The following is a 53,706-nucleotide window of genomic DNA, read 5'->3' on the forward strand; positions in this document are numbered from 1 at the left end:
TACAGTCTTTAAACATTTTTAGTCTTCTTTCAGATTTTTTTAGACTTCTTCTAAAACTCTTTTAGATTCCTATCAGACTTCTCAAAACTAGTTTTAGAGTTGTTTTAGATTTTTTTTAATCTTTTTCAAGATTTTTTTTTCTTTAGGCTCTTTGACTTATTAAATTTCTTTTATTCTTCTTTTAAACTTCTTTTAGATTTTTTGTTAGATTATAGTCACGTTAACAGCTTATGTCATTCGTGACTTCTGTGGTCGGTGTGAATGCTAACCACTACGCCGGGACTGACCCCTTCTTTTCTTTTAGATATCTTTTAAGCATCTTTTATACTTTTTTCAGACTTCTTGTGGACTTATTTAAAACTTCCTTAAAACTTAGGCTTCTTTTTAAGTTCTTTCAAGCTTCTTTTAGATTTCTTTCAGACTTCTAAAATCTAATGACTCATTGTAAGACTCAATGATTTTTATATATGAACTTTTCAATTTGATGTTTCGAATCACTCGAACCAACTGACGTTTCAATTTTACTGGTTTGTATATTTGAGAATGATTTCTTTTGAATTAATAAGCCAAATGACTTTGTTTTCTCAACTCGTCGACTTTTGGGTTTTCCAGTATTTCGACCTTTTGCCATTTTGAAGGTGCGGTTCCATTTTGAAACAAATGTTTCTTAGATATTTCGATCATTTGGACTTTCGCCTGTTTTATGCAAATTGAAAAACCATGACAAAAGTGTCACAAATTGCAAAAAGATACGGAAATATTACCAAAAGGGCACCAAAATGTTACATAAATAACACAAATATGACAAAAAAATGTATTACAATATTTTTTTGCCTATGATTTGGTGTACCTGTTGGGTTTTTATTACGTTTTATCAAATTAAGTAGACCCGTTGGTGTTAATTTGATTTTGCATATGAAATTTATCTTAACGTAACTTCGTTTCGTATCAGATTAAGACTCTTTATAATTGTATTATACCAGCGTTATAATTGTATTCCGTTTGGTTCAATTTCCTTTGAAGTTTTTGGAGCGTCTTAGTAGAATACGAAAACTAAAATTAAAAAAGAAGAAAACTTATCCAATTTAATTCTACTATGTATATTTTATTCACGACAGATACGTATTTCGCCTACGACTTGCAGGCTTCCTCAGTGTCTGTTTTCGAAAACAGACATTAAATTGGATAAGTTTTCTTCTTTTTTAATTTTCAATTTCCTCTAATTGCGTCAAATTCCATTCAGTTTTTTCCTAAAATTGTGACTCCATCACCGTGAAGTTTCATGTCGAATAAAATAGAATATTGAATAAAAAAGTATAAAGTTGGGGCACCAAGTTTTACATTAATCTGGCGTTTGCTACAGGACACATAAAATTGTGAACTACTGAAAAGTTGAAAAAACTTGGCAGAAATAAATCTAATTTTACTTTTAATCTAAAACAAAACTGATAGTATTCAAAGAAGATTGAGTAAAACTAAAACTAAATTAATAAACGAAATAATCATAAATTGAATGAGATTGCGATAAATGGCATCAACAATATTGCGCAAAAGGTGAGAAGACAAACTTAACAGACAGACTTAAACTTGAGATAAACAAACTAAACACTCTTCACAGTCAATTGTTTAGTGTGCACGATAACTGCGGAGCTCAGTCTTTCGATCCCATTGAGTCTACTATCTTCCAATCAAGACTCAAGTGTCTTTTTAAGAGTTATTTCATCATCTGTATTAATACGAACGTGGTAGCTACTATTAAACTTGAGGCCGTAACCGCAAATGATTGCGAACATAAAAACCAATTCTACCTTAATAGGGTATGTCGCTGCTTCGTCGTAATTGCCTATTCCCGTCCTATCCAACATAAATTATTGAAAATTTCAGCGATTTTTATGACACACAATGCAAAATTAGTTATTGTGGTTCATTGACTATCATATGCGATCAATCAAATGGGCTGAGATGCTTTTTTTTTCATTAAAGAATTCGTAGCAGCCAAATTTCCAACATTTTTTCGTGCGACGAAGACTAATCGTTTCAATTTCCATCATTCATAAATGAAAACAAGACTAATCGTTTCAATTTCTGTCGTTCATAAAATGAAAACAAGACTAATCGTTTCAATTTCCGTCATTCATAAAATGAAAACAACTTACGCAACGCATTGTCGTTTTTCTCCAGCCGGGAAAACTTGCATGACCAGCAGAAATCTTGCAGAATAACATTTGTCATGCCGTCCTACACAAATACATGCGCGCTAGCTGCGTAAACATTATTGTGATTTTTAGTTCACACGATGAAAATTTTGATGGACGGGTTTTAAAACGGCACGACCAATTTAAGTAATGAACTGGCCGCCCTGCTCTTTGTTATTGTTTTGGTGGTTTGATTTTGTTGGCAGTTGCAAGCAGCGAATATTTTATTGTCCGGTCAGATTTCTATCGTAATCGTTGGGAAACGAAATGTGAAACTGATTAAACACGCTAGATCAGTACAAACAAATCGTGTTTAAGTGCATTGTCTGCGAAGGCAAATGATGCCATGTTGAGAATGACATTTAAACCATTTTTAATTTGCACATCGTGCAAACCAGCGGGGCTCAAATTAAAAAGTTTCCAGATTAAAAACGGTCAAACGAACGGGGGTCCACGGTATTCATTAAATCTATCTAAGAAATGATGAAAATTAGAGTGGCTTTCCTTACTAAGACGGGAATTAGAAATAAACCCTACCTAGAAACTGTTAGGATTGAATCACTTATCTAATATCCGCTTCGTTATTACAAACATATTGCGCATATCTAATTTCACCAGGTGCTATTGGGATCGATACCAGTGAGAAGTTAGATATTGATGATAAGAGCGTATCACAATTTCCAGGAAATTGAACGTTTCGTTTTTATATAGCTAGGCAAATGCATTTATGTAATACAAATTCTAATCGATACTGGATTACTATATCTAATCCCTAGACACGCACTTACCGTAGGGCAACGTCGATTGTAGTGTTAAATATTTACACAAACTGATACTTATACTATTTCAACGACAGCCTAGATGGCTATCTTGCAGTAGGAAGCCATGACACTCAATTACTTCAATCATCACATGTAACTTGCATTTTTCGTTTCTTCAAAAATTATCTTCTAGACACGTACTCGATCGTCTCGTCTGACATGAAGCGCGTCGGGAACATTTTTATGACCCACCGACGACGACGACGACGACAATGACGCCGACCCAACAATCTGCAGAATGGCTCGAGCCCGATTTGGATCAATCAACGCCTATAAAACGTTACTGTCGGTGACCGAGAAGCTTAAACTAAGACGAGGAACCTAGGCGAAAGCACAGTTCCGAAACTGTACTGAGAAAGTACTACAAATACTGAAGATGTCGACTACACGGGAGTTCACTCGCCAAGAAGTAGCCCTCCGAAATGGCAAAGATGGCAATCCGACGTGGATTATCATCCGGGACATGGTGTACGATGTAACGGAGTATTTGGATGAGGTTAGTTTAAAGTATCATAACAGATCGATATTAATAATCAATTTCTTTATTAAAATCCATGCTTATAGAACGCAACTTATAATATTTGAAATAAATCAAGTTACTTCTCTTTTACAGCATCCCGGTGGAGGAGAATTAATAACTGAGTTCGCTGGAAAAGATGGCACTCGCGATTTCGATGATTTCGGGCACTCTGGTGGGGCAATGGATCTGCTGAAGAAATTTAAGATCGGTGAACTGAACCTGGTAAGTGAATCAATCTACCAATACTAGATTTTTTACTGCGAACGTTACAGTTCCAAATATTGCATTTTCGGAGTAGACTCAATTCCGACCTACATCAATGTTATTGTGCTGCCGAAATCAGCTGTTGCTAATCAGCGGCACGTAAGCTGATAAGCCGATGGAGAAACAAAAAGTCACCCAGCCTTTGTCAGTCATAATTTAATCACTTCTCTGGCACGTCTGCAGTTCCTTTTAAACTCAACCTACAGATTTCTTATTACATTATTACAGTGTGAACGAGCCAAATTTCAAAAGAAGGGATCCGAATGGACTCCGGATGGCGCATGTGTTTTGCCGCAGAAGAAACGAAGCAAGCGGCGAATGTTCATCTTTTGCGGCTGACGAGCAACGAGTTTTAGTCATATTTAAATTTTAGTTAATAAGTTGATAGTGTGGACTAGAGATGTAAAAAGAATATATAATTGGTAAATACTAGTTAAAAGCCTAACAGTAGTATTACCTGATAAACTAATGAAGCAAGATATAAAAATAGTGATAATTTTTAAACACTGTTTTACTACAAAAGATTCATACCTATATTATTCACTATAATGCATCTGGGGTGGCTTGTGCTATATCTCCATTGTCTGACTTGTCTCCATTGTACTCGGTCCTGGGCTATTCGTCACCAGTTCGTTGAGCACCTCACCACATGCCAGCCGGCTTTAACCTGATCGAGCCATCTAGCACGTTGAGTCCCTCTATTTCTAGTACCGGTGAGGTTCTTGAACAGATTTTACTGCACACTCATCCGGCATTCTGGCGACGTGATCGACCCACTGCAGCTTCCTGACTTTCGCCAGGTGTATGATGGCAATCTCTCGTAGTAGTGCCACTCTCCACTTTCCGTTCCCACCTGTAGGCATAAAATAGACCCTAAAGTGGTTCACAACCTCTTATTCAGCAACTCCTATTTCTACCTCCTCGTGGTATCAACCGCGATGCGAGTAACCTTGGTGAAGAACGAGTAAGTCGTATGCTGGGAGGAAAAGATTTTTTTTCGAAAACAGACACTGAGGAAGCCTGCAAGTCGTAGGCGAAATACGTATCTGTCAAGAATAAATATAGATAGTAGAATTTAATTGCACAGTTTCCTTTTTAATTTAAGTTCAGGTGATCAGCTTTGATCAGTGCCAAGAACGATTTTCGCCGGCGTACAAGAGAACGTATCTGGAGGCAGGGAATGAACCATGAACTCGCACAGCTCTATGGCGAACCCAATATCCAAAAGGTGGCTAAAGCTGGACGGATACGATGCGCAGGGCATGTTGCAAGAATGCCGGACAACTATCCTGCAAAGATGGCGTTCGCCTCAAATCCAGTAGGAACAAGACGACCGGGAGCGCAGCGAGCAAGATGGTTAGACCAGGTGGAGCGAGATCTGGCGGAGAGTACTCGGTGTGCAAGAAATTGGAGAGCGGCAGCCCCCAACCGAGTTATATGGAGAAACCTTGTTCAACAGGCTTTGTCTTGAACCGGCAAGCCACTTAAGTGTAGGGAACGTACCGAGTTAGATGAATCAATGTAAAAATAAATATGATGAAACTGAATTATTTGCTTCAGTGTAACTGAAAATCTCTTGCATGTGTTGCGAGAATTCGTCGTACAAATGATGAAGGAAAAAGAGAGAAATCAAGAAATCGTTCAATATGAGACTTACGCATACTGGGGCATGTTATATTATGCCCTAAACAAAAAGTCAGTTTTTGGACGAACGTAGACTTTATCGGATGTTGTTGCTCTGTCGTCAGAAAGGTTCGGTTAATAGTGACTAACACTGACGGATACTACATTAAGTAAGTAAGTCTGTTCTCTGTGATATAAACCAAGACTCGAGAACTCAAAACTGGCCGCCATCTCTTATCCCATGTGACTGTTTATAAATGTCAGTAATCACAAACATCTGAAAGAATGTATGCGTGCGATCAAGCGTGCGATGTTGATGTAGGATGTACGATCACCGACGAACCGACATGACATCCCATACATTTTCCTTGAAAAACTTGTGTCCGAAAATTTGAATCAAAATACGTTAAACAGTAACATCATCTGCACAACGAATCGCTATTTATCTTGCAAAAGTAGAGAACAGGTTTGGCAGAATGTCATTCGCTAACCATATATGTGACCGACACGAAAAACAAAAACACACCAACGGCACAAGTGGATGCATAAAGCCCTTTGTAAAAATTAGTTTTTCCTTTGTTTTTGCAATACACAAAGAATTACCGGGTTATTTCCAATATTCATACAGATTTCCGTTGAAACTAACTGAATTTTGCATAAATCTGTCACCCGTACCTTTGTACATCGCTCTGCTGTTTGACATAAGCGATCGCTCGCTTGTAAGCAAGTGGTCGTTTGCTTGCAAGATCTTGTGAGTCAAAAATGAAACGTCCATGTCACGTCAGTTCGTCAGCGGTACGATCCCAAGCAGCCCTTGCGACATCTTCCATGTTGCTATTAAGTCTTGTTTAAATTGCAAAAAACTTCACCGGTTACAGTATTGAAATACGCAACAAATAAGCAACTTCATGTTACTAATACGTTGGATTCAGGTTATCCAATATTTATACTGGCTGTCACAAATATATTAGTTGATATCTAGTAACATGAAACTTCATCGCAACATCATGTTATTATAATGTTATTGCTAAACAATAATGACACAGGATGTTGCATCATGTTGATTACGGCATATTTTTAAATAATATGTAACCAAACAAATACAATCAATGTAACATCATATTCCGCCATATTTTTATGAAAAAATACTTTTCAACCAAGAAATGTTTTTATTTTAACAATAATTACACAGACATTCATCAGAAATCCATGGCATTTACTAAAATATTATTTGATTACAGTATCTAGTTCGATTTTACACCGCATTTTTCCATCGTAAACGAATTCTTAATCTGGCTGGTTTAATTCTTTAAACTTGATAAATAATAAATTAATAACTTTCACGAGGCGCATCAAATAATACAAAGCAAGATTATATTTTGCACGATAAATTTTGAACGGCATGAAGATTAGCTCAAAAAATAGGCCCAAAAAACTTAAGTTTTGTTTCGCATTAAGGATATTAATGTAAATAATTTTCGTCTTGGAAACCAGAGCGAAACCTTGGTTTGGTTTTTGTGCGAGGATAAAAGAGAAGAAAGTATTTTTGTTTTTGTTTTCACGCAAGTTTTGACAACGCGACATATATAGGATTTCGTGAGTGTGAACAGACTTAAAATCTCTTTTAGTATCGTAGTCACGCATTGGTGTTCCATAAAACCACAGAGAACAGACATCCAAGCGAAAGGTCCCCACTTGGATAAAACTTATGTCAAATTAGTTGGGAAACTATAAAGATGGTGTCGCTAAAGGCGCATAAAATTCTACACTAAACTCACAACTGCTAGCTTCTGGCGCTAGCATAACGCATATGGTCTATATATACTAGCGCCAGAGGAGCCAAAAGTTGTTAGTGTGCAAATCAAAAGAATCATTTAGTTGGGAAACTATAGTGGTGGTGTCGCTAGCATATTAAGTGATTTTAATTTGAAATTTTATCCAAGAATTCCCGAAAAAATTGTTCCTGATTGGATGTCTGTTCTCTGTGATAAAACATCAGTGTAACAATTGGTTGCATATAGGATCCACCTCTTGCGCTTTTTCATTCACATAACAGTTCGATAAAAATAACTGATGCGAACTTTTACCATATTTGAATGTTTCAATTATAGTTGCGTAACCCTTCTTGCAACAAATGGTGCTGCTTGGGATGTCGTGCAGGTCATGCAATGATGTCAGCACAGACAAACAAACATAACACTCGTTTTCCATTCATCGTACCGATTAAACCGTCATTTCAAATTTGGGCTTAGTTGGGAATGTCTCCGTTTTGGTCAAAGTGGCGCTTTTTGACGAAAGAAGGGGAATTCCCCATAAAAAATACTTGCTACTTCGAGGGATACCCATATTGCTATTTGATATTTGGGAATGTCGATCATAGATGGCGCTAGTGTGAGGTACGATAATTTTTGTTGATTTTTCTTCCAAGAGTTATGTCTGTTTGTCTGTGATGTCAGTGTGGGTTCTGATGCTTGAATAATGGCACATATACAACCTAAAAGTTAGCACCGTCATCCATAGAGGGCGTACTAACCATGTCCGTCGAGATTTGACAGAATGCCCAGTCTTGAGCTATAAGCTATTCTCAAACAAAAATGTTTGATGGGTTTATTTTATTGATCCTTCTATGACCGAGAATGGTGGCATGCTGTCAGTCGATGTTTTGCAAGTGGAATTCAGACGAGCTTAATATTTGAGCACTGGTAAAAATCTCCTGGCAGCATGCTGATACTGTTAAATCGCCATTTCCGCTACTCCTACTCAAATTCATGCACAAGGAAAACTCGATTGATTCGTACTTAGGGCTTAGGACCTTTTGGATAATTAGTCTGCATTTATTACAACCCTGCAGTGAGCTCACACGGCTGCTGTCAATTTGACAGTTTGCTTCTTCATTCTTAACTTTTGACACTTCCTTGTACCGTTCCCGTTCTGTTGTTTTGTTGACGCGACCAGAAATCTTATCACTTTTTTCCAGCAGAATTCGTGTTACATTTTTTATTATTTCTTTACTGACATCACGAATCTAAGCCTTATCAGTTCGACCGTGCTATCGGCAAGTGGCTAGGCAGGCGCACGGTGCGGAGTTTGATAACACCTCAAGCGCAGGCAGCTGAGCCGTGAACAATCATCATTCGCTTGTGCGTATTATTTGTGTCCGGGTAAAATGATTCTCCAGTTCAGGAAAAGAAACGAAAGACGACGCACCGATATATGGCGCAAATAAAACATGAACCATTGGAAATCGATGATCCAGCAATTGTTCGAACGGGTGCAGCAGGAGGAACTGTAAGCTTTGTACCTGCAATCGGTAACTGCATATCCGGAGCTGGGCTTCAGCTAATAATGGAAAATTCCAACAGTTCATCTTGCGTCATGACCCAAGATTTAAACATTGATAACGTCGCGATTGAACAGGAACGTAACCGGCAGGAACAGAAACGAGACGATGAGAAGCTAGAAATTATGCACACAGAGGAAGATCCTTTGCTGCAGGAAACAATCAATGCATTGATGAATGGAACAGGAGGAATCGAGGTAGTTGCCGGAGCAGCGGTCGTCGCCGATGACATCGATAGTGAACGTAACTATGAGTGTAACTATTGCGGGAAGCTGTTCACTCGGTCGAATACCCTTTCTTATCATCTGAAGGTGCACAATGATGAAAAACCCTACAAGTGTGGCAGCTGTGACAAAGCCTTCCGCGAGCAATATCGCTTGACGAAACACCAGCGAACGCATGCTAAAGATTTCGCTGGTAATATGCAGCATCCGGATCATGAGACGGAGAACTCACCGGACTCGAGCTTTCAGTCTGGCGGTCGCACTGGTGAGGATGAAGATTACGCCACCGGTGATAGTGAACGGTTTTTTAAAAGCTATGAACTCCAGGAGAGCACTGCTGTGATGAAACTAGAGCCGGATATTTCGCTGACGATCGATGGAGCTTCTGGCAATGCTCCGTCCCAAACTCCGACCGAGAATGATGTTCGTTATCAAATAATTGAGGAACGTATCAAATCGCTCCAGCGAGAAGTGCATCTGGTCAATCAAAACCTGAACCGTGTTGAATCGAAAATCGATGGGCTGACCAAAATAATTGCAATTTTTGTGAATAAATTTGAAGAAACGAATGCGCAAACGGCTTCTCAAAGCCACAACAATAGTGCAATAGTGCCCTATCCGTTGGTAACGGTACCGGTCGACAGTTTGCCACCAATCCAAACACAGGCAGTGTCCGTTTCGATGACTCAGCTACCAACAATATCCAACGTTCAATCGATTCAAATGATGACTCAGCAACCGACGGCGCCACTGGCTGCTCCACCACAACACCATCCGGTAGCTCAAAAGCTACCACTTCCAGCCCAGCAGCCACCCTCGTTGGATGCCATGAACGGCAGCAACATCGGTACGGCTTTCATTAACTCGGCCGGTGCCGTCCACTCGCAACTCGGAGGCTGTGGCAACGGAATCAACGATACATTCCCCGACGTTCCGGAGCTCCCGATTCGGACGGTCAACGACTTTCTGGATCTTAACGACCACTGCACCGACAATGAGCAATTCCTGCTGCAGATGGTGAGTTTTGCTGAGTCATTCGATGATAAAGGGTTGCATAATATGGGTGGAACTTTTCTCTGTTACCTTTTTTTCTTTTTTGCAGATGATTCGTCTGCATCAGGAGGTGGACAATTCTCAACCACACCAGCGCAACGTCAAGAAAATGATGGAAGCGCTTGTAACGTACGAGGTGCTGTGTCAGTTCAGTTGGAGCGGTAAATCCGCGATCAATGGGCGTAAGTTGAACTAACGATTAGAAACCATCTTGATAGTAACTTTTCTATTGTTTAATGTAGAGTACACAAAATACGTGTTCGGTAACAGTGTGGGAATTCTGGATTTGCTTACGAAAACCCTAAACCTGGGTAAAAGCGACGAAGAAGCGGAAGCCAACAAGAAACCTATTTTCACCGCCATCCAAAGCTTCATCAAGCACTCGCGGCAGAACATGCTGCGTGACAGCCGGAAGCGACGCGAATCCAACGGTCCCTATCCGCCGGCTCTGAACTGCCCCGTGGACCGGCAGATTAAGCAAATCAAGGCCGAAAAGTTGGACAACGTCAATCAATATTAGCAGAGAAAGAGCGAACTTTTTAAATTGTGCATGATTAATCGTGTTTATTAATCGCTATTTAGTGACATCAAAGTGAAGTGCTACGAGGATATACTTTTGCGCCGAACGAATGTGAAATAAATAACTAGATCCTAGGCTACTAATTTTAATTTTTAACAGCAAGAACACGTACCACGAAAAAGATATCTATTGAAATAAAGTTCAATCTTTTTGAGTCTTACGTTCTAAACACTTGTCTAGCGGCTTTCATCGGACGATTCCATCGTCTGCTTGGCTTTTCCATCATTCGTCGTGTTGTGTTGTGGATCCTCCTCGAAGCGAGTGCTGATAGCGTCAAAGTGGTCAACGCTGAAATTAGTGACCGTACCGTAGCTGCCGACAATCGGCGCCGGGTTCGCCGCGCTGGTGTACATAAAATTGCGAAAATAGTGATAGAACCTACTGCCGCGCCGTTCCAGCTTCGATCGTTCCCGTTCGTAGCGGCAAATGGTGCGTAGATACGGTTCGTAATCGCAGTACGTCGCTCGGGTGCGAATCGAGTTGATTCCAATATAGGGAGAGATCAGTTGGCTGAAAGAACAATAACGTTGTTTAGTATGAAGATGGATTATTAAATCGTTGATTTTTTTTATAACATTACTCTTATTTGTTTATTAATTTCAAATTCATCTGACTAAATGACTTATTGAAAGTTTCACATTTCACTTTATAATGCTCTATGATCTACACAATAATAACTTTTGCAGAAATTTTTTAGACGGCACGGCAAAGTCAAACATATCATCCACTTTACGAAAGGTACACATGCTGGAGGTCAACGGTACGTTGCACGGTTCGGAAGTTCAGCCACAGAGAACAGATTAACAGGCTCGAAGGAAGTAATCGATTTTTTGTGTGTAAAATCTGTCGGTAGCGCCCTCCAGAAATAGTTTGCCAAACGCATAAAAAAATATCCATGTACTTTTATCAATATTTCTTTGTGCTGGAGTTACATAGCAGCGACGGCAGCGACATCAAGATTTAGTTTGCCACTTACTGCTCGAGGGGTGCTCTATTGAAGGATTACTCGTAGATTACATAAAAACCTTTTACACACTTTTTGTCAATTACCTGGTAGTCTGTTCTCTGTGGTTCAGCTGCGATAGGATTTTCGATCGGTGAAAGGCACCAGCATACGAATACCTCGAGGAACTCTTGTAATCGGTGACAGTCTTCGATGGATTGTACAAGCAAACTTCGAAACTTTTTCAGCGGCGTGTACAAGTTTTATGCCAACACCCAACAGTAATGTAACATCGTTGAAAAATGGTGCGAATAACAGGGGCCCCGCGTTATTGCCTTGTGGGACACAAGAATTATTGGCAAACTCAGTAAAGTCTCTGCGGTGATACCTATAGTTTTTTGTTCGGAATCAAACGAAAGTGCTTACAATTATTTCGAACCGCTTCAAGGCAGCAGAAAGCGTAGTTAAGCCAAGATAATTCCTTACATTCCGACGATCACCCCTTTAGAATGCCGAAAGACTACTTCCAGATTATACGAAATATGCCTTGTTCAAACGATTTGTTGAATATATCCCGCAGCGGATCGGCTAATGCAGGTGCACATCGAGCAGAAACAACAGATGGAATACGTTCCGGTCCCGCAGGGAACGACCGTTTCAATTTTTTTTTTGCAGCACCTAAAACCATATCATACATACCACAACCATACTACAAACTGAATCAACAGGAACAGACTATCAGGTCATCTAAGATACCACCTCGGATACAGTATCAGCGAAAAAAACAAAGGATAACAATTTCGCAAATAATTCAAATTTGCAAATTTTAGGTTGGCAAATGAGTGAACATGTGCAAATATATCACATCTGTTTTCTAACTCCTATCTCTACCTCCACGAGGTGCCGGCTGGGGTACGGCAGCCAAACTTGGTTGCCGTACGCAGACAGAGATCATGCAGTTCGGCGCCGGTTTATCGGAGGGCGTGGCTGCGGGATGTGGGCACACCGGGAGAGAGTTATTTTCTCTGCTGGCTTAGCATAGAGAGAGAGAAACTCTGAATCGGTCTGTTTACACAATCTGCAGTTATGCCCTTTGGCGGTTGGTGCCGAATTGTACGTTTAGGCAAAAATTGAGCCCTGGACCTGATCCTGCCGTAAGAGTCGGCAAATCAGGAGCCCCTAAGTCAAGGTCTAACTCTGTGCCGATGACTGAATGGCTGGAGGGGTGAAAACATGCCAGTCGCGAACGGAGTGCTTTGGGCATCTAGCCCCTACTGTGCCATGCGGGGCTCTGGTACGGTCGATCTTTGTTGTCCCTTGCGTTTCGTGGGAACAACATAGGAGTCCTGCCCAATTTCTCTTATGGGTTCTACGCCAAGTGCGTTCTGGCCAACATAATTGGCATCGCTTACAATTTGCTGTCTAATCTATGTTGGAGATTCTTTGTACATATACTCCAATAGTCACATAGTTAGAGTTGCACAAATAAATCTTCAACACAAACGGGCAGCAAATTTGTATTTATGCGAAAAACTTTTTAATGGCTCTGTCACCATCGCATTGGTTCAGGAGCCATATTTTCGCAAGGGGTACTTTTATTCAACGGATATTGGAAACCAGAACTTTGCTGTTTTCAGCAAAACTGGTATGACAAATCCTCGTTTGATGCCCAAGGCATGCATATTGTTGCATAGGTCAATAAGTGTATGCCTTATCTCTGAGTAGACTACTCGAGATATTTGTGCAGTCACAGTAGAACTCGACGTGGATGATGTCCATAGGCGCTATGTCTACTGTTCTGCATACTTACCACACGATGAATCGTCTCCCAGCGATGATTTCAAATGTGGTGAGATACTGCCAATCTAATGGGCTTCCGCTCATTGTAGGCAGTGATGCCAATGCCCATCACATCATTTGGGGCAACTCGGATATCAATCTAAGAGGCTCTGATTTGGTGGAATATTTGAGTAGTACCAACCTTGGAATACTCAACATTGGCAATTGTCCAACTTTCATACGAGCTGGTAGAGAGGAAGTGTTAGATATAACACTCTGCTCTAACAGGATCAGTCATGAGTTGGCACAATGGCATGTTTCAAATGAGACACCAATATCTGATCATTGCTTTATATATTTTGATCATTTGGGTGTCTCCTTGAACGCTGCAACATTTCGCAATCCGAGATTTTCTGACTGGGAACTCTTTGAGGAGGAACTGGCGACGAAATTTCAAGGATTCGAACCGACGATTGAGTCATCGATCGACTTGGATGTGGCTATAGATGTCACAACATGCTTTATTGCGGAAGCTTTTGAAGTAGCATGCCCGCTAAAAACTATTAAAACGACTAAAGGGACACCATGGTGAAAATCTTATCTCGCGGAACTAAAGAAACGATGCAGGAGAGCTTGGAATAGACATCGTAGGGATGGCGTGGAGCCTTTAAAGCAGGCCCGGAAAGCCTATGCAAAGGATCTACGATCTTCAGCACGCACGAGCTGGCACAGGTTCTGTAGCAACGTTTCCAGTTTCGGCGAGGCAAGTCGACTTAATAAAATACTATCAAAATCGAAAGATTATCAGGTTAATAACATTCGAAGTTCGAACGGCGAATACTGTTCGAATGACAATGAAATCCTGGAATGTCTCTTTTATAGTAACTTTCCGGGCTGTGTGGAACCTGAAGTTCGAAACGATCCAGAAATCGTTTTAGGTGGCTTAGACTCATGGGCTTTTGCTCGGAGACTTCTCTCCATACAAATCTCCTGGAACAGATGGAATATACCCTATTCTACTGCATAAAGGATTCAAGTACTGCAAACACATTCTGAGAAGGATGTTTGTGTGTAGTATTGCTATTGGGTACATCCCAACTCAATGGCGTGAAATAACCATTAAGTTTATTCCTAAAGGTGAACGCGCGACATACGAGCTAGCAAAAAGTTTTAGACCAATCAGTCTAACGTCTTTCTTGCCTAAACCACTTGAGCGGATATTGAAGGCGCGTTTGATAACGTATCTTTCGCTTCCATTTTGGAGGCTGCTCGTTATCATAATGTGCCTTCAATAGTCATAAAGTGGATAGAACAAATGCTTAGTAACCGATTGCTTTTTTCGTCCTTACGGCAAGCAAGCATTTGGAAGCAAAGTGTTTGTGGACGTCCACAAGGTGGCGTTCTCTCGCCTCTTTTATGGAACCTTGTGGCGGATGGTCTACTGAGGAAACTCAATGGTCTAGGCTATCCGTCATATGGTTTTGCGGATGACTATCTCATCCTAGTAGTTGGAAAGTGCATAAGCACATTATTTGACTTAATGCAGCAGGCACTCCGCGTCGTGGAAATGGGGTGCCGAGAAACTGCACTTTCGGTAAATCCGCGCAAAACATTCATCGTCTTATTTTCAAGACGTAGAAATACCAATGGAGCTCGCGCTCTGCGCTTCTACGATTCGGATGTTGATGTTGTGAACGAAGTGAAGTACGTGGGGTTGATTCTCAACTCCAAGCTTGACTGGTCCACAAATATTGATTTCCGAATTAAAAAAGCGTGCATGGCCTTTGGGCAATGTAGACGAGCAATTGGCAACTTTTGGGGGCTTAAACCCAAATACATACACTGGTTATACACGGTCGTTGTCAGATCAATACTGGCGTATGGTTGTCTTGTATGGTGGCAGAGACGGGAAGTTGTGACTGTCCAGACAAAGCTAAACCATCTTCAAAGGATGTGTTTAATGGCAATGTCTGGTGCATTTACTACAACTCCTACTGCCGCCCTAGAAGCTATTTTCAATATTAAACCTCTACACTTCCACCTGAAGCAAGAGGCACTAATATGTGCTTATCGACTACACGCCATTGGCCTTTGGCAGTCAGTGGATGGTTGCACTGGTCATACTCGATTGTGGTCGCAAATTGTTGCTGAGGACAAGTTTGCCCTTGCTCCTAGCGATATAACGCTCATGCGTACTTTCCCGTATAGGACTTTCTCAAGTGACTTTCCTCCTAGAGAGGAGTGGATATCAGGCTACATGGAAAGGAAAATTTCCGACTATGTGGTTTGTTATACCGATGGTTCCTTGTACGAAGGTCGCGGGGGTGCTGGTGTTTACTGCCGTGAGCTGGAATTGGAGGAATCCTATTCGTTGGGTAGTTACTGCACCGTTTTTCAAGCTGAAATCTTTGCAATTATGTGCGGAGCTCAGTTTGCACTTCAGAAAGAACTGATAGGCAAGATTATCTACTTCTGTTCTGACAGTCAAGCCGCTATAAAAGCTCTTTGTGCGGCTAATTCGAAATCTAAAACAGTCATCGCCTGCCACACCCAATTAGAAGAACTAAGCATTCTAAATGCCGTTCATCTGGTTTGGGTTCCTGGCCATTCTGGTATAACCGGAAATAAATGGGTTGATGAACTAGCAAGATCTGGAGCAGAAAAGTCGGTTTTCGGACCGGAACCTGCTTTACCAATTGCGGCATGTTGGATAAAACAAAAGATTCGATCTTGGTTTTCATCTGAACATGTACGTTATTGGGAAAATCTTGAAACTTGTCGTCAAACGAAAAGTTTCATTACTAAGCCTTGTGAGAAGGTTGCGAAATTTCTTTTGCAACACTCAAAGGTAAATTGCAGTATTCTTGTCAGATCACTTACTGGTCACTGCAGACTAAATTATCATATGGCTACGATTCACCGAGCTGAATCGTTTCAGTGTAATTTATGTGAATCCGACTACGGTACACCATATCACGTAATTTTCAACTGTCCTGCAGTAGCACAATTGCGTCATAAGATCTTTGGATCCTACGTCTTAAATGAATCGGATTTTAGGAAACTAAAATTACGAGACATTTTGATGTTTCTTACCGAAAGCGGTATTGAGCTATAAGCTCTTATTTATCATGAGTATACCCCCAAGGGGGTGTACTATTGATAAGTTAACTACCAAGGATTGCAGTATCCCCTCGGGGGTACAAAAATCTCTCGGTATGTATATGTTTGTGTTTGTCCAAATTCCTCATCCACCCCTTCCTATTCCTCCTGTTTTCCTTCCCGTCCTCATCAGGTAAATGATGACACGGGCAAGATGGGCAAGGCACAAATCTTCCACATGATTGTGAGGAACGTGCTGCTCGAGCCAAAGATGCTGATACCTGATACCTGATACCACCAAACACTTTATGCGATGGCACAATGGACCTTATTCTGCGAGCCAAATGACATGCTGGGATAAATTTTAATTTGTTGGTACTCACATTTCGTTCGGCGTTGATCGAGTCCAATCGAATGACATGGGAGTTTTACGACATTTCGCGGCATGTAACTCAATTCGTAGAACACCGAAGTAAGTGCGAGAAGTAAAACAGCGAATACCATCGTACTGGTAGGAAATGTTAATAACAAACCGTCTCTCTAGGGAAGATCCAAGACCGAAGGAATAAGCAATTCTAACGGAAAATTTAACCTCAGTCAAAATCACTCTAATCCATGATAAAAGCTTACAAAAAGCCTAAGTCTATCCCTCCTCTTGTCTCGACTGTGATCAGATGATGGAGATCTACTGATAACTCCAGGTGGATAAGTTTGTATTGTCTCACAACCCAAAAGAGTACTCTGTCGGTGAGGAAGTCTCCGAAGTTGATCAATCAGGCTTAGGGTTTTGCAGTAAATGTGTTTGACAGATGTTACCATGCCTTTTGATGTGGAAGTTAGCCAGTTATCCCATTGCTAAAGCCGGGAAAAGAGTTATAGGCCCATAAGTTTTCTCATGCCATCTCCGAGCTGTTTGAAAAGTCAATCCAAACACGAATTCATCCTTTCGTTGACGAGAATGGTGTCTTCCTGGAGAAAATATTTTGGCTTCGTAAGGGAAGGTCAACCATCCATCAACTGCATCGAATTACCAGCATAATCCAGCAGAACAGGTCAGTATCCAAGGCGACAGCAATTGCTCTCTTGGATATTAAAGCCATGGCGGCTTGATGACCAATCTGCATCGGTACTATTTTCTGATTTATTTTATCAAGATCATTAGAAGCTATTGATTTGGTAGAGTATTTCAGATATCTCTGAATAAAATCTATTCGCAAACGTTTGATTTCCCTGGACTGACGCTACTCGCATAACAGTCCCATTTATATAGGAAACTCCATAGAAAATGGGATTGTTATGCGAGTAGCGGCGGTGCAGGTGTGCTCCAACGGCATCCTATGGCCGATTCTGTATACTATATATTCATCTAACCTCCTACTTTATAGGCTGTAAATTATAGTGGTCCGTTGGGTGAATTGTCAGACTAATTCGAATTTCGCAGCGCAGGGGACTTCAAAAAGGAGATGATTATGGACAAATGTTTTAAGACGAGTGGCAATTTTCTAACCGCAGACCGCAAACCTTGTCATAAGACGTAAGGCCAGTTAAGTAAGTAAGTAAATAACTAAAAATATAGCAAACTCATGCGCTTTTTTCACACGATGGTATGCAAAACATTTAAACCTGAGCCTGAGGAATCAGCCAGCTGTCTACAAAAACTATCTACCCAGCGATAGAGTACGTGGTCGCGGGCTGAGGCTCCATCCAGCGCGTAAAAAACAAATGTTTGCTCCCATGGATGAGACCGCGATAAGCATGAAGTAGCTACCTTGTATACTCGCGGGACAAGGATTGCAAATCTCGGCTAAATTTTCAAATAGAAATGCATAAGTAAAGGAATTTTTTTCAAAACATTTAGCTAACTAGTGACTCCGGCAATCGTTTTATGCGAAGCTGATGTGTTAAAATGCATTAGGATCGCCGTAAAAAGCGAAAGAGAGGAGACGCGAAGAGAATCTCTCATTGTCACTTAGGTCTATTTGAAAAATTACTCGAGAAATATGGAAAGAGGCGCTCAAGCTCCAGGCACGCCCATATTCAAGATGACTTCTCGTTAGTTTTACGGTCGTTATAGATACCTAGCTCTTATCCTTTAGTTAATTAGCTAGCAGTAAATCATCTGAACTTACAGTAGTCTAGATTATAAGCATTCCATGACTCTCATGATTGAGACAATGCCGCAGAAACAAATCCCCAACCTTGCAAATCCGAAAAGGTGAATCTTTGACGTTTTTTGACATTTTCGTCAAATGCACATTTCTTTTCTGGATTTTTCTTAAGATGTTAAGGTAGCATGTCTTGACTCTCAGGTCTTGATCTTAAAATAAGTAGGCTGTACATCCCGGATACAACCGTGGTATTGATTACTAAGAACGCTGTAAAGATGGTCGGGTCGAAATTAATACAAATCGTGGTTCTCGCCCACTACATCTAGGGTGGCAGCCCTAACCGCTTGATAAGGAATTTAAGCCAACACGTTACTCTACCAGACAACCTTATTGGTACAGAAAATGAAAAAAGAAATCATTCTGGAAACGATCTTTAGTATGAATACACGGATATGAATTGGAACATAGCAGGGCGAGCTGGCACAATTGGCTAAAGAAACTTGCTGCCTGAAGCTCGAAATGCCGAAACTGAGCGAGGTCCGTTAGCTGAGCTCTATTTTGGCAAAGAATTGGATTTCTACTGATCTCAACGGAACATGTGATCCGCGGATGAAGCGGGAAACAAAAAATAATAGTCGGAAAATCTAGATCACGGGCTAGAAGCCTTACTGGAATCCAGAGCTATGCGCCAACACATGCTGCCGACTCGTAGGAGATAGAGAGATTCTACAATCAGCTGTACAGTGCGGTTGAGAAAATTCCGAAGGACATTCCAATCTGCCCAGACTTCAACGGAAAAATAGTCTAAAACACGGTCATTATACCAGTAATCATGAGATGCCATGGCCTTAGAGAGCTGATTTACAGGGAGCTGCACTGAATTAACAGAATTCACAAATTTACAGAGTCCACAAAATTCCTCGTCATTATGGATGAGATATTAATTGGAGTCATAGATAGCAAACCACATCTTACATTACCATTGAACATATTGACAATGGAATAACTAAATGACCTTGACTTGGCCGACGACATTCCCAGGGTCGATCTGATATGCAGAGCAAACTTGATAAGCTCACCGACAGCACCAAAGCAGTAGGGGCAGTGATGATTCGAATCCAGTTCTAATTGGCTCCCAAAAAAGCTTAGTTATAACGGGCGGATCTCCCTGCTTAGTCAAAAGGAACAAATTACGAACCTTTAGATGTTACTTCAATGAACCACCCCTCATCTAGCTCTTTCCCTTTCACGCCTTGTTCAGCACATCGTTAATTTTTCAATACTTGATTTGCTGATACTTTCTTCTACCATTTTATTCCCCTATTGTTAAAACTGTCGTTAAAAAAATTATTTAAAAAATGCCCAGCTTCATTATAAGTCAACACAAAAAACAAGATAAATGCTTGAATTACTCACCATTCATCGGCATCGAACTGTTTCAGACTATCGTAGCACATTGCTCCCACTCCGCTTCGTCGCCTGTCGGGCACCTGCTCCTGTTCCTCTTCAAACCACCGTTCCCAGGAATGCTCCACCAAATCGTGTGCGATTTCTTCCTCCAAACAGTCTACTAGCCGATCGTCAACGCGCTTGGAATTTCGCTGTATTCGGGCCGCCGAAGATATATTTTGATAGAAAAATACTAATTCATCTAACTCATTAAGGGCCGGTTGTACACCGGTATCGCTTTTCTTTTTACGTTTCTTTTTGGCCCCCGTGGAAATACAAGCAGGCACCGTCTGTAATACACGCTCCATATTGCACCAAAGATTATCGAAGTCCAACGGCAGCCGAATCAGCTGATCGGAATCATTTTGGTCGCGATTGAACAGTCGAAACAGGGATTTGTGTTTTCGAGCAGAAGCACCGGCTACTTCCGATTGGGTGGACGAAGCGTTCGATTGCCTCGACGCTTCGTCATCAATTGCTAAGCTAGATGGAAAACCATTTTCTTCCCGTAATTCCAGCGGTGTTTCGACGGGAAATTGTTCCACCCGATCTCGATCACCTCCCGTTTGAATAAAGAACTGCAATTCGTTCACTGTTTTTCGAAGGTCCTTTCGATTTAGAGCATACAGCCGAGCCAGGTCGTTCTGATCAATGTGAACCTTTTCAACCAGAGCTAGGATGGAAAGCAGCTTTGCTACGTGACCGATTCCGGGTGCAACGTAACGAATTACGTTGTTGCTGATGTAACGTGACAGATGTGGACAATTCTGATCCGTAGTAGTTAGCACGATGGGCCGCTTGGAGGTGGATATCAGTTGATTTATCGCTGCGACAAAGCCTTCGTCCTGCTCAAAGACGATGTCAGCGTCTTCGATCAATATTAGCGACAGCTTTTTCGAAGTGGATCCTCCACCATCGGAATCAGTGGACAATTTGCGTAACTTTGATTTTCTATTTTTGCCTGCAAGAGCTTTCTTAAAAATGTCAACTTGCTCGTCTTTCCTACGCACTTGATGGCTTTGGGTGGCTTCCTGCAGCTCCTGGAGGATTATCTTCCCTTTCCGGCGACTGCTGGCATTCAGTTCCAGAACGTTAAAATTCATTTCATTTGCCACAGCATAAACGTTGCATGTTTTCCCACTACCCGTGGGACCAATTAGAACCACATGGTTACAAATTGCTGTCGAGTTGGATGATGCGCTAGAATTTGAACCTTCAAAGTCGTCTTCCGAATCGTACTGGTTTGAAGAACGATTTTCTTTCCAAGCAGAAAGAAACTTCTTCAGTGCAACCGCAGGTTGACAATTTACCAGAATGTGTTCGAAACATGTTGGTTTATACTTTTCTGTGAATAAAATCTCTCCATTCAGAGAGGAAAATTTCTGTTCAACAAACTCAATGCTATCTTCGTCCACATGTTTATGAGAATGTTTCCCCGGAGGGGAACCAACATCGACATGTTCCTCATACATGCTTCGGAATTGTTTATAACATTTAAACACTGGAAAATGACGATAGGTTTGCTTCCACTCACGGACGATGCTCTTGACGTTGGCCACATCGGGCAGTTCAAAGCTGAACATTGCATCCGTATTTCCCCCATCAATCAGCTTGGCAAGAATATCCTCGACGACAGTATCATCACAATTGGTCAACGCACTGTACTCGTACTCTTCCTCCCGTTTGCGGTTACGATCGGCTTCCTTTTCTGGCGATTCCGCGAGAACCTTAATCCTACTGCTTTTAAGCGACGCAAGAACATTTTTCTTCGGTGATATCAGCTGCTGTATGTGACTTATCAGCGGAAACACAGGTGATTCGTTCAAAACCGATTCCTCAAACGTCCGTTGCTTCTCGATTTCTATGCGCATTTTTTCCGGAATTCCAGACATCAAAAACTCTTGTCTAGCGCGAACTTTCTCTGGATCTTCGACTGGTTTTTTGACAAAAAGTGGAGCTAGCTTTACATTTTTAGTTGATTTTGTCGCTGCGGGCGATTCGCAATCGACTACTTTAGTCGTTTTAAGCGGTGTTACGATCGACTTTCGGCTGCTTGTTCGTCTGCCGATGATTTCCTTTTCCGGACTGGTGCCAGCGAAAATGGCATAATCCTTAACTTTACTGGCACAGGACCGTCGAGGGCGACCAGAATTGCCCGCTTCTGCATCTTCACCGGGCGTTTGCTGTTCATCAATGTCACCTTTCACGGGAGAATTTGCCTTTGGCACGGATGCTATCGTTCTTGGTCTACCACGGGGGCGACTACCGGCCGGCGACTTCTAGAAAAAAAAAAAAAAACATATTCAGTCAATCGGAATCAAAACATCTATCCACAATCAAGATTAATTGGAGATGAACCTAGCAGTTAGTAGGAACTACATACTAGAAGAAATTGATTGGTAGTTTTACCATACAATTCTCTATTTCAGGTGTCATTGCTCAGTTACAGAAAAACTATTTGCTTCTTGCTTTTTTAACTCTCCTTACCTCTTCTGATATGCTGCCAGGCGAAGTCACCTTGTTGAAGTAACCCAGCAAACTGTCCTTCTTTTTCAGCGGAGAGCTCAACTTATCAACAAAGTTGTCTTCTTTGGACTTTTGGGCGGTTGGAGATGTCTCTCTAATCGTCACAACATCCACCACTCCATTGGACGTCGATTGGGTGGAATCGTCCGAAGACAACCGTTGTCTGCCTTGGCGAGCTTTCAACTTTAAGCTACTCGAAGGTTTTTCCTGCTTTAGCGGCATCGGTTTAGTTCGACTTACCCTTTTCTTAGGCGTTTCAACGGTATCATTATCCCCGTCATTAGTTTCCATATTTCTTATGAGCCGCTTCATTCGCTTCGCTCGACGATTCAACTCATGGGAAATAAATTCTTCCTCAGCTGTTTCCTGTAGCTTCCGTTTTCCTGCTCCTTTCCGTTCGGCCCATTCTTCCAATTTTAGCTTGCGCTTTATTTTGTTACCACGCTTCACCTGGTCCTCAGGATCTTCGTCAAGTCCAACGTCTTCTTTCCCTGGCGAATTAGAACCAATCGCTTTGTTTCTCGAACTCATCATTAGCTGGAAGGCATTGACCTTCTTTGCAGTGTTGTCCTTCGATACAATGGGTGATTCTTCCTCGACGGACTTTGCTTTCCCTATTTCCTTCATATCCTTACTAGCCTTTCTTGGGGATCGCCTCACCGTATCTGGAACTGTAAAAACAAATCATGACCCATTGTTTTCTATATTACAAATCAAAGTTTACCTGTTTCCACAACTTGCACCACCTCTACCAAGTCACTTTCTTCAGTACCGCGATGCCTTTCTTTGTCCCTATGTTCCTCGTTTCGCCTTCGTCTGCTACATTTATGGTTTCGCTTTTTCTTCAACGACTTCAGCACGGAAGCCATATTCTCGGCAATGATTCGGTCCTCCTCACTTTTTGATCGCTGAACAGAACCAGCCGCAGCAGCAGCAGTCGGTTCCACACTACTAGCATTGCTGCAAGCCTCTTTCACAGCAACCAATTCCTCATCCTTCTTTTCACCAGAATCAGCAGCCCCGGTCGATTTATTCTGTTCATTCCCATGTACGGGACTTTTTAAATACTTAACAATGCCAGTACTCATTGCTCAACGCGGTTTGCAATCCTCTTAATTTAAAATCAAAACAATGAATAGAAAAATATTCACCAACTCAGCGTCAATCGACTTTCTATTCAACATTGCTTTTGACTGGAAAGATGCAGTTTGAGCTCGTTTGTCAAACTATTATTGAACACTAAAATTATTAATTACCTACTCACCTATCGATAGAAAAACCCCATGTTCAGGAGACTTAAATTAAACTTTTAATTCTTAAACAGTCGTTACGGTTTACCTAAAAATCTGCTTAGGGCGCACTCCAGTCCAGGCGATCGCGATTTCTCCTCTCATTCATAAACTTTTTTTGACAGCAGAGCAAACGTTTGAGCGCGAAGAAACGAACTGACAGCCGAACGCACGATTCTGAAGGGGCCTCCATAGAAGCAGCTGTTTATTCGAGCTGTTCGAGCTCGCGCAAATCTGTGAGATGCGTCTGTGTTTTTTTAGGAAACAGATGCAGCAAATTAATTAAATATCGGTAAAAAACCAGATTGAATCCATCTAATGGTGCAGGTAACCATACTGACATATATTTATAATTTAGGAAATTAATAGACACGACTTCATAGCAGAATTGTTTTCTGTGATTTGTATCACTTCTACCGACAAGTGAAGCACATGAAATGAGTACAAAGACCAATTTTTTGAACGAAAACATTTATATTACATTAATTATTGGTGGCAATACAGCATTAATATACAACGCATGTTGGATGTCCTCGAATTGTTAATCGATGAAATGTTTCAAGGTCAAATTTCGCCATACATTTTCAATCTGGTCGCCTTACGTGGTCTTACTTTCCAAACACAGACGATGATTAGCAACACATCCTAGCTACTGAAATTTCGGTTGTTTCTATTTAAGAAAAGAAATGGTAGAATTTCCCTCTACCAACAGGATTATTTTTATCGCTTGAACCTAGACGAATATGATGTCCTGAAAGTAAACCGATTTGGGAAAGTGTGCAACGATGTCCTCACTTCGAACGACTGTATGGATATGCTGTTGCATTATATTCAGAACTGATGTCTTGGAAGAAAAAGTGATGAAATGTAAATCTTGTGAGTCTTTTTGCATTTTTCAATCTCTTGTGATTAATAAAACCAGATTTAAAAATGGAATGAGATGTCAACTGATATGCATGGTTTCAAATCTTGCGCAACGAACGCAAATTTGAAACAGATTTAGGGACTATAGTTTCTCTAGTGCCCAATCAATTGGAGAGATGCTAAAAATGCATGGCCTATACGATCACCAGGCGAGGGACTGCCAGATTCAGAAACACCCAAACAGTGCAGGAAATGCGGAAAGAAGTTAGTAACTTATAAACCAGAAAAGGCTGAGGTATAAGTTATTGGACGGAATCCTATTCAGAAGGTAGTCTTAAAATCGCACGAAGATTTCCTAATTCCTAAATAGATTTGGCGTAGAGGAAATCGATACTGTGCAGTGGCAACAATCCCCAACAAACAATTTTTATGAATCGTAGCTTGTTCAACCATTGTACAGCTAATTACTAAGTAACAAGCGTTTGACCAGCTGTTATTCATGTTTGTTGGGCCGTTGTCAAGAATGCGTTAAATAGTGTTAATTGGAAGGCCATCGCTCTAGCGCTAAACAGAATGATGGTACCTGATGGGTATCTGTGCAGGATTGTAGGAAACTACTTCGAGAAACGGGTGCTATTCTACTGTATGTTTAATCAGACTAAGAATCTTAAGATAACACCAATACAGAGCTAATAGAATTTTGACGCAGCTGATCAGCACTAAGTTTTCTAATATATAGCTACTCGTACAGCTACAATCAACTTCAAAATGCTGATATGTGACTAATTTATAATTATTTATCCAACTATAAAAATTGTAGACTGGCTAGAGTATTGAATATGGATGCAAACAGAAATATAATGATTGATTTCGTTATTCCATCATTAACAGTGAATCTTACCGTTGGATTGCCGATTACATTTAAAATTTAAAGCGCGCAATCGCACATAAAAGAGCTATTTTACGCGTTACATTATTTCGATGTCCTATAATTATAATCAAAGGGAATAAGTGCGCCGAAGACGCCGAAGCAACTCGCCGTAAAATAGCACTTTCTTGAGCGATTCCGTACTTTTGAATGGTGAAATTTTAAATGCAATCAGCAGCAATACAATCTGAGCGCAATTCAAGCGGATAGCTTAATAATAAACTTGTATTGCAGAGCTGGCGGAAAAAGAAATTATCCTTACGCCGACAAAACGATTCGTATATTTGTTATTAATTTATTACTCCCATCCAAATGCTTACGTTCGAAAATGGCATTCTAACACTCGTAACTAATTTGTAATTGCTCATATAGTTATGTGAAATACCACATCAATTGTTGATAACGTGGTTCACGAGGTTTACAGTAAGTGTAAAAAAAGTGGCAATTGTTCTATAAAATTGCATTTCTTTTATTAAATAGATATTAAGTATACATTGGCAACCTTAATCAATAGAAATAGATTGATTGGGTGAGTGAAAGCTCATTATAGATGATGACCTTAAAGGCAGTTTCAATTTCTACAATATAAAAATAAATAAAAACTTAAATTGCTATTGCATTGTCAAAGGCGTTAAGGGGGAAGGTTTTGAGTCTTCTGTTCATAATGCGGGAATGAAATATATTTTTAAAATTAACGGTACCAAATCAAGCATGCTTGTATCATTCAGTAGATTGGATTTGTTTCCATTCAGAAACCGCCTACAAAAGTAAATGTGAAACTAATGATTACCGCTGAAAGTTCATAATGTGCCCTTCACACGGTGTTGTTGGCGTTCGTTGACTTTTGAACACTAGCGTGCTCAGACATAAGCAAAAGGTGAGGAAAAGGAAATGATCGTATAATGGCAAATCTTGGATTTAAAATCAAAGTTGAACGTGGCCTAGGAGTTATCCTTTCAACTGGACTAAAAATAAAAATTTAAATTGGACTTGCCATCGGAGTTGACATAGGACATTAAAGAAGGCTTGAATTTCGACAAATTTGAGCCAAAATTGAATTTGAAAGTGGCTTTAAAACAAGTTTAAGATTGAACCAATAGTTGGAATTAAATTAGAGCTAAAAATAGACTAGAACTTGAAGTTTTACTTCACACCGGTTGTAGATACGAAATTAGACACGAAGTTTCATTTGAAATTAGAATTGACATTTTTCGTCCTGTTTACTCACACATTTCACCTCTTTCCTATTCCGTTTTTTTTCAGTACCGTTTTCCACTTTTTGTTGCATTTTTTCTTCTTTTCTGTACCGTTTTCTTGGTTTTTGTTCATGGTTCTTCCTTTCATTTTCTTTGCGTTTTTTTCTCTTTTTTTCTCGTTTTCCTTTTTTTTCTTCCGTTACGGCTTTTTCGTTCTCCGTCCCATTTTTATATCCTGTGTTTTTTCATGATTTTTGCTCGTTTGTTTGTTATTTTCTTCCTTGTTTGTCATCTTTTCTCTTCTCTTTTATCATTTCCAGTATTTGTCTTCTTCTAACTGTTTTTATTTCCCTTCCTCCTCATTTTTCGTCTTCTTCTGTTCCATTTCTCCCCTTTTGATGTTCCATGTATCCGTCTTTGGTGTCACGTTTTGTTGTTTCTGACTCCCTTTTTCTCTTTCCTTTCCGATTTTTCCTTTTTACTCCTATTTTTCTCCTTTTTCATCCTCCTATATCTTTCTCCCTCGTGATCTCGTTGGACATCATTTTCCCGTTTACTCTATCAGTGTTGTGTGTTCTTTTCCTCTTCTCGTTTCTCTTTTTTTCCTTTTTCTGCCTGCTCTTTTCTCTTTCTTTGTCTCTTTACTTTACTTTTCCTCCACCGTTTCCTGCCCTTTTACTGATTCCAGATTTTTTCGCATTTTTCGCTTGTTAACTGCTCTTCTGCCAAACGAACCAAAACTATTTTCAGGAACCAGGAGAACCAGGTCGTAGATTTCGAGGCAGACCCCGCACTCGATGGATATACGCTGTCGAGAATGATGCACAGTTCTTGGATGTTCGAGGGGATAGGAGAACGGCAGCCCAGGCCTGACAGTACTGGAGGACCATATTCATTCGGCTCAGGATCGATAACGGACCGTCGCCAATAAGGAAAAGTAAGTAACTCCTTTTCTATCCCGGTTTTCGTTTTCGTCTGTTCCGTCCTTACTCTTATTATGCCCTCCTTTTCTTCCTTTTACGTCACGAACTGTTTTTATCCCTATTATCTTCCGTTTTCAATTTTTACTCAATGCTTTTTTTTATTTTCTGTCCCATATTCTCTTATTTTATGTTCTTATTTCTCTATTTCACTGCTCTCGTATTTTCTGCTTTTCTCTTCCTCCTTTTCTTTCCCGTTTTTTTCCTTTTTTATTCCAGGTTTTCCTTTTTTTTTGCACTTTATACTCTTTTTCTTTAGGGGCTTTCCTTCTTTTGTTTCAGTTTTCTTCTTTTATTTTCTGTTCTTCATCTTTTTCTGTTTTAGCTTCTTTTTTCCTCTTTTTCTCTTGCGTTTTCTTCTATTCCACTTTTTTCTCACCTCATGTCCGGTTTTGCCTCCCATTCTGTCACCCCAAGTAGCACTTGTAACTTATTATAAAAATAAAAAAATAAAAAAGGTTACACAATAGTTACATTTAGGACACTTGTAACGAGCTAGGTTACATAAAATTAAAAATAGTTACATTTTAGTTTTGTGGTGACAAAAATCTCAAAAAGTTACCAAATAGTTACCAAATGACCAAATTGAAACCTTTTTTCGAACTGTCATAAACTTGGTTGTCGCAAAACAGTCAATTTTCAGTTACGAGCCGTTACATAAGCAAAACAGTTAGCTAGTAATATTTCCACAACAACTCGTTTACTCTACCTTGTAAACACGATGGATTGAGCAAACCATAATCAACCATAACATTTTCGCAGCAACTTGTCAACTGTACCATGTAAACATGACGGATCGAGCAAAAAATACATCTCAAGAATTTTACTACTGCTCAAGATAAACATTTGGTACACGGGATGTAAAATGCACATAAAAATGCTTTTGCTTACTCAACTGATACTCGGAATATTCTCCGGGGAATTCTTCGCAGAAACTGTTATTTAGTAATCAATTTTGTTTACTCTCAAACGTCAAAACGATCAAGTTACAACGAAACGAAACCGGCAATGAAAATAAGTTAGTATGTAACCTAAAAATGATGATGTAAAAAATATTTTAGTTACCAGGTGACTACAACAGCTTTAATATTGGTTACCGTAACCACCAGCGTAACCAGACAGAAAATTTAGGTTACGTGCAATTAGAATGTAACTGAAATGTAACCTTTATGATCAACTAAAGGGAAAATGGCTATGAATTTTTCTTAGCGATAGCGAAAACTTTTAAAACTTACTTTTGATCAATTTCAATTCATTTTTGAACGATTGCTGACTAAGAATAAATTAAAAAATCAGAAAATAAAAATTAAAATTTTTTTATTGTACATATTTGTTCTACAAAAAATGGATTGATTAAAGAAGTAAGTAATAAAAAACTACATTAAATTAGAGCGCGTGAATTTTTCAAAGCTAGAATCATTGGTTTCACCATAAATTTGAAACTGCATTAAAATTTGTGTTGAGCTAACAAGCGAAATTAATACATTCTTCAATATTCATTTACTTCTTGACGTTGATAGCCATAGGTTGAAATAAATCTTGCATTCAAGCAATATTGTAACCTGCAGCATTATTTGCACCAGGCAATAAAAGTTTCAAAATGACTAATTTGCCACCAATTGAAAACAGTTTCTAGTTTATGTGTAACTACAATAGTTACATATTGGTTATTGAGTAACTGTTAATGTAACCATATTTAGTTACACAAGTTGCGCTATTTAGGTTACACAACTGTTATATTTTCAGTTACTGTAACCCAAATTTTACATTGAAATTTGTCGCATATCAGTCTCTGCGACTAAATTGTGACAACGTGTGCTACTTGGGACGTCTTTTCTTTCGTTTTTTTTTCATGTCAGTTTTTATGCCTTTTCTCTTTATCGTTTGTCCAGCTTTTGTTACGTTTTGCTTCGTGCTCTTTAACATTTTTTCTTGTTCTGTCCATTTTCCCCTGTTTTGCTTCTTTTTCTTCTAGAGCGCAGCAGAAAACGAAGTAGGGTGCCAAGGGGTATTTTCAGCACGCTACTAATTTCGGCCTACAATCCCTTTCATTCGCTGCGCATTCTCAAATATATACTTTTCCGCTATATAACAATAGTGAAACGAATGTGGCACTCATAGGCTTTAATGTGTGTACTCTGATATGAAAATATTAATCAATCAACGTTCACAAGCAAAAAACTCATACTTACTTACTTATTCAGCCGAGAGTCGGAGTGGCTCTTGCCGTATAAAGAATTCCTCTCCATTGTACTCGGTCCTGTGCTACTCGTCGCCAATTCGTTGCGCGTCTCGACACACGCAAGTCGGCTTCAACCTGGTCGAGCCATCTAGCACGTTGAGCCCCTCTATTCCTGATGCCGGTGGGGTTCTTGAAGAGAACGGATTTCACTACACACTCGTCCGGTATCCTTGCGACGTGGCCGGCTCACCGTAGTCTCCCAACTTTCGCCAGGTGTACGATGGGAATCTCTCAAAGCAGTGCCTGTAGCTCGTGATTCATACGTCTCCGCCATTCTCCGCTCTCCGTTTGTGCTCTGCCAAAAATAGACCGCAACACCTTTCGTTCAAATACGGCAAGTGCAAGTATGTCTTCCATAAGCAAAGTTACTGTTTCAAGTCCGTAGAGGACTACCGGTATGATTAGCGTTTTGTACATCGTCAGCTTTGCGCGGCGGCGTATGCTCCTAGATCGAAGCGTCTTGCGGAGGGAAAAGTAGACTCGATTTCCAACTTCAAAGCGTCGTTGGATCTCCTTACTCGTATTATTGTCGGCGGTGGCCTGAGATCCCAAATATACGAACTCATCAACCACTTCCAGTTCATCGCCGTCAATGGTCACTCTCCGTGGGAGGCAAACGTTACTTTCTCGGGAGCCTCTTCCTGCCATATATTTGGTTTTCGACGCATTAATTTGTAACCCTATCCTCCTAGCCTCCGTTTTTAGTCTGGCGTAGATGGGCTGCGCCGTCCCAAGGTTTCTAGTAATGATGTCGAGGTCGTCTGTAAAGGCTAGGAGTTGGCTACTCTTGCTGAAGATTGTTCCTCTCGTTTCGATGCCCGCTCGCCGGATCACAACCTTCAATAGCGATATTAAATAACATACAGGACAGTCCATCCCCTTGCCGTAGCCCTCTGCGCGATACGAAAGGACTTGAGAGTGTCCCCGAAACGTGCACGTAGCACATCACTCGTTCCAGAGTAGCTTTGATCAGCCGCGTCAGTTCGGTTTTCCGGGTACGCGTACATTATCAGCCATAGCTGTTCGCGTTCAACGGTATCGCATGCTGCACTGAAATCCACGAAAATATGATGCGTGTGCACGTTGCACCCTCGACATTTCTGGCAGGGGTTTGTCGGAGAGTAAAAATTTGATCCCTATACTATAGTATAGTATAGGGGGCTCTGTCGCCGCAAGGTTACCGAGTCTGCTTTGACAAACGAATGGTGTCGTGGGTTCGAATCTTAGTAGAATCAGGCCATTCGATGTCAAAGTGACTTTAGCATGGGTTTATTCTCTGGCCCCTCGTCACCCTTCCTTCATGCTGAGTTCTACATTATCCCGAAGACGCTTCTTATGGTTAGTATACTGGTATGAGCACCTAATGAGGTAATGGTTTTGAACCTCAGGAGGACTCACCAGTGCTAACTATTACGAGGCGAAACAGGTTTGGTATAGTAGGACATACATCGAAGCATGGGTAAAACCCTCAACACATAAGCACGCATAAAAAAATAAGCTTATGGTTTACTCAATAACGATAAAGCACAGAAATGCAGTGCAGAATACAGCATACACCCGGGCAACATTACAATAGATCAATAATGTTGTGGTCAAAGTGATAAGCCCATACAAAAAAAATAGTATAGTAGCACTAAAGTAGCACGGGCACCCATGAAGCCCGCCTGATACTGCCCTACGAATTCTCTTGCTATTGGGGATAGACGATGCAACAGAATCTGGAAGAACACCTTGTAGGCGGCGTTGACCAGCGTAATGCCACGGTAGTTACAGCAGTCTAGCCGGTCGCCCTTTTTGTAGATGGGATAGACTACGCCTTCCATGCACTCCTCCGGTAGTTTCTCTTCTTCCCAAATCCTTGAAATCAGCCAGTGAAGTTCCGTTGCTAGCGGTTCTTGGCCATATTTGTAGTGTTCTGTCGGGAATCGATCCTTTCCGGCGGCTCTATTATTCTTCAGCAGACCGATTTCTCGCCGGTTCTCTTCAAGATCGGGAGCCGGTACGCTATTGTTGTTTGTAGCTACTCCGAGGTTAATTTCCATTGCGTCTCCTGCTGCTATATCGCTGTTGAGGTGCTCATCGAAGAACGGTTTCCACTTGTCGACCACCTCGCACTCGTTTGTGATTAGATCACCTCCCTTGTCCCTACATATGTCAGGTTTTGGTGTGTGGGCCTTGCGAGTTTGGTTCACCAAACTTGCGGGTGTCATTAGCCCGGAATAGTTGTTCAAGCTCCTCACGATCTCTGTCCTCCTTCTGGCGCTTATCCTTTACAGGATCGTAATCAACTCATTCCTCGCTCGTCGATTCTTGGCCAAATTCTCTTTCGTGGATATACTCAGATAGTTTTCCCAAGCTCTTTTTTCCTCTCTATCGCTTCTTGGCATTCCCCGTCAAATCAATCATTTAGAGGTTTCCACACCTAGCACCGCGGTAGCGGCCTCGTTGACAGCCGAGCGTATCCTACTCCATCCGTTTTCGAGGTTCGAAGCATCTAGCTCCGCAGGGGAAGGTAGAGCTTCATCCAGTACGCGCGCGTAGCTTTCAGCAGTTCGTGGGTTGTCTAGTTGCCGAATTTTTAGCCGAGAAGGGCGACTTTGTCGCGAGGTATAAACCATCGATAGTTTTGAGCGTACATGTACTGCTACTATGTAGTGGTCCGAGTCAATATCCGCACTCCGTAGGGAGCGTACGTTGGTGATGTTCGAGAAAAGCCCGCCCTCGATGAGAATACGGTCGATTTGGTTCGAGGTTCGTTGGTCAGGTGATCTCCAGGTGGCTTTTTTTTCCATGTGTGGACTCATTACTGCGACCAGTATAGTTGATCTATTGTAATATCGCCCGGGTGTTTGCTGTATGACCTGCACTGCATTTCTTTTTGCTATAATCGCTATTGAGTGAGCGATATGCTTTTTAAATTTTATGCGTGCTTGCGTGTATTGGGGTTTACCCTTCCTTCAAAGCTTAATCTACTTTACCCACTTATTCCTCGCTGCCAGCACTATCCCATATTATAGCCGTCCCTGGCGAGGACTCATTCGTACCTCTGACCAGTACACTTAACTATAGGAGGGACATTTGCACTGTTAAGAGGCTTCAGAGGGTAAATATAGAATTCAGCACGAAGGAAGGGTAAATGGAGGGGCCTGAGAATAAACCCATGCTAAAGTCACTTGACATCGAATGGCTTGATTCTACTAAGATTCGAACCCACGACCACTCGCTTGTCAAAGCAGACTCGGTAACCTTGTGGCTACGGAGCCCCCCAGGTGGCTTTGTGGATATCTTGGGGAAAGAAAGTACTTTTGATCACCAAGCCTCGGGAAGCCGCAAAGTTTATGCATCGCTGGCCGTTATCGTTCGTGTCGGTGTGCAGGCTATGGGGCCCGATTCCCTTCCGATTTGGGCGTTCATATCCCTGATGACGATCTTAATGTCCCGTCGTGAGCAGCTGTCGTACGTTGCCTCCAGCTGCACATAGAACCCTTTCTTCTCGTCGTCGGGTCTACCTTCGTGTGGACACTGCACATTTATGGTGGTGTTGAAGAAATTGTATTGTATTTGGTCCCTCCACCACTCTGGAAAAGTTGGGCTTTGCCGCCACGGATCCTCCACACCTTCTCGCCTTTGTGACAGATCTCCTGCAGTGCCACGATGTCAAACTTTCGGGGTTCTAACTGATCGAGTAGCACCCTGTCGCCAGCAACGAAATTTGGCGATCTGCAGTTCCAGGTACCAAGTCTCCATTCCATGTCCTTATTTCGTCGCCTTGCTCCATGCCGAATGTTCCGAGAAGATATTTCTTGACTCTTGTTGATAGGTTTTTGGGTTTAGGTAGATAGCCGTACTAGGGCTTATGCTACCGAGTCTCGGAATGGGGCTGCCATCTTACAATGTCGAGACAACACTGTGCCTCCTCCCCTGTTAGTGTACGACCTTAGTTTCCACCGGGGTTGGTTACCCGATCTCCGCTAATGTTGCTCGTATTCCGGCTGGTACCACGTGGAGGTAGGGGTAGCAGTTGCTAGATAAGAGGCTAGGAACCACAATTGGAACTGTTTTACGCATTATCTAACCATTTATCAACCAGAAAACTCATCTTGTTGCTAATTTTTGTACAAACTATCCTGTACACTACTACAAATATGCGAGGCAGATGCTCCTGGAACGTGTCTAGCATGTTGCTCATTATTGCATCATCATTACAGTGGGCGCCCGCGCGGTACCAATCATTGAGTTATTCGGGAGATTGCTTTATAACTGTTATGGTTTGTACCATACAGGCGGCTTCGACCTGGCGGAAATTTAAACACACAGACACCACAATAAAAAATGAACCTAAAATAGTTTATCATTTCATCATTTCTGGCGACTATAACTCAAATTTATTAGCATTTTATTAAGACCAAAATGCACTCAGATATGTAGTAATTGTTATTCTACTAATTGGTATGAAAATCTTCTCTCGAATAAATATAGTTTCAACGTATTTTCTGAATATTGTTCACGCTACCGCTTGATGGGCCGAAATACACACCGGTACCCTACCTTTTTCCAGTCCATTTTGAATTTGAAATTAGATTTGAATTTATACCTGAATTTATTAATTTACTTATCGTAAAAATAGCAACTGATTAAATTAAAAACGGCATACTTCTGAGCTACAGAAATTATGTTGTTTCACATTAAATTTTACTGAGAAGATGGGGCACGTTCCCCAGTGTGCCGTAACCTGAGCACGCCAGTACTTTTGAATTATACATACACTAGCTGACCCGACAAACTTCGTATTGCCACAAATTAAACTATGTTGTACATAAATCGTGAATCTCGGATGACCTTTGTCTCAATCTCGAATTTTGCAAGTTTCTAAGGAGTTCATGGGTGTTTTAATATACAAATTTTCCTCACAGTTAAGTAGAAAACAACTCCCCCCATCGCTCAGCCTGATAAAATAAAGCGGATAGCATTAAAATATTCGCCATCATTACAAACCATTTCGCCGAATACCATTTTGCGGAACACCAATTCTCGGTTGACCATAACGCGGAATATAGAGTTTCGCAGAATACCATTTCGCGAAAAACCTTACGCGGAAAACCATTTCACGGAAAATCTTTTCGTAGAAAGTACTATTTCGCAGGGGTAACCCAACTGAAGGAAAGTAATAGAGGTCAGTAGATCTAGGAAAATAAATAAACCTAGAAAGAGGTGATCTCTACGGGGGGCTGCCCCCCGTAGATTCTTGTCTCCAAAAACACGCACATGTCAAATTTGGTTCCATTCTTAAAAGAGAGAGGGGTCATTATTCCCCTCCTATAGAGGGGAGGGATCTCAATTCACCATAGAAAAAAACTTGCCTACAAAAACACCCACATTCTAACTTTGGTTCCATTCCCTTGATTAGTTCTGGAGTTATGAGGAAATTTATTTTTCTTTTGTATGGGAGCCCCCCTCCTAAAAAGGTAAGGGATCCTAATTCATCATAGAAATAATTCGTGCCTCCAAAAACACCCACATGCCAAATATGGTTCCATTTGATTAATTAGTTCTCGCGTTATGAGGAAATTTGTATTTCATTTGTATAGGAGCCCCCCTCCTAAAGTGGGGAGAGGTTTCAATTTACCATAGAAAAAATTGTTGTTTCCAAAAACACCCACATGTCAAATATTGTTCCATTTGCTTGATTAGTTTTCGAGTTATGAGGAAATTTGTATTTCATTTGTATGGGAGCCCCCCTCCTAAAGTGGGGGGGTCTTAATTCACCATAAAAAAAGTCTTGTCTCCAGAAACACCCACATGTCAAATTTTGTTCCATTTGCTTGATTAGTTCTCGCATTATGCAGAAATTTGTGTTTCATGTGTATGGGAGCCCCCCCCCCTCTTAGTGGGGGGAGGGATCTCTAATCATCATAAGAACCTTCCCTGGCACCAAAAACCCCTATATGCAAATTTTCACTCCGATCGGTTCAGTAGTTTTCAATTCTATAAGGAACATACGGACAGACAGACAGACAGAAATTCTTTTTTATAGGTATAGACTAGCTGACCCGACAAACTTCGTATTGCCACAAATTAACCTGTGTTGTACATAAATCATGAATCTCGCCCCCCAGTGGGCGGCGCTTCCGACGGCGGGTCATCGGACTCGCGACCGTCTCGTCCTGAATGATCTAGTGTTACTATAGATAGTTTTTGTGGTCTTGTATTGACCTATTGACTAATGTTTTATGGAAGAGTCTCGAATTTCTCGAGTTCGATTAGTTTTTGAGTTTCGCAAAAATTTCTGTTTTATTTGTATGAGAGTCCATATCCTCCTACCACAGGGATGAGAGGTCTCTAACTATCGTAAAATAAATTCAAGACTCCAAAATCTCCCACCTGCCAAATTTGGTTCCATTTACTTGATTAGTTCTCAAGTTATAAGGAAATTTGAATTTCATTTGTATGGGAGCTCCCCTCTTAAAAGGGGAAGGGGTCGTAATTCACCATAGAAAAAATTTCTGCCATCAAAAACTCCCACATGCCAAACTTTGTTCCATTTGATAGATTAGTTCTCGAGATAAGAGGAAATTTGCATTTCATTTGTATGGAAGCCCACCCTCTTAACGGGGAGATGGGTCATAACTCGCTTTCTAAAGAAGAGAGGGGTCTCAATTCACCATAGAAAAAAATCTTGCGTCCAAAACCACTTACATGTCAAATTTGGTTCCATTTGCTTGATTAGTTCTCGAGTTATGAGGAAATTTGTATTTCGTTTGTATAGGAGCCCCCCCCCCCTTAAAGTTGGGAGGGGTCCTAATTCACCATAGAAAATATTCTTGCCCTCGAAAACTTTCACATGCCAAATTTGGTTCCATTTGCTTAATTACTTCTCGAGTTATGAGGAAAATTGTGTTTCTTTGGTACAGGAGCCCCCCCTCTTAAAGTGGGGAGGGGTCCTAATTTACTATAGAAAATATTCTTGCCCTCGAAAACCTTCACTTGCCAAATTTGGTTCCATTTGCTTGATTAGTTCTCGAGTTATGAGGAAATTTGTATGGAAGCCCCCCCTTTTAAAGAGGAGAGGAGTTATAATTCCCCTTATAAAGAGGGGAGGGGTCTCAGTTTACCATAGAATAAATTCTTGTCACCGAAAACACCCACATGCCAAATTTTGTTCTATTTGCTTGATTAGTTGTCGAGTTATGCAGAAATTTGTGTTTCATTTGTATGGGAGCCCCCCCTCTTAGTGGGAGGAGGGGTTTCTAACCATCACTAAAACCTTTCCTGGCCCCAAAAAACCTCTACATGCATATTTTCATGCCGATTGGTTCAGTAGTTTTCGATTCTATAAGGAACATACGGACAGACAGACAGACAGACAGACAGACAGACAGAAATCCTTCTTTATAGGTATAGATTTATGATTGTTATTAAGGAAAACTTCGTCTGTGATAAAGCCAAATCTTGCTTAGCCAAATTCATTCTAAGAGATTCGCAAGGCTGCCAATCAGTTTCCTTGTACATTCATTATAAAGAATCAATAATTTATCTAATAGGTTCAGTTTTCCATTAATTCAACGGCACAGATTATGAGATTATGAGATTATGAGATTATGACAGATTATGTTATGTTCATAATTTGTGCATGGGTTGATAATGTTTGTAACATTTATAACATTTAAGTTACATAATTATCAACTAACCATAAAATGCAAGATTTTTCAAAAACATTGAGTTTCAATTCGTATTAAAATTTTCGAACGTACCTACCGAATTAAATTTCGATCAATATTGCTATATTCGTTCGGGCTTCTTCGAAGTGATTTTGATCAAAGCGAGCTCAACCGAAATGTAATATGTTGTACGGGTTTTAAACATAAGGCAGAATATTGAATTATCTATGTAATTTTACACTGCGGTGAATGTTAACGACAATTTGTCTCTGCGATATAAGCTTTTATTGACTTGTTTATGTTTGTAATTTTTTTTTCAACGGTCGGTTGTAAACCACACACTAATGATTCAATAACAAAAAAATCATTACATCATTCTCTGGAGTGAAAAAATGAAATAAAACGTCAACCAAAGCTTACTCCGGCACTAAGGAAAACATTTTAACGTTCAGAGGAAACGACAATTTTGTCACCAATTTGTTTTTTATCCCTTTATTATCTAATTCATGAGTGTATCCTAATTAGGACCTAGATGGGTCTGGTTGAAAGTCGACTTGTTCAAAACGATATAAAGAAATAATGTGCAAAAAAACAAACAAAATATGTCCGAAGTCATAACACAGTTGCCAATGTACTGTCATTAGGATTTGAATATCTTAACGGAAATAGTTTGGCAGAAAACTCAAATCTACAAGGATTCTTCCAATTAATTTAAATTTAAAAGTGTAAAGGATTATGTCTTTGGAAAAAAGATGCCGCTTTTACCTTAAAAAGTCTCTAATTAAAGTCAAAAATGTTTAAAAACCGTCAAGGTTAACTTCTAGAAAATTGCTGCTTCATTTGACGGAATCTTTACATATCAAAGTGAACAAACAGTAATTACTCCCTTCATTGACGATCGACCTCAAACCGGCAGCAGCGCCACACCGCGCGCGCTCGTAAAGTGATTTCGTATGTAACACTAATCAGCTTGTTGGTACCAGTTGCGGGAAACCATTTCCCTGTTGGGGGCAGATTAAATTTCATTCGTTTTGCTATTCATTTTCCACAAGTGTTCCATCACAAACGGGTGGCGTTATATTATGCTTTCGTTTTTTTTTTCGCTACAATCAGTCCATTGTTTTTTCCTTATTTTGCTCGGAGGAAAAGTTGCGCGCCGAACGGAGGCAGAATTTATGAGCGAGCCCGAGCATGTGGTAATAATTGGCACAAGCCAACAGCTTCTCTCCTCCGCGTGGATGGCGTGTGGCATTCGCGCGATCGTAAACCCTTAGAGCTTTCTTTTATAGGCGATGTATAACCGAGCTAAAGGTCGTTTACGAGACCGCTAATTTAAAAAAAAAATCGCTTGTCCTTCCGCCCAAAGCAGGAAATTAACTTTGTCGACCGATGCAACGAAAACTTCCACTACATGCGCTCGATATATAAGCGATCGATTATCGCGTTTATTGATGAGATGATAAGATCATGCTTTTTCCTTTATATATGACATTCGTTTAGCCCTTCGGCAGTCAATTCGAGATAAGTGCACTTTTACTTGAAGTTTCTATCTCCCTACTGAATGGTGCTCAAGGTGGATGCAATATTAGTTATTAATGCCAATGCGGCGCTGCTGCGCTGGTTTTGTCCATTTTCCATAGCAATGGACACGCTGAAAAAGTTAGTTACGGTATGCTTTCCCATTCAAATGAAGGCAAACGAAAAAATTACCATAACTCCGAAAAAACTGAATGCATTCAGTAAAGCACAACCCACTACTGTTTCGTTGGTTAGGTAGCTGACGGTGCAATCAACTACTACTAAACAAGTAACTCATTATTTAGTGTACTGATGCCGCCCGTGAATAAGCCATACTTAGTCCGTGTATAAACGTAGCCAATCCGTGGCAGTTTTCATCTCTCAACGCTTAAATGATTCCCTGTGTATTATGCAATTAGCAATTTTCCACTCAAGTCATTCACATTTTTTCGAATTTTATTTTTTTCTATCTCTGCTTCTGCTGCTGTGCCATTTCCCGCTTTGCCTATCTGGTTAGCTTATCTGGGTGGTCATCGCTTTTTCGCCTCAATTGAAATGATGCACCAACGAACGGCGGTCGGCGGCGGGTGGAGTTTCTAATCGCTAGGCTAGATGCATCGATTAGCTGCAGGAAGCGCGCCGATAGAAAAGAAGGAGTTGATATTATAATGGGACTGAGGTGCGAAGGAAGAAAGGGTGAACGAAATTGCGTTATGCTATTATTTTCGTTAAATTGAAAGTTGCATACTAAAATGTTTATCGAGCTGAAAATTGAATGTTTTCTAATACATCATTATGTTTTATCACTAAGGAAATTTCAAAATCAAAACTAGCAAAAAGCCTTGTTTGGTAATATGGCCTAACATCAAATAGGTACCTTCCATCTCAATTTACTGGAAGTTGCTGTTTGAACCCTCAAACTTATACGAAACCACAAGCAAAACTGTCACCGTGACGCATGTTGACGCAAGCGAAAACACTCCACTCTTTTTCTGCACCAGAAGTTAAACAAATATTAGCAGCTCTGCGGTCGCGAATTTGCGCGCCGATCAAAATAATTAAATTCCGTAATCGCAACTCAAAAGCTGCGTTTATTTTAAGATCAATTTTCCAGTCACTGATAATTGTGTCGAGTAAAATCACCTACCAACGTAAATTTGTACACGCTTCATCAAGTATGAAAGCAATGTCGACATTTGAAAATTTAATCCACATCTAATCCATGGGAAAAGCACTATCACACTTTAAAAGTGCCGTAATTATCGTCACCCTTCGCAGTTACCTCCGGCGTTCCCTGAGGCAGTCAATGGGGGCCGCTTCTGTTTCTGCTGTACCATGAATGGCATATGAATGGCATATTCAGGAAGTTCGGTGGCCAAATTCCGGAGATAGGTAGTTCCGTGCAGTAGACCCTATTGCAAGCTCTTCTTTCAAGTACCACATCTACTACAGTAGCGGTAAGAAAGCAGAACATGGAGTCGGTTTCGTAGTGTTGGGAAAAAAAGCAACGAGTTATCCGGTGGAGGCCCGTAGATGACCGTATATGCGTGTTGAGGATTAAGGGCAAATTCTTCAACTATAGCCTAATCAACTTATACACACCGACAAATCCGAATCCGATGATGCTAAAGACGAGTTTTACGATAGGCTTAAGAGGACCTATGGAGAGTGCCCAAAACACGACGTGAAAATCATCATCGGAGATGCAAACGCGCAGATCGGGAGGGAGGAATTCTTCCGTCCAGTTATTGGAAGACATAGCCTGCATCTGTCGACCAATGATAACGGTCTGAGGCTCATAAATTTTGCCGCGGCCAGAGGGACGTCCATCTGTAGCACCTACTTTCCACGTTTGAATATTCGGAAACACACCTGGAGGCATCCAAATGAAGACTCTAGCTCTCAGATCGATCATGTCTTGATTGACGGTCGACACTTTTCGGACGTTATCGATGTACGGTCTTTTCGGGGACCAAATATCGACTCTGACCATACATATCTCGTAGTGAGTAAGATTCGCAAAAGGCTGTCGAACACGGCGAAAGCTCGCACTGAGAGGACGCTGCGTTTCAACATCCAGCGGTTAACAGCAGACGGCGTAGCAGTGGAGTACGCCAGGAAGCTTGACCAGCGAATCGCAGAACAGCAGGTAGAAGAAGAAGATATAAATGGCCTGTGGAGGAACATCCATAGTGCCATCCAAACAGCAGCGAGAGAGGTGGTAGGCACGACGCGTGCCTGACAGCGTAACAGCTGGTTTGATGCTGAATGCCAGAGAGTGACAGATGAAAAGAACCAGGCCAGGAGTCGCATGTTCACTGCGGCAACGGGTCAAAACAGAGAGAGATACAGAGAGACTAGAGCTGCGGAAAAAAGAATCCATCGTCTAAAGAAACGCGAGTACGAGGAGCACGTGCTCGCCGGCGCAGAGGAGCGATACGCCAGCAGCGACACACGGAGTTTCTATAAAACGGTGAGATGCAGGAACTTTGCCATGCCTGTGATGTGCAATGATAGTGCTGGGAACCTGCTTATGTACAAAACGGCGGTAGCAGCCAGGTGGAAGGAGCACTTTCAGACACTATTGAATGGAGAGGTAAATGCGGAGATCAGCAGGGACAGGATAGAAATTGTAAGCAATGGTCAAGCTGTGGAGCCACCAACACAGGAGGAGGTTAATAAGGCAATCAGTGAGCTGAAAAACGGTAAGGCTGCTGGGAAGGACGGTATCCCGGCTGAACTTTTAAAAGCGGGGAGCGAGCGGCTGTACGAAGCAATCCACCGGATCATTGTCAGGATCTGGGAGGAAGAACAAATGCCGGAGGAGTGATTGGATGGCCTCATTTGCCCAATTTTAAAAAGGGACATCGAGTGGAATGTAAAAACTATCGAGGAATTACATTGCTCAATTCTGCCTACAAGGTGCTTTCCCGTATCCTGTTCTGCGGACTGAGACCTTTAGCGGAGTCCTTCGTCGGCGAGTACCAAGCTGGTTTTTGTGAGGGTCGCTCCACGACGGATCAGATGATTCCCCTGCGTCAGTTGCTAGACAAGTTCCGGGAGTACAACTTGCAGACACACCATCAGTTTGTGGACTTTAAAGCGGCGTACGATTCAGTTAAACAAAATGAGCTGTAGCAGATAATGCTAGAACATGGTTTTCCGACGAAACTAGTTACGCTGATTCGTGTTACGCTGGACGGATCCAAATCATGCGTTAGAATAGCGGGTGAGACCTCAGCTGCTTTCGTGACGTTGGATGGACTGAAGCAAGGGGATGCACTCTCTAACCTGCTATTCAACATTGGCTTGGCAGGTGCATTACGAAGAGCAAGCGTGGAAAGGAATGGAACTATCATCACGAAATCTCACATGCTTCTGGGTTTTGCGTATGACGTCGATAGCATCGGAATCAACCGTAGACCAGTGGAAGAGGCCTTCAGGCCCTTTAAAAGGGAAGCTGCGAGATTGGGACTTACCATTAATACCGCCAAAACGAAGTACATGGTTGCTGGTAGGGAACGTGGGAGCCCAAGTGGTGCTGGTGCCGAGGTGGAGTTAGATGGGGAACGATATGAAGTAGTGGAGGAATTTATATACCTTGGTACACTCGTGACATGTGACAACGATGTAAGCCGCGAAGTGAAACGACGAGTTGCAGCCGCGAATTGGGCTTTCTAAGGATTACGTAGCCAGCTGAAGTCCCGTAGTTTGCAAATTCGCACAAAACTGGCGCTCTACAGAACACTAATCCTCCCGGTGGCCCTTTACGGACACGAATCATGGACGCTAAAGGAAGCTGATCGGCGAGTGCTTGGGGTTTTAGAGCGTAAAATTCTGAGACTTATACTTGGTGGCAAAATGGAAAATGGAGTGTGGCGCTGACGCATGAATCACGAGCTGTACCAAGTATACAAATACAGGCCGTAGACTCCGAGGCAGACCCCGCACCCAGTGGGTGTGTGCTGTCGAAGACGATGCACGTTCAGCTGGTGTTCGTGGGGATTGGAGAACGGCAGCCCAGGACCGACGAACGGTACTGGAGGACCATAATTCGTTCGGCGTAAAGTAACTAAGTATGAATGGCATGAACATGATCCTCAAATGTTTGAGATTATCATATGCTGACGACTTGACTTGACAATCATGCTTGAATCGGAACTAACGTCAAGGACCACATTTCCTTCGTTATATCCAGAGCTTCCTCGCAACTGGAATTTCTGTTCGGTTTTGTTGAAACCTTCAAGGACGTATATTGCTGAAAAAAAGTTCTGGTTCGTCTTAAGCTGCCATTGTTGGGTCTCCTTTTTACCAAAATGGAATTCATCGAATTGAAGCAGTTCAGCGGAAATTTGTTCGGTTTGCTTTTCGACACCTACGCTGGCGTGATCCACGTAATCTACCGAGCTGGAAAAGCTACTGCAAGCTTATTAATTAAGAACCACTACGCTAGAAGGAAGGCCCAATAAGACTAAGGTGTGTTTCGTCCACAATCCCCTTCAAGAGACTATCGATAGTTCTGCACTGCTTAGTCGCCTTGATATCAACACTAGGAGACGAAATCTTCGTTTACACGCTTTCCTCGTCAATCGGCACTTAACGGCCAATTATGGATTATAGGAACCCAGTGATTAGTATGAGGAGGGTTTTTATTTGCCTCTATGACGTATTTGGCTGTGATGTGTTTCGAGGAAACAAAAAATGTTGTTTTAAAACGTGTTGTTTTTTAGTTTATATATGTTTATGATTAGAGATAGTCATTAGGATTAGGATTAGGATTACAGCTAAATAAAATAAAATAAAAAAAGTAAACAACGGAAAATGTCCGTTAGGACGTCAATCGTTGAACGGATTTGAATTTCGGCTCTGTCTGTTCAGAAATCCACAGAAACATTCTTCCGAATATTTGAAACCAAATCAATAGTTGTTCTCTGTTTTGTAAACCTAATTCATGATTCAAACTATTCTCAACGATGATTCATTATAAAGTACAGCAAGCATAATCATTTCGTCACCATCATCAGTGGGGTCCGCCTACGGTGACAACTTTCGTCGTAGCTAGTCACTTTCCTACTCTGCGAAAATGCAGCGCTTGAAGATATCAGACAGTACACTCAACTCAACTTAACTCAACTCAACGGCCGCCTGTCAATCGTTAAAAGTCTTTTCACTATAATTCGATCCAGCAAAGGATTTCATTTCGCTTTATTTACAGTGGCACAGTTGCGAGGGCGTTGCCAATCGTATAACTGAACTGAACAGAATAGCAAGCATATTTAGCAGTCCGGTGTTCGATTCGACTTTCCTCAATACGTAATCAATTTTTATGACGCTGCAATCTAAGTCTAGATTAAAAATAAACTGCATTGATGGAGGTAAAATTTTTCCGGTCCGTTTGGAGAAAATTTCACCTTGGGAACAGGTCGTCAGTTTACGATTCCCATAATTGCCAACTGACGTTTTTTTTTATCGAGGGGGTGAACTTTATCTCCCGCTTTCTCGAAGGACTAGAAATTTGTCCGTCATCTTGCGAGTTAGCAACATCAGAGATTTTTAAATTTAATTTGTTTTTTTTTTTAAATTAGGTAAGTGAATTTAAACTATCCGAAGCTTGAGGCCAATCGAATCATGCATGTTTCCCATTGTATGTTATGCGTCAAACTGTAATGGCCTGAACTAGATACGGAATCAAATCTTAACCATACTTCCGACAAGATTTTCTTTTCAAATACGGTATGAGAAGCTCCACGATATGTGGCAACTGCCGGTAATTTCCCCTGCATCCAGTAGTAATTTGCACTTGAGTCAACAAGATTGACATCGTCTACCTTAGTCAGCCGTTCACAGTCAAACCGTGATATGCTGCTCTGCTGCCTTTGCGCAATGATTATTATAGCAGATGATGATGGCGTAAAAGTTACAGTTTTCCTTTCCATACACGACTTCGAATGAAACTGGGTCTATTATCAGATATTATAATTTCCAGCATGCTTTCTACGACAGCAGGTATTTGTCTTTGTTTCTCTGCGTACAATACGATATGCAAGCCGGCAGGCGAACCGACAACAGCCTTGGAAAACACGCGAGCAGCATGAATGTGATAAATGACTGATTTTCAGCGAATTGGAAAACACCCCACCCCAGTGAGTGCTTCCCCATCAATGCATGCAATGCAGAAACCGTATACTACCCTGGCATCTGGCATCATCAACAACAGCAGCAGCAGCCAGCTTGACGTGGTGCTCAATGCACTACTTTGATTATTATGAAGTAATCGCTCTTTTCTCGGTGCGCTCATTGAAGCAGATTGAATGTTTAGCCTGTAGCGAAAAAAAATGTCGCCCATTGCAAGAGCATAGATCGAGTGGGTCCACTTCGGAGTTCCACATCGAAGATTATATAAAATTACCGGCTAGCTATGAAAAGCTGTCTTTGGAGTATGTCCAACCAATCTTAAGCGCAGTGCAGTGGTATGCACGCAATACATTGACCTCGCCTCGATCGTTTTGCGAAATGAAGTGCCTACCCGAGTGACACTCCGTACCTATGCCCACTCCTACTGTCACTCCCATCATCAGCATCGTTGCGATCGGTGATTCATTCCATACATGTGAGCAGTTAACATGATTTGGCGAAAATTCATATAACTATGCTAAAAGAGTATAGAGTTTATCACAAAGCCAATTCAACTCGACAACAGCAGTTAAAATTTCTATATTAAAAAAAAAGTAATATTTTCTTTCTTTGGGTGTGCCCGAGTTCAGGAACAATTCAACTCAATTGGAGTAAAACAGTAATAAACAAGTTGGCTATTCAAGAAAAGCAATTGCCGCCAAAGGTAATATTAAAGTCTATTTCATGCGTTGTTACATGATTGCCGCGGTTTCTACGAAGCTCTACGAAAATTAAAACGAGTTTTTCATGCTATTTTCATTTACGCGATACGTAACTTTCTTTGAAAACGAATAGAGATTTCATTATCATAGTGATTGGGTGAAGTATTGTGAAAGTATTATTCATCAACACAATGTCCAGCATTGAATAAAACCCATCCAGCCCTTCATAATAACACAGAACTTTTAATTATTTAGTTATGACAATATTTTGCAGATATAATTTTCTAAACCAAGTTTTAAGTAGCCGTTGTTCAATTTTCGGGGAATTCCATTGCAGCTTTTATGCTCAAAATTATACTTCTGTATTACAAAAGTTGTAATTTAATCTAAGTTTTACTAGCTGACCCAGCCAACTTGGTAGACCCACAAATTGAGCTGAATGATATAAATTGTAAATTTCAAATGAACTTAGAGAGCTACTGCTCTTTAAAAGAAGGAATGTACTCAAGGTATAAGTTGAGTTTTGAACTTGTTTGAGGTATCGAGCCATGTCCAATAAATTTGTCTAATTGAAAATAAGTTTTGTTTGATGTCAATTTATGTTTTTGTAAAAGTAAATTCGATGGCTTATTCAGCAGCTAATACATATTATCTGCTGCAATATTACTGTTCCAGTTGAAAATTGTAGTAATGAGTAATTCTCGCTGAAACGGGGCCACTACTGACACGAGGTCTTCAAATATTGGAACTCTTGCACTTAATTGGTTGAAAATGGTTAAAAAATAAGAATTACACTTTAAAAACCACGAAATAGTGAACCCCTCGTTCGTCAAGGGCCTAACAGTTTCAAAAAAAAGTTTGTGCAAACCTTGAGATTTAATGTAACGATGTAATGTTTAATGTTAATGTCATTGCACACCTAGCTTGATTTCTTTTAGCATTTTTTCTCAGTTTTCTGATGTTGGTCTTGAAATTAAAATCGGTTGGGGGGATCAATGCGAAAACGGCGAATTATTGATAAAACCCTACATGGCGGCCAAATCCAAGATGGCCAAAAAAAAGTTTGCTCCATTTGAAAGCGCTGTTCTTCTTCTTTACAGAACCGGGCCATTTGTTAGTTGTTTCATGGCAAATTTATGAAATATCACAGGATATAGATCTCAAGGTTTGTTCAAAATTTAACTTTTCTTGAAACTGTTAGGCTCCTTGGCGAACGAGGGGTCCACTATTTCGAGGTATTAAAAGTGTAATTCTTATTTTTTAACCATTTTCAACCAATTAAGCGCAAAAGTTCCAATATTTGAAGACCTCGTGTCAGTAGTGGCCCCGTTTCGGAGAGAATTACTCTAATCGACGCGCGACATTCGAGTTTATTCTCGTTCGGTTTGTAGCAAGTAATGTGCCGTAAACCCCATCACTGCGGTGTTCAAATGGAACAGCCAAATTCTTTGTCTGCATTATTTACACCTTTTTCTGTGTTTCTATTCACTACACTTTTTCTTCGCCTTTGTACCCATCTTTTTTACCCATTTGGTTTTACTTAATTGAATATAAAATGAATAAAATGCCAACACTGAAATCCTAAGAGTTGGTATAGGAATAAAACTTCACTATGATAATGATAAACTATAAATAATATTTCAAAACTAAAAAATTAACACCAACGAGGATCGACGAAGAAAAAACCAATTTTACAAAGGCTATTCCAACTAACTGCTCGCTGTGGAAATTAACCCAATATGTAATATTTTTTGTGTTATTTGTATACTATTGTGATGTGCTTTTGGTATAATTTTCTATATTCTTTAGTCATTTTCAGCACTTTTGTGATTTATATTGCTTTTATATCAGTTTTGATGTGCAACGACAAGGAGGGGAACCTGATTACCGAAAGATCTGAGGTGGCTAGTCGTTGGAAACAACATTTCGATGCATTGTTGAATGGTGAATAAGACGGAGCGGTCAACCGAAACATGATAACGATTGAGGATGATGGACAAGCTGTGAATCCACCAACTTTGGACGAGGTTAGGAAAGCAGCGAGAGAACTGAAAAACAGCAGCTGGAAAGGACGGCATTTTAGCCGAACTTTTGAAAGTCGGGAGTGGATTGTATTGTGAAACCCATCAGGCTATACTAAAGGTATGGACTGAAGAGGAATTACGTACGGACTGGTTGGAAGGTCTCATATGCCCTTTTTACAAAAAGAGCCATCGACTCGAATTCAGGAATTATCGAGGCACTACTCTTCGCAATTCTGTACACAAAATCCTCTCCCGTATCCTGTTTCTCAGACTGAGGCCGTTGCAGGAAATCTTTGTTGGCGAATACCAGTGCGGTTTTCGAGAGGGACGCTTCACGACGGACCAAATATTCACCTTGCGACAGATCCTCGATAAATTCCGGTAATTCAACTTGCAGACTCACCTTTTGTTTATAGACTTTAAGGCGGCGTACGATTCAGTTAAACGAAATGAGCTGTGGCAGATTGTGCTTGAACATGGTTTTCCAACAAAACCGATTAGGCTGATGCGTGCTACCTTTAATGGTTCAAAATCAAGCGTCAGGATAGCGGGTGAGACATCGGACTCGTTTGTGACCTCAGATGGTTTGAAGCAAGGTGCTGTTCAACATTGCATTGGAAGGTGCTATTCGAAGGGTAGGCGTGCAGAGAAGCGGTACCATCATCACGAAATCTCATATGCTCCTAGGGTTCGCGGGCGATATCGATATCATCGTTATTAACCGCAGAGCTGTGGAAGAAGCGTACACGCATCTTAAGCTGCAAGGATAGGACTTATCATAAATTCTACCAAAACAAAGTATATGGTGGCTGGTAGAAAGCGTGGTAGCCCTTCGGGTATTCGAACTGCGGTGGTGATAGATGGAGATGCTTTTGAAGTGGTCGACGAATTTGTTTGCCTTGGTACGTTAGTGACATGTGACAACGATGTGAACCGTGAAGTAAAAACGCGGATATCGACTGCCAACAGGGCCTTTTACGGATTACGTAGCCAGCTGAGGTCTCGTGGCCTACAATTCCGTACAAAACTCGCGCTCTTTAAGACGCTAATTCTCCCGGTGGTACTTTACGGCCACGAAGCGTGGACGTTGAAAGAGAGTGACCGACGAGCTCTTGGCGTTTTCAAGCGTAAGATCCTGCGATAAATTCTTGACGGCATATTAGACGAACGAGAGTGGCGCAGGCGCATGACTCATGAAATATAATAAGTATACAAAGATGCGGATATTGTGAAGCGATTAAAATAAGGCAGGTTACAAAGGGCTGGTCACGTAGCAAGGATGCCGGGTGAGAGACCAGCGAAAACATTATTTAGCAGAGAACCCGACAGAAGCTGACGACTACGAGGCAGACCCCGTACCCGTTGGATGAGCACTGTTGACGAGGATGAGAGAACAGCGGCGGTTAGGGGCGACTGGAGAGCGGCAGCCCAAGACCGAGTAATGTGGAGATGGCTCCTGAATTCGGCATGGATTCGATAAGCGGATTGTCGCCGAAAAAGCTAAGCATTTATGCCTTTTTGAAGTAATTTTGGGACTATGAACTTTTTTCAGCATTCATGACTTTTTTGTGTTATTCCTATTCTATTATAGTATCAGTTTCATGTAATTTTGTATTACATTACTTCCGTATCATTTTTGTATTATCTTCGAATTTTTTTTTTGTGGTTTGTGTCATTTTCAAGTAGTATTATGTCATCTTGTGTTTCTTGTTTTATATATATGTGGTGACATTTCTGGATCGATTTCACATTATATTTGTGTATTGCTTTAATTCTTTTATTTGTCATAGTTTCGTTATTTTGTTTTTTGTATCATTATTGTATTATATTCGTATCATATTTACGCCATTTTCGAACCGTTTCACTGTCATCATTTGTATTATTTTAGTATCATTTTGGTCATAGAATTACGATATGCCATTTTAGAGTATTTTTAAGCCATTAGTGTGTCGGTCTTCTATTATTTTCGTGCCTGTTTGTCATCCGTATCATTTTTGTGTGTTTTTATTATCTCATTTTTATGTGAGTTTGTGTTGTTTTTTATGTTTTACGTGCTATGTTTGTGCCATTTTTCATTTTTATTTAATACTAGCTGACCCGACAAACTTCGTATTGCCACAAATTAAACTGTGTAGTACATAAATCGTGAATCTCGGATGACCTTTGTCACAATCTTGAGTTTTGCAAGTTTCTGGGGAGTTCATGGGTGTTTTAATATACAAATTTTCCTCACAGTAGAGTAGAAAACAACTCCCCCCATTGCTTAGCCTGATAAAATAAAGCGGACAGCATTGAAATATTCGCCATCATTACAAACCATTTCGCCGAATACCATTTTGCGGAACACCAATTCTCGGTTGACCATAACGCAGAATATAGAGTTTCGGAGAATACCATTTCGCGAAAAACCTTACGCGGGATGTACCATTTCAGGGAAAATCTTTTCGTAGAAAGTACTATTTCACAGGGGTAACCCAACTGAAGGAAAGTAATAGAGGTCAGTAGATCTAGGAAAATAAATAAACCTAAAAAGAGGTTATCTCTACGGGGGGCTGCCCCCCGCAGTGACCGGCGCTTCCGACGGCAGGTCTTCAGCAACACTCGCGGCCTGTGGCCGTCTCACGCTGAATTATCTAATGTTACTATTGATAGTTTTTGGTGGTCTTGTTATTGATGAATGTTTTATGAAAGAATCTAAAATTTCTCGAGTTCGATTAGTTTTTGAGTTACGCAAAAATTTCTGTTTTATTTATATGAGAGTCCTTATCCCCCTACCACAGGGGTGAGGGGTCTCAAACCATCATTAAAAAAATTCCTGCCTCCGAAATAGCCCTCCCCCCCATTCTACATTTGGTTCCATTTGCTTGACTAGTTCTGGAGCTAGGAGAAAATTTGTATTTCATTTGTATGGGAGCCCCCACCCCTCTTCCCTGGCCCCAAAAACCCCTATATGCAAATTTTCACTCCGATCGGTTCAGTAGTTTTCGATTCTATAAGGAACATAGGGACAGACAGAAATCCATTTTTATAGGTATAGATTTTTGTTCCACTTTGGCGTCATTATTGTACCATATTCGTACTATTTGTATATGTTTTGTGCTATGCTTGTGTTAGTGCTATTCTGGTGTACTTTAAGTATCTTCTTATTATTTTTGGCTTTTGCGATTTACTATTATTTTCATATTATGTTTGAGATTTTTTTTTGTGCCATTTTGAAGTATTTTTTTCATATAAGTTGTGAATCATTTTAGTAACCTTTCGATATTTGTTTATCATCCATGTCGTTTTTGTGTTATTTCTGTTTCGTAACAGTATTATTTTTACGTTATTTTCTGTTGTTTTTCCGTTACCCACGTGTATTACTTTCGAAACATTTTTGAGTAATTTTTACGAAATTTTGTGTCATGAAATCGACACAAAATTCCGTAAAAACTACTTAATTTTTGTATCACTAGACAAAGTCTACTTGTTAAGCGTAGCTACTAATAATCACCCCCCCCCCCCCCCCATCCCTCCTCCCATTTTGGTTCACCAAACATAATAGACACGGTTATAACGGATTTCGCAAAGCAATGCTATTAGGCATCAGCAAGGCAACAAAGTGCAAGGTAAGAGATTGAACATGCATGATGACATTTGACATTTTTCTCGGATGCTGAAAAAACTAGCAAAACTTTTAACCATTATCTCTTCTATTTTTCAAACAAAAAATCATAGGGGTTGTGTACAAGACACGACCGCATATATAGGTGACGCAGGACTACGTAAGGCTTCGTTCACAAATTACGTAACGGTCAGAGGGGGGGGGGGAGGTCGAGCTTGCGTTACTTTTTGTTACGTAGGGAGGAGGGGGAGTCATGAGAAGAGTTACGTAACAAATTTATCAAATTAAAAAAAAACTACGGAATTATTTTTTGCTAAATAAATCTGCGCAGCTGAGCCCAACATGCTGATGCCATGCTGTTTCAACTGTGAAATTCTCCGCGATTCTACTTGATCAAACCCATTCTGATCAAAATGTTTGTTCTGAACTCAGACCTGGTTGTGTTAAATCATGCAGTTTGATCAGAATTCAGAATTGACTTCTGATCAGAGTGGTTTTGATAGGACGGTTCGTTTCTTGAGTTTGTAAGAATAAAAAATTTAAACGGATTGTGCGATTCTTATTCAATAACAGAGGGAGGGGAGATTCAGTTAACGTTACGTAATTTAAAGGGGAGGCTATGCCAAGCGTTACTTTTTGTTACATAGGGGAGGGAGGGGGTCAAAAAACTATAATTTTTGCGTTACGTAATTTGTGTACCACGCCTTAGTCTCTTTGTAGTGATAGTAGCATGTATTCATGCTTGTAATCATTCGATTCTTCATGTATACATGCTATATGCAACATATATACATGTTACATGCGTTGTATGTAACATTTATCAAAGCAGTAACATTGCATACGTTCAATTCTCAAAAGATTGTGCATTTGAAAACAATTTAACAAAATCAAGAACACAAACTATTGCTTTGCTGCTACCTTACTGAAATTAAAGATTGTTTTTATTATCCATATTTCCCACGTTGAAGCGATTTTACCAATTCAATCCTTTTTTATCACTTTTACACTTCCCTAACACAGACATCAAATTGGACTAGGTTTAATCGCGTTCGTAAGAAATTTGTTGGCACGAGGGAGCTTTGTCACTCTCTCTGGCGTACTTCCCAAGCAAGGACATCAAAATGGTCTAGGTTTGACCGTGGTGATAAGAAATCTTGTTGAAATGAAGAAACTTTGTCACTTGTTTTGGCTTACTTCCCAAGCACAGATATCAAATTGGTATAAGTTTAGATCATAGCAAAGAATCTTCCAACCAATCACGAAGCGAGAATTCCTGTAAAACATAGGTTCATTATTTTCAATTTTTCAATAGTTCAACATCAAGAATCCATATTTTTCTTCATTTGGGTCAATTCTTAGAAGATTTTCCGATCGATTGGTGTAAGAATATTGAAAATCGATCGGAAAACCGCTGAGCTATTAGCGCTCAAAACCTTTCATTTTTCGTGACGCCCGCATTTTTCGATTTTTTGGAATGACACCCTATCTCAAAACTTGCCGTAAGACGTAGTCCTACGTCAAAAGTTTGCAATTCGTATCGGAAGAGTGAAACGGATGCGTTTCACTCAAGTAACAACGATCGCTGATGTCGCAACACTTTGATGCTGATTTCATACCCCGAGTCCGTCTAATTCCCTGAAGTAGAAACGACTCTACGATTAAAGACGTAGAAACGACTACGGCGCTGCGGCGGCGGCGGCGGCGTGTCGTAACGTTTTTCTCTCCGGCTGCAAAAGACAGTCCATTTCCATGCAATGCAATACGATATTTTCATCAACTTTTGCCCGGACGGTTGAATAGGCCACGTTCCCGGGTGAGAGCCGCATCATCTCGATGGTACTTAAATTATTCTTCTAAGTTTTGCATTGTTTGCACGACTTTTGCCACCACGTCGACCTCACTTACGTAAGACCCGCGCTGGCCAATGCTGTTGAACAGAGACATACCCGCCGAAGGGGTTTGCCGTTTCGCTTTCGTACAGAGGGTTATCTCGACTCATCATCTGCATCATCAACAACATCATCATCGTTCGTCGTCATTACT

General features: G+C 40.8%; 3 protein-coding genes across 3 annotated transcripts; 2 read left to right on the forward strand and 1 right to left on the reverse strand.

Annotated features, from left to right (window-relative positions):
* Window positions 1-3,392: 3,392 nt before the first annotated feature.
* On the forward strand, window positions 3,393-4,139 carry LOC128737952 (cytochrome b5-like). The gene is made up of 3 exons (XM_053832736.1): window positions 3,393-3,512; window positions 3,630-3,758; window positions 4,029-4,139. Exons 1-3 carry the CDS (start codon window positions 3,393-3,395, stop codon window positions 4,137-4,139), a joined length of 360 nt encoding a protein of 119 aa, XP_053688711.1.
* A 4,224-nt stretch (window positions 4,140-8,363) lies between these two features.
* Window positions 8,364-10,801, forward strand: LOC128738749 (uncharacterized). Its single transcript, XM_053834099.1, has 3 exons — window positions 8,364-10,004; window positions 10,090-10,222; window positions 10,283-10,801. Exons 1-3 carry the CDS (start codon window positions 8,637-8,639, stop codon window positions 10,558-10,560), a joined length of 1,779 nt encoding a protein of 592 aa, XP_053690074.1. The 5' UTR covers window positions 8,364-8,636; the 3' UTR covers window positions 10,561-10,801.
* On the reverse strand, window positions 10,593-23,874 carry LOC128738748 (enhanced level of genomic instability 1). Its single transcript, XM_053834098.1, has 5 exons — window positions 23,789-23,874; window positions 23,249-23,717; window positions 22,486-23,195; window positions 19,966-22,277; window positions 10,593-11,130 (listed from the first exon to the last, which is right to left on the reverse strand). The coding sequence occupies exons 2-5, from the start codon at window positions 23,610-23,612 to the stop codon at window positions 10,797-10,799; spliced, it is 3,720 nt and encodes a 1,239-aa protein (XP_053690073.1). The 5' UTR covers window positions 23,613-23,717; window positions 23,789-23,874; the 3' UTR covers window positions 10,593-10,796.
* Window positions 23,875-53,706: the final 29,832 nt, after the last annotated feature.

This window comes from Sabethes cyaneus, chromosome 2, assembly GCF_943734655.1.
Source record: "Sabethes cyaneus chromosome 2, idSabCyanKW18_F2, whole genome shotgun sequence".
NCBI lineage: Eukaryota > Metazoa > Arthropoda > Insecta > Diptera > Culicidae > Sabethes > Sabethes cyaneus.

What these genes read in the sequence shown, in the direction of transcription:
- LOC128737952 (XM_053832736.1), top strand. Translation starts at nt 3,393, where the DNA reads ATGTCGACTACACGGGAGTTCACTCGCCAAGAAGTAGCCCTCCGAAAT. An exon ending in TAACGGAGTATTTGGATGAG is followed by an intron (nt 3,513 to 3,629) that starts GTTAGTTTAAAG and finishes TCTCTTTTACAG; the next exon opens with CATCCCGGTGGAGGAGAATT. An exon ending in AGATCGGTGAACTGAACCTG is followed by an intron (nt 3,759 to 4,028) that starts GTAAGTGAATCA and finishes ACATTATTACAG; the next exon opens with TGTGAACGAGCCAAATTTCA.
- LOC128738749 (XM_053834099.1), top strand. Translation starts at nt 8,637, where the DNA reads ATGGCGCAAATAAAACATGAACCATTGGAAATCGATGATCCAGCAATT. An exon ending in AGCAATTCCTGCTGCAGATG is followed by an intron (nt 10,005 to 10,089) that starts GTGAGTTTTGCT and finishes TCTTTTTTGCAG; the next exon opens with ATGATTCGTCTGCATCAGGA. An exon ending in TAAATCCGCGATCAATGGGC is followed by an intron (nt 10,223 to 10,282) that starts GTAAGTTGAACT and finishes TGTTTAATGTAG; the next exon opens with AGTACACAAAATACGTGTTC.
- LOC128738748 (XM_053834098.1), bottom strand. Translation starts at nt 23,612, where the DNA reads ATGAGTACTGGCATTGTTAAGTATTTAAAAAGTCCCGTACATGGGAAT. An exon ending in CTGGCAGCATATCAGAAGAG is followed by an intron (nt 22,278 to 22,485) that starts GTAAGGAGAGTT and finishes TTTTTTTTCTAG; the next exon opens with AAGTCGCCGGCCGGTAGTCG. An exon ending in CAGTTCGATGCCGATGAATG is followed by an intron (nt 11,131 to 19,965) that starts GTGAGTAATTCA and finishes TTGTTCTTTCAG; the next exon opens with CCAACTGATCTCTCCCTATA.